This window comes from Notolepis coatsorum (assembly GCF_963971535.1).
Source record: "Notolepis coatsorum genome assembly, chromosome: 15".
NCBI lineage: Eukaryota > Metazoa > Chordata > Actinopteri > Aulopiformes > Paralepididae > Notolepis > Notolepis coatsorum.
In genome coordinates this window covers 26606480-26678568 of record NC_140179.1, presented here as the reverse complement: position 1 = coordinate 26678568, position 72089 = coordinate 26606480, and the positions used below count along the sequence as shown (strand labels likewise).

The 72089-nt window shown below is 42.4% G+C and overlaps 1 protein-coding gene across 1 annotated transcript; it reads left to right on the top strand.

Moving 5' to 3' along the window:
* The first annotated feature begins 14624 nt into the window (after positions 1-14624).
* LOC311241330 (protein mono-ADP-ribosyltransferase PARP12-like) lies at positions 14625-45629 on the top strand. Its single transcript, XM_084330114.1, has 12 exons — positions 14625-14907; positions 15318-15453; positions 21241-21610; positions 22400-22453; positions 22816-22942; positions 27194-27359; positions 27979-28099; positions 30615-30735; positions 34009-34087; positions 39122-39252; positions 39562-39713; positions 44085-45629. Exons 1-12 carry the CDS (start codon positions 14645-14647, stop codon positions 44534-44536), a joined length of 2172 nt encoding a protein of 723 aa, XP_084186240.1. The 5' UTR covers positions 14625-14644; the 3' UTR covers positions 44537-45629.
* Positions 45630-72089: the final 26460 nt, after the last annotated feature.

Here is a 72089-nt window from a genome sequence, read left to right as displayed (position 1 = left end):
TTTTATCACTCCATAAATCAGAAAATACTCCATTCAGTCCATTTTTATGGTAAAATTCCATATTTCGCCATGTTTTTAGGAATAAAATGTGATATAAATCAGGGTATGAATGCGATATCAACAAACCCTTCTGTAAATACCTTCAGAACATAGATATGAATATAACTGGAAGGTTTGGTGTATGTGTGTGCTACTGAAGTGGAGATTTCTGGCTCAGAGTATGAGGAAAAACTCTTAAAACTCATTTTTGGGAAAACGCCTTCAAAGTTCTGTATTGTAAAATGCCATACTTTTTTTTTTTAAACAGATATTTACAAACACAATACCTAATCAAACCATTAGTAATAGACAACCTAAACACATGCCTGATAACTGAATAATAATAATAATGATGTTATTGAACTGAACAGAACTACACACAGGCTACAAACAGTGTAATACAGTGTAGTATCCCCTAATAGGCAAAAAAGATTTGAATAGATATCACTATGAAACTTTCCCAATTTGTTATGTACATATAAACTAAGAAAAAATATATTGCAAGTTTTCTGAAATGTATGTTTATATATGCAAATGAGGCACTTCCCCATTAAATATGTGCACATTTATGGATGCAATAAGGCAAAATGATGTAAAATAAACAACTAAATGTGTGTTATTGACGTTTTATTGTCACTAGTTTCATAGAAGACATGTTTAGGAAGCAAAATATAACAAAATCTCAAAATCAACAAAAAAAGTATATTTGACTATTCACCTGCAGTGTCTCGCCTTAACAGATGGGTACAATACAGTATTGTGCAATACACAATTGTTAAGGGGATGCAGACCAGAGAAGGACTTCTTCCCCCATTTTCAATTCATCATAACATTTATGTATGAATTGTAAGATTTCAATAAATATGAACATGTTAATGCTACTACTACATAAACTGAATTTATACTGAATTTGTCTTACACTTAATGCAGGGATGTTCACAGCATTTCACTTTCAACCAGGTATCTGATTAATTTAATGTAGCAACTAGTTCACCCAGTCCTTGTTGGACTGATAACTTTAAGTGGTTGCCTAGTGGAGATTTAGGATTCACTGACTGTAGACTGTAAGAAAAAAAGCTGCAAGAAAACTAAATGTCTGGCATCTATGGTTTCCAAATACTGTCAAATTACAGTAAAATCAAATGCATTTACAGATTACAACCTTTATTTAATGGTTAATATTTTGATAAAAAGTAATTTACTGTATTTTTATAGCATTTACACTCTACACAGTAGGAAAACAAAATAATACCGGTTTTGACCAGCAGCGACGAGGCAGCTCCATTGTGAGGGGGCGGGGCCGGCCATGGTATTATTACTATTACACTTTACTGTTGCATTTGCACTCGTTGGATGCCAAACTTATTTTCGTTGGAATGTACTTTGTGCTGTATAATGACAATACATTTTAATCTAATCTAATCAAACATGACCATGTCCATAGCCCCTAAAAGCCTAGGGGGCTCCTCCTCTGTAAAGACAGAATCAGAAATTGCTATATGGCGCCCTCTGTTGAAACACTGGTTGTCCTGACACTTGATTTAGCAATTTATTGGACTGAAGGTTTCTTTTGCATGTTTTTTTTTCTATCTGAAAGTTATTGCCTGGGCCCATAAGAACTGACAGCATGTGACCATTGTCTGCTCATACTAGTCAACTTCCCCAGCTGATAGATAGATACTGTCTGTAACTGCAGCTATGGTTGGCTGGATTACTGCAATGCACTTTATATAGGGGTGAGTGGATCCTCAGTGGCTCGCCTTCAGATGGTGCAGAACGCCGCTGCTCGTCTTTTAACTGGCACTCGTAAATACGACCACATCTCACCGATTTTATTTTCACTCCACTGGCTCCCAGTGCACTTTAGGATTCATTTTAAAATTCTTTTATTTGCTTTTAAAGCTCTTCATGACCTTGCCCCACCCTACCTCTCTGAGCTGTTGCAGGTCTATACACCTTCTCGCTCTCTCAGGTCAGCTGACCAGCTGCTCCTAGTAGTGCCTACAACTAGGCGTAAGCTCAGGGGGGACCGTGCTTTCTCCGTTGTCGCCCCCAAAATGTGGAATGAGCTGCCACTGCAGATTAGGCAGGCCTCATCACTGCCCCGTTTCAAAGGCCTCCTTAAGACCCACCTTTTCTCTCTGGCTTTCGACACCATGTAGCTTCTTGATTTTATGATCTTATTGTCTTACTGTGTTGTTGTTGTATCGTTTTGTTACTGTGTCCTTTGCTTTTAAATATTTTTTTAAGTACTCTGATCTATTTAAATTTGTATTGCTGCCTATATTTACCTAATGTTTTTTATCTCTGTTTTGGTACTCTTGTGTTTTTAATCTATTTTTAGTGCTGCTAATAGTTTTTAATATGCTCCCCCTGTACAGCACTTTGTGCCCCTGTGGCTGTTAAAGCGCTTTATAAATAAAGTTGGATTGGATTGGATGGTTAATTAACAGTTGGTTAATATAGTTATATTCGTTTTACATTTTTTTATTTTTTTATTTTTTACTTTATTTTTTAGCGTTTATCGCTTTTCTGGTCAAGCATGACCGACAGAAACAGGTTGAAAATGGGATGTAGAGCAGGGGAAGACATTCTGAGAAATGACGGCGGGTCCGGGAATCGAACTCGTGTCCCCCAGATCTGTGACAAGCACGGTTTTCCCCGACGCAGAAATAGCGCCGAGATATGCGGTGAGCTACGGGAGCTCCCCTCGTTTACAGTTTTATATGCTTATTTTTTGCATATTAATAATAATACACACGATTGTATTTCATTGTATTTCTTATGGGTTTATATAAGATATATGAGTGGCGCACGATTTCTATTTGTTTGTGCAATTATTTTAGTCTCACGAGACTTGGTCCACTTGGTATCCGGTGACGTGTTTCCGCCTTCCTTCTCTTGAGTTCCGACATGACTGTGGGTGGATTATTGACTTTCCTGTCAATCCCAACAAGTAAAAGACAATCTACCAAGACAACCTAACAAGACAATCTACCAAGATAAGGATTAAAGACATAACACTAGAACGCATCGATGTTCTCTTATACTGGCATGCAGCCAATAAGGTAGTCAACTTCACCAGCTGATAGATAGATGCTGTCTGCTGTCTGGGATGTGACGTCAGAGGATACGATCCGGTCAGTGTTTCACAACACAGACTGGAATGTGTTCCGCGACACAGATAACATTAATGCCTACACGGAGACAGTGCTGGACTATGTTTGTACTAGGGTGAAAGAAACAATCCCCACTACCAAAATGAAAGTTTACCCAAATCAAAAACCCTGGGTAGACAAATCCGTCCGTGAAGCTCTGAGAGAGCGCACCAAAGCATACAACGACGGCCTAGAGGCAGGCAACATGAATGACCACAAGGTGGCGCGATACAACGTAAGGAGGACTGTGTCAGAGGCCAAACGACGCTACAGGGATAAAATTGAACTCCAGTTTGAACAAGCTGACTCTAGAGCTATGTGGCAGGGGCTCAAAACGATGACAGACTACAAAGGCGCCTCCCTCAAACTGAACAGTGACATCTCCTTAGCAAATGACCTCAATACCTTCTATGCGAGGTTTGATGCTGGTAATAACAACACCAGCTCACAAGCCTCGGCAATGGGGGGGGGGGGGGGTCGGCTGCTGATGGAGGCGCAGTGTTCAGGGTAACAGAGCATGAGGTGAGGCGGACCTTTAAAAAAGTGAATATCAGGAAGGCAGCAGGTCCAGACGGCATCCCCGGCCGCGTCCTAAAAGTCTGTGCCGACCAACTGGCCCCAGTATTCACTGACATATTTAACCTGTCCTTAGAACAGGCTGTCATCCCCACCTGCCTGAAGAAGTCCACTATTATCCCTGTACCCAAAAAATCCAAGCCTGCTTGCCTCAACGACTACCGCCCTGTAGCTCTCACCTCCATAGCCATGAAGTGCTTCGAGAAGCTAGTAAAGGGCTACATCTGCTCCTCCCTCCCCATCAACATGGACCCCCTGCAATTTGCATACCGCCCCAACAGGTCCACGGAGGACGCCATATCCCATGTGCTGCACACAGCAGCATCACACCTGGACAAGAGGCAGGGGAACTATGTGAGAATGCTATTCATCGACTACAGCTCGGCATTCAATACCATAGTCCCCTCCATACTCATAGCCAAGCTCAGGGACCTGGGCTTGAGCTATGACCTCTGCCAGTGGGTCTTGGACTTCCTGACTGGCAGACCCCAGGTGGTGAGAGCAGGCAACTGCACCTCCTCATCCATCACCCTCAACATAGGGGCCCCCCAGGGCTGTGTTCTGAGTCCCCTCCTCTACTCCCTGTACACACACGACTGTGTGGCTCAGCGGAGTAGCAATACAATCGTCAAATTTGCTGACGACACAGTGGTGGTGGGCCTGATCTCTGCCAACGACGAGAGGGCCTACCTGGAAGAGGTCAAGGTCCTGGCGGGATGGTGCCAGGAAAACAGCCTCTCCCTGAACGTCAGCAAAACAAAGGAGATGATTGTGGACTTCAGGAGGTCGGGGGTCAAGGACTACAGCCCCCTCAGCATCGACGGGGCACCGGTTGAGAGAGTCAACAGCTTCAAGTACCTCGGAGCCTACATATCCGAGGACTTGACATGGACCACACACATTAACAGTGTGGTGAAGAAGGCACGACAACGCCTCTACTTCCTCAGGCGCCTAAGGAAGTTCCAAGTCAGCCAGAAGATCCTTAAGAACTTCTACTCATGTACAATAGAGAGCATCTTGACCGGCAACATCACCTCCTGGTTTGGGAATAGCACTGCAAAAGACCAAAGCAGACTACAAAGAGTGACACGTTCAGCCGAACGCACAATTGGAGGGGGGCTCCCCACCCTCCAGAACATTTACTACAAGCGTTGCAAGGGCAAGGCTAAGAGAATCATTAAAGACTCCAGTCACCCGAACAACTGCCTCTTCGAACTGCTGCGGTCAGGCAAGCGATACAGGAGTCTCAAGGCGAGCACAGAAAGACTCAGAAGTAGCTTCTATCCCCAGGCCATCAGGCTGCTAAACGAACAATGAATGAACACTACACAACAACAACCACCAAACGCACATAGCACACACATCCCACGCACACACTCACTTTAAACAAACACACTGTAGCACCCACTCCACACACTTTATAGCACACACCCACTTTAAACAAACACACTGTAGCACCCACTCCCCACACTTTATATTTATGGATGAAGGATTGCACTACAACTCGTACACCTTACTGTAAATTGTACCTAAAATTGTACCTCATCCCATTTCTGCTTTGCACTAGATAGTACTGTACATTAGTACACTGCATAGTATTGTGTATTGTATATTATATGGTAACTCAGAACATTGTACATATGTCTATACCGAACACTGTGACCTCATTTTCTTCTTCTAAATTCATGCTATATTATGTTATTATGTTGATACTATCTTGTCTAGCACAGTCTCTGGAGCGTAACAGTAAGAAGCATTTTGTATGAAAGTATTCTGTACTTCTGTATGACAACTATTAAAGAACTTGAGAACTTGCTCCTACTAGTCAACTTCACCAGCTGATAGATGTTGTCTGCAGCACCTCTACTTCCTTAGGCGCCTAAGGAAGTTCAAAGTGAGTCAGAAGATCCTTAATAACTTCTACTCATGCACAATAGAGAGCATCCTGACTGGTAACATCACCTCCTGGTTTGGGAATAGCACCGCACACGACCGCAGCAGACTACAGAGAGTGGCCCGTTCAGCCGAAAGCACAATTGGAGGTGGGCTTCCCACTCTCCAGGACATTTATATCAAGCGTTGCAGGGCCAAGGCTAAGAGAATAATCAAAGACTCTAGTCACCCAAACAACTGCCTCTTTGAACTGCTGTGGTCAGGCAAGCGCTACCGGAGTCTCATGGCCAGTACAGAGAGACTCAGAAGGAGTTTCTATCCCCAGGGCCCAGGAGTTCAAAACTTGTAATCCCTATCTGATTGGATCAGATTTGTATTCATTCATTTCAACTCATTATGAATTGAAAATGGGGAATGAATGAATGAATGAATGAATGAATGAATGAATGAATGAATGAATGAATGAATGAATGAATGAATGAATGAATGAATGAATGAATGAATGAATGAATGAAAACTTTATTTAACAGATTGCAGAATGGGTACAATACAGTATGGCTCAATACACACAATTGTTAAGGGGATGCAGACCAGAGAAAGACGTTTGTCTTGTTTACATCAGGGTCCCCCATTTTCAATTCATAGTGACATTTATGACATACACAACATACATGACATTTATGGCATAGGGACATACATGACATACAGGTATTTAGTACTGTTACATTTGTGACATATACAATATTCAAATATACAGTACTGTTACCCATCGGTCCTGACAGAGTATATACATATGATGGGGAGGGGACTGTACATTAGGAGGGGGTGGGTGGGTGGGACAGAAATATACATACGGTGGGGAGAGAATATATACATACGGTGGGGAGGAGACTGTACATTTGGAAGGGGTGGGTGGGCGGGAGAGAAATATACACACGGCGGGGAGAGAATATATACATGCGGTGGGGAGGAGACTGTCTATTAGGAGGGGGCGGGGGTGAGGGGGTTTGGACATTTACGGTGGCCAGTTTCGAATTGCAGCCTCCCGTAGGTGCTCTTTAAGAGCGGTTTTGAATGTGGGTAGGGATTCACATTCCTTTACAGCTTTGGGTAGGGCGTTCCACATTGATGTGGCATAATTGCGAAATGTGTTTAGTCCCTTGTGTAGCGACTATCCTGATGTCCTGGTAGACGCTCGGTTGGGTGCGGGGATTCCTCGTCTTTGATGCGCAATTAGAAAATACACAATGTCGAGTCTGTGTCACCTGCCGTTGGGTGAAGTTCCCATTTAATTCAAGTATTTAGCATAATACACGTGATGAGCCAAACAATAATTACTTCATAATGCTGTTAATAATACTTAAACCGAGCGAGGGTACGTGCGTGTGTTCATGCGGTAAAAACCGTGAGATCTCTCCGTCACCCATACCTAGATACCTTGATTGACCATAGCCCATAGCTGTCAACTCTCACGGTTTTACCGGGATTCTCCTGTTTTTTCGACCCTCTGCACGGCCTCTTCACGGCTCACGGATTGGTACGTATTTTGTACTTATTATTATTATTATTTTTTTTACAAAATGGGTGCAATTCTCCTCCGTGACGACAGGTGGCAGCAGTGTAGATTAGACCGTTATCACAGGAAATCAGACCGTTGCGACCAGAAGAAGACAGCGACGCGACCGGAGCTCAGAGCTCAGGGGAGAGAGTAGAAAGATGCACCGAGGCGGCCGCGGACCGAGGGTGTCAAATCAACTTAGCCAGTGTCTCTTGATTGCCCACTCTGTGGCTTTTGTCTCTGGAACAAAAGGTTTGCAAATCTTCTGTGGATAAAACAATACAAATGCAGGAATGTGTAAATGTGTTGGTTGGTGAACACTAACAGCCGTTTGCTCCTGCTCCTGCCATTCCTCCACGGATAGCATGCCTTCACTGACGCCCAATTTCCTGAATGCGATTTATACATATAAATAAATTGATCCGTTTTAAAAGTTGTCGTGAATTGTCATGGTATGACAAATACAGTTACTGGTAACTCGCAGGCATTGCAGAGATATTGAGGAAAAACACAAAATCGCATTGGCTTTTTTTCTATCTCATTTTTCTCTGTAGAATGAATGAAAACTTTATTTAACAGATTGCAGAATGGGTACAATACAGTACGGCTCAATACAGACATACAGACATACTACACAGACATAATAGACACACACACACTGTTCCAAAAATGATATTCCCATTTCCCACTGCTAAATTAATGACCATAGGTATTTTTTATAGCTTTTTCAGGAACATGGCATGTCTTTTTTTATCATGCATATCCTGTGTCTATATTTTTTTGCATTTTGCACAATCAATGCGGGCATGACCACCTGCATTTCACTGTATGTGACAAATAAACCTCTTGATTCTTCTTGAGTTGTCGTATTAATATGTAGCCTACAGTGATGAAGGTATAAAGACACTGGTAATACATTGATTGATTGCTAACTTTAAGGGGAGACACTGCAGGTGAATAGGGTAAGATTTTTTACTAATAGATATCACAATGAAACTTCCCCAGTTGATTACTTATATTAAGACAAGACTTTTTTGTATTACAAGTTTTCTGAAATTGTATGTTTAAATATGCAAATGAGGCATGATCTACTTAAATATGCACTAATTTGCATATAATTCCAGGACAGAAATCTGAACATTGGATAAAGCCATTTTCAAAATTATAGTTTCATTTTGTTGACATATTAGAGCCAAAGGTTATTACAGAGGGGATTTTGGATATCTCTTTTTATCACTCCATAAATCAGAAAATACTCCATTCAGTCCATTTTTATGGTAAAATTCCATATTTCGCCATGTTTTTAGGAATAAAATGTGATATAAATCAGGGTATGAATGCGATATCAACAAACCCTTCTGTAAATACCTTCAGAACATAGATATGAATATAACTGGCAGGTTTGGTGTATGTGTGTGCTACTGAAGTGGAGATTTCTGGCTCAGAGTATGAGGAAAAACTCTTAAAACTCATTTTTGGGAAAACGCCTTCAAAGTTCTGTATTGTAAAATGCCATACTTTTTTTTTTTAAACAGATATTTACAAACACAATACCTAATCAAACCATTAGTAATAGACAACCTAAACACATGCCTGATAACTGAATAATAATAATAATGATGTTATTGAACTGAACAGAACTACACACAGGCTACAAACAGTGTAATACAGTGTAGTATCCCCTAATAGGCAAAAAAGATTTGAATAGATATCACTATGAAACTTTCCCAATTTGTTATGTACATATAAACTAAGAAAAAATATATTGCAAGTTTTCTGAAATGTATGTTTATATATGCAAATGAGGCACTTCCCCATTAAATATGTGCACATTTATGGATGCAATAAGGCAAAATGATGTAAAATAAACAACTAAATGTGTGTTATTGACGTTTTATTGTCACTAGTTTCATAGAAGACATGTTTAGGAAGCAAAATATAACAAAATCTCAAAATCAACAAAAAAAGTATATTTGACTATTCACCTGCAGTGTCTCGCCTTAACAGATGGGTACAATACAGTATTGTGCAATACACAATTGTTAAGGGGATGCAGACCAGAGAAGGACTTCTTCCCCCATTTTCAATTCATCATAACATTTATGTATGAATTGTAAGATTTCAATAAATATGAACATGTTAATGCTACTACTACATAAACTGAATTTATACTGAATTTGTCTTACACTTAATGCAGGGATGTTCACAGCATTTCACTTTCAACCAGGTATCTGATTAATTTAATGTAGCAACTAGTTCACCCAGTCCTTGTTGGACTGATAACTTTAAGTGGTTGCCTAGTGGAGATTTAGGATTCACTGACTGTAGACTGTAAGAAAAAAAGCTGCAAGAAAACTAAATGTCTGGCATCTATGGTTTCCAAATACTGTCAAATTACAGTAAAATCAAATGCATTTACAGATTACAACCTTTATTTAATGGTTAATATTTTGATAAAAAGTAATTTACTGTATTTTTATAGCATTTACACTCTACACAGTAGGAAAACAAAATAATACCGGTTTTGACCAGCAGCGACGAGGCAGCTCCATTGTGAGGGGGCGGGGCCGGGTGGGAGGGGGCGGGCTGAGGGGGCGGGGCCAGTATAAGGGGCGTGGCTAAAACCTGCACGTTTTTTCAAATCGAAATGTTGACAGCTATGCCATAGCCTACACCTGTGCCTTTATTCAAAACATATGCGCTCCGTGCTGCCACCCAGTGCTCCGTGCTGCCACCCAGTGATGAACTTAACAAACTACAAACTAAGCACAAAAACCATCAAATAGCTCCTACACCTTGTTTGAGCCGAATCTGGGTTTAACATGATTTGTTGAGCTTCCTCTGGTGTTGTGGTCGTGGTATTCACTGACCTTTGGGAAGTATTTTGACATGTACATGTGTAACGGAGGTACCGCAGTATATCCACAGTCACGGGCACAAGTAGTGACGTGGCTGTGGATGGTAAGCGGTACTGCAAGTAAACTCACTCCCCAGAGGCATCCAGACCCGGAAGCAAGCAGTGAATTCACTTCTTGCTTAGTGGTCTGTGATGCCGCCCGCGACGCGGGCGTCCGGGGTTCAACTCCCACTCAGGGCGATCCCTTAACAGGAGTCGAATCGACTTTAAAAACACAACGCAGACAAGATCACACCGGCTACATGTGGTGCCGTTAGACCCGGATGCCCTGGGTGGTGTGAGTTTAGTGGGGTGAGTGTAACGGAGGTACCGCAGTATATCCACAGTCACGGGTACAAGTAGTGACGTGGCTGTGGATGGTAAGCGGTACTGCAAGTAAACTCACTCCCCAGAGGCATCCAGACCCGGAAGCAAGCAGTGAATTCACTTCTTGCTTAGTGGTCTGTGATGCCGCCCGCGACGCCGGCGTCCGGGGTTCAACTCCCACTCAGGGCGATCCCTTAACAGGGGTCGAATCGACTTTAAAAAAAAACACAACGCAGACAAGATCAGACCGGCTACACATGGGCACCATAGTCGTATAGTGTATCTTGTAGACCAAGCCCATTGCAAGTTGCTGTACTCTGTCGTCTACTCTAAGCCATCCTAGGTTGTCAAAGTGGGCAGGGGTGAGGTGGGTTCTAGGGGTAAGGTCAAGTAGAAGTCTGACCAGTTTGTTTTGTGATGTTTGTAATCTTGTTTTTAGCGCTTTTGAGATGCTCTGGTACCATGAGGTGCAAGCATAGTCGTAGTACCCTTGAATGAGTGCTCCTGCCAGAGTCTTCAGGGTATTCTTGTTTACCAGAGAGGAGATCCGGTACAAGAATCTAGTTCGTTGGTTGACTTTTTTTTATTACATTGGATGCCATTTTGTCACAGGAAAGATTTGCCTCTAGGATGGAACCCAGGTAGGTAATTTCGTCTTTCCCTGTGACAATATTGTCACCCACTGCAACTGAGAAGCCGTCGGTCTTGCTGAGTTTGTTATTTGAACCGAAGAGAATGGACTCTGTTTTGCCCATGTGTAATGATAGTTTGTTATCAGCAAGCCATATGCAGATTTTGCCTAGTTCAGAGCTGAGGGTTTTTTCAACCTGCAACTTGTTCTTGTCAGAGACCAGCAGGGCTGAGTCATCCGCAAACAGGAACAAGTCACAGGCTGTCGACATGTCATTTGCATAAATTAGGAAGAGTAGCGGTCCTAGTATGCTTCCTTGTGGAATACCACAGCTCACTGTGAGGGGGGGGGGGATAGAGTACCGTTTACCTCTACCATCTGTTCTCTCCCCTCCAGGTAGAGGGGAGAGAAGTACATGTATTTTATATGTGACGAATAATAAACAAACTTGAACTTGAAACCTGGGGATAGATCAAAGGATACAAGCTGCTATTAAACAACAACAACAACAACAACAACAACAACAACAACAACAACAACAACAACGACACAAAATAATAATAAGTGGTATTCTCGAAGTCAACTTCCTGTCTGTTTAACTTTCTGTCTAAGTGCATGTCTGGCTTGAGGGAGAAACATGAATGAATGAAAACTTTATTTAACAGATTGCAGAATGGGTACAATACAGTACGGCTCAAGTACATGCACTTAGAATCACCAGAAAGGCTTTCGAAATAGTGAAATGCAAAACAAATTATATGGAAAGGTTATGAAATGAACAAGAATGTGATAAAACATGTAATAAAAACGGAGCTCAACGCATACATTTGATCGTAGAAATACGTTTGTTGCCCCAATACCAAGATGGCGGCGGTCTCGTGACGTCAGAGTGTCTTGGAGAATAGACCACCGCAACACTTCCGGTATTTTTAGCTCATGGGAGAAAGCGGGGGAGGGGGGAGCCTTAATTAAAGGGCTCTGGGGGGAGCAAGGTAGCGCGTGAATTCATGTTGATTAGAGCCCCTCCTTCCCCCTCACGAACTCCGTGCAACGCGGAAGTGCAGTGGCCTATGACGCGGAAGAGAGGCGTCATTTTATTCCGTAGCCTATGTTTGCGAAGACGCTCTTTGATTGGCTAGCCGCGTACAGCGAAGACCCTCTCTGATTGGTTTAGCGCCGAAGGGTCTCTTCTGCCTTGTACATATGATATATATTCTCTGCTTCAAAGTGGTTATGCTTTGGCCCTCTTTCGAAGTGGGTTAGGGTTAGAGTAAGGGTTAGGGTTAGGGTTAAGGTTAGGGTTAGGGAACAATACAATTGTTGTTGAATATGCGTGCAAAATGCGTGCAAAATGCGGCTGCACGGATACTAACTAGAACTAGAAAATTTGATCACATCACACCAGTTTTGTCCGCCCTACATTGGCTTCCTATCCAAGCCCGCTCTGACTTTAAAGTGCTACTCCTCACCTACAAAATTTTAAATGGGCTTGCACCGCTCTATCTATCCGATCTCATCTCCCGATACTCGCCCGCTCGTGCTCTGCGCTCACAAAATGCGGGGCTTCTATCGACCCCTAGGGTTAAAAAGAAATCCGCCGGCCACAGAGCCTTTGTCTACCGCGCTCCCTACCTGTGGAACAAATTACCTGCCGTCATCAGGGGCGCCTGCTCTGTCGAAGCTTTTAAATCCCTGCTTAAGACTCATCTTTTCTCTCTCTCCTTCAACCTACCTTGATCTCACCTGGTCGGGGACTGACCTTTAGATTAATCTGTGTAGTTTAGTTATGGTACAGGGTACTACATGGTACCACTGGGTAGTTTACTATAGGGTAGTTTAGTTAGGGTACAGGGTACTACATGGTACCACAGAGTACTACATGGTACTGCATGGCATTACAGGGTACTACATGGCTTACATAGCTCTACATGGCACTACATGGTACTACGGGGTACTACATGGTACCACAAGGCACCACAGGGTACTACATGGCACTACAGGGTACTACAGGATACTACGGGGTACTACATGGCACTATGGGGTACTATAGGGTACTACATGGCACTACGGGGTACTACATGGCACTACAGGGTACTACATGTCTGCTCCTTTGCAGCACCACAAACATGGGAACTCTCTAACTCTTCCCCCCCCCCTCCTCTCCCCCCTCCCCCCCCCCCCCCCCCCCCCTTCTCTCTGAGTACCCGTCTCCTGGCGCTGACCAAGGTGATGGATGCCTCGGGGTCTTGGACAAGCTTGTAGTGACTGCTCTACATGCACCTCCGAGGCCTTGGATCAGTCATTCTCCGCCGTCTGTCCGTGGTCCTGTCAACTGATTAACAGACTGTTAACAGATTAACAGTCAACGCGGTTTCATTGCTGGGTTAAGTACTTCTATTCTATTCACATAATACGCTTACTTCATATATCTACTCCATTCACATATATGCCTACCACTTGTATCTATTGCTATGTCCGCCTACTACAATCTCATGAGCTGTCTAACGCCTGTCCCGTCTCCCTGTCTTCCTATGACTTGCTGTCCTGGAGTGTTGTCCGGAGTGTTGGACGTCCCGTGACGAAGGCCGGGAGATTGCGACCCCCTCTGCGTGCCCCCCTGTCTCCGGAGGTCTCGTAGTGGTGACCGGAGTGCCGGATGTCCCGCGATGATGTCGGGGAGTTCGCGACCCTCTCTGCGCCACCCCCTATCTCCCTGTCTCCGGCTGTCCCTGAGCAACGACCGGAGTGTTGAATGTCCCGTGACTAAGACGGGGAGGACGTGACCCTCTCTGCGCCGCCCCTGTGCCTCAAATAGATCCGCTATCAACTCTATCTTTAATCTTTCAAAATGTTCAGTTGCTATCGCTATTAGCTCTATCTTTAATTTTTCAAAATGTACAGTTGCTATTGCATGCACTCATCTGTGTTTCACCACACACATGAGTGCATGCTTACCAACTGTCCGTCTGCAACACTACTATCACCAACATCTAAGAAGGGAGATCCCCCCTTGAACGGCCCTTCTAAGGTTTCTCTCCTCCACACTGCCTGTGGAGCTTTTTTCCCTATTGTTAGGTTTTAGTGAGTTTTTCCTTACCTTCGCGTGGGGTATGTCTGGGAGTGCTTGCATTCTTTCATTTATTTGCATTCATCTAAAAAATGTTTGGACCCTATGGTGTTCTTGTTCTGTTCTTGACTTATTGTTATGTTGTCTTCTTGACCTGTTTAAAGAAGACCTGTACGGCCCATGGGGACATTAACGTGTGTTGTCGGGCCCTATAAATAAATTTGATTTGATTTGATTTGATTTGAAGAGACCCTTCGGCGCTAAACCAATCAGAGAAGGTCTTCGCTATACGCGGCTAGCCAATCAGAGAGCGTCTTCGCAAACATAGGCTACGGAAAAAAAATCACTCTCCCGAGAGAGACGCCTCCAGGTGGACAGTTGCAGCATAGCGGTTGGTCGCACCGTAAGTTTCGGTTTCCTTTCGTCAGAAACTAAAGCAAAGCAAACTGCCAACCTCTTCCGTCTGGACACAACAAGATCGACTAACAAAAGCAAAAATATGGAGCCCGAGATAACCAAAGTAATTTGTGCGAATCATGGATCAATTGATATAGACGAATTGACGGCCAACGTCTCTTGTGCTTCGATAAGAGATATAATTGCGAATCGAGACAAGTTTGTCCTCGTGGATTGCTACGGGGGGCAGAAGGCTGTAGCCAAGACGAACCTTCGACTGTGCAGGTCGAAAGATTGTCATGGCTGCGGGAATCTACATCTTTGTAAACGGTTCTTGTTTGGAAATTGCCAATTCGCTCGAGGAAGGTAAGTTAGGCAACTGTCTTTATATCATCATCATGCCATTTATTTTGTCATAATAGCTAACGGATTGATTGAAAACTTTATTAACATATTGCATATTAAGGGGATGCAGACCAGAGAAAGACTTTCGTCTTGTTTACATCAGGGTCCCCCAGTTTCAATTCATCATAACATATGACATACATGACATACAGATAGACAGTACTGCTAGATCTATATATTTATGACCAGATTTACAAATACAGTAGGCTACTGTTTGTGATACAAAAAATAGTCTAAAAAGTGTCTGTCTGTCTGTATGTACTATATATTGGGATGTCACTCAGGCCTGTTGTTATTGAAAACAGTAACTTTTTTTGTTTAGTAATATAACGTTACATAGCTGATGCACACTATTCGAAATCTATTTTTAGAAGAGGGTGCTTTTTCTCTCACGACCTGAAGACCGAACATAATACCAAGATCCTGGGGCGACATGGCTTACAGGAGCTGGACAGAATGGAACTGTGTACACTGCTTCTCCAGAGTGACACCTCACTCCTACCCCCTGTGAGTATGTTGTAGAACTAATGGGTCTCCACCTATTTTATTGTTGGGGTTCACCTTTTCATGACCCCCCCCCTATTATGTGGTCAAGCATAGACAAGAATGTTGACACCAAATAATGATTTTGTTTTCTCCAAATTGAGGCTATTTAACTTGATTAATAACTTGATTTGTACTTAGAATACTTATTATATAAATTAATTATAAACAAGATGATGTCCATCTTTTGGTGACCCCCCTCAAAATCACATTTTGTCTTGGTGACATTAGTGTATTGTACACACGACTCATCTTCACAGCACTGAAACACAACCGCCTTGGCCAGGAGTAGAATCGGGCACCACAACCGTGGGCACGGCCTGCTGCCAATTGCTGGAGAGCTAACGACTGGTGAACTTGAGAACTGTTAGGACTGTCCGACTCTTAAAACACTTTGGGAGCCAGCCGTGTTTTCCTTTTACCCCCTTGAATGCCCACATCCACTCCAATGTTAACGTTAACATCGCCTAATCTATCGCCTAATCTATTTCAATTATGGCTATGTGTCTAATCTGCCCGTCGCTTATCAAAGACTCATTTTCCAGTCAACATTGGCATGGCAGATTGTTTTTTTATGGCTTCATTTCCGTTTTCTAGCATTTTGAAAATCACTCGATTTCACGGAAAAAACAACACATTCTATGATATATATATTGTTTATTCCAATTCCCGATCGCCATTAGAAAAAAACACTCATTTGATTGATCCATCGTGTATACCAGTGCTTCTCTGTCAGGCCCCCCTTTGGCGGACCGAAATATCTTGGCCCCCCCCCCCCCCCCCCCCCCCCCCCCAACAAAATAGTCATGAAATGGGCCATGTTTAAATTGATTGAAATAACAATATCGTGACCTTTCAAATTGGCAACACCTTCCCTCGCGATAGCCACCTTGCCTCGCTGTGAAACAGCACTGCAGAATGGTCAGCTCCCATCTCCTCACACAGTGCAGAGAACAGGCGCGCTTTCAGGGCTCGGGTTTTGATGAAATTTACCACGTTTATAACTTCTGTCAAAACCTCATTCAGCTCAGGGCTAAGCTGTCTTGACTCTGGCGCCTCTCTGTGAATTTACAGTGCGTCCATTGCACGTTTGGCGAGACCCCCTTGATGAGCGCCTATAGCCCCCTCCTTTTCCCTGCCATGTCCTGCGCACCGTCAGAGCAAAAGCCCACACAGTTCTCCCATTTCAGTCCATGTTCTGTCAGGTAACTGTCAATAATTTTGAAGAGCTCATCAGCTGTCGCTGTTTTTGACATATTTGCAAAACCGCAGATCTTCACTCAGTGACTGGGAATTTACAAAGCGAACATAGGAAATAAGCAAACAGTCTTTATTGCTGTCAGTCTTTGACAAGGCAACACGCATGTCATCCTCAAGGCTCAACTTGGCCCTATATTTTGTTTTCAGAGCTGTCATGGATGAAAAGCCAGCTTCACACAGATATGTGGTGCTGAATGGTATCAACATCTTAACTGCTGCATCATGAGATACTTGGTACTCAGCGCCACACTCTGAAACTAGCTCTCCAGGTGGTATCAGATGAGATTTCAATGAGTTCTTCCCAAGAGTTTGGATGGAGATGTGTCAGGAAGCTTTGTCTCAATGTTGTCTGTAAAGTTTTTCTTTATCCAGAGTAACTTGGTGATCCTTTTCTGTGTTTTATTAAATAATGATTTTCAGATTTTGAGAAATGGTCAAACTTATCCAAATATGGTATTTTCATGGAGAACAGTGCAGCTGCAACAGATAGCACTTTAGTGATAATTTTCTGTAATAAAAAAAAAAAAAAATTAATAAATCTCAAGGCCCCCCCTGTCATGCCAGGGGGGGCGCGCCCCCCACTTTGAGAAACACTGGTGTATACAGTAAAACACATATTCTCCGCAGCTCCGAGGCTCCAGAGTGAACTCTGGTAGACCCCGGTTACATGAGTGAGAAGTAAAATGTGGAGTGCAGGTTTTTTTTCCCATTTTCATTGAGTCCAATCCAAAAGGGTGATTTACCATCTGGGAGACGATAGGGGGCGCTTTTTTTCACATCTGAGTGCCGGGGGTGCCTGGATCTCCAACGGTAGGGACACTTGATGCAATATGATTTCAGATCGCTAATAAAAAAATATATAAAAAAAAACGAATATTCTCGTGAGTGGGCATTCAACCCGCGGGGGGTAAACACGAGAAAACTCGTGGATGGCATTCAAAGTGTTAATAATGTACAGTTTCTACGCCTAATGTATATACTCTTTTCTTTCTGGACTCTTTTTGTATCACAAATACAGTACTGTAATTGCAAATCTGGTATGTCATAAATGTATAGATGTAGCAGTACTGTCTATCTGTATGTCATGTATGTCATATATGTTACGATGAATTGGAAATGGGGGACCCTGGTGTAAACAAGACGAAAGTCTTTCTCTGGTCTGCATCCCCTTAACAATTGTATGTATTGAGCTGTACTGCACTGTACCCATTCTGCAATCTGTTAATAAAGTTTTCATTCATTCATTCATTCAATAACAAACACTGCGCACAGACTGTGGTGCAGTGTGTTACTACGGTTTGGACCATGTATAAATATCACTACTACTACAGTGGTTGAATCCTGCCACTAACTACTGTTCACTACTACTACTACTACCGTTATCATTATTATTATTATTATTCTATTATTACTGTAGTCCGCCCCCCCCCCGCTAGTAGTCCGCTATGACACTTGAATTTCCTCAAGCATATTAATAAAGGAACACTTGACTTGACATGGTAAAGGGCAGTTGAACCTCAGTGTAGTGTGAGACTTGACTATACGTGGACTATAGCATTTAATACTGTGTACACATTATTTACAGCAGCATGATAAATTATATGAGTGTCCAGTATTGGTACCATACACTGACTTATACTTACAAACAAGGGACAAAAGGTGACCAGACACCAAATACAGTTGTTTTGCTGTGCTGCCTGGCACTTTACCTCTTAACACTCTCCGTGCCACGGGTCCGGTGCCCCGGAACCCAGTTGAATGCCAAAGCCCACTTCAATGATAGAGCTCTCATATTTGCGCATGCATAAACTTACATCTTAAATTATGGCTATGTGTATAATATGCCCGTCGCTTATCAATGACTTGTTTGCAGTCAACATTGTCGAAACGGATTGTTTTTTAATCGGTTCATTTCCGTTTTATACCATTTTGAAAAACTCTAGTTTTTTGAAAGTTTCAGGAAAAAGCTCTGATTATCCTAAGACTGGTCAAATAGATTCCTTACCTCAGATCAGATGTTCTCCAAAAAGATTATTCCAATTCCTGATCGCCATTCCAAATATCGATCGCGTTTATTGATCCAACGCTGGGTGGTAGAAACACAGATTCCACGCTGTTCTGATGGTCCACAATGAATCCGATCGGCTCGAGTTACATGCCTGAGAAGTCAAATGTGGAAGCAGGATTTTTTTCCCCCCATGCGTTTCATTCAGTCTAATCCAAAGGGGTGCAGTACCACAGGGAGAGACGATAGGGGGCGGTATTTTCCCAATGGAGCTCAGAGAGGGTTTGCAGTGGTAACGTGAGGCTAGATTGATGAAATCCGGCACTCAAAGTGTTAAGTAAAGTAATTACCCCTTAGGAGTCTTGGCCTATTTTGGATGTTTTTGCCTACTTTTGACTTTGACTTTATATTTGTCATTTAAAAATGGTTTACCGTTGTAGATTTGGTAGAATTTCTTTCAGCACAATCTCACCTATACGACCTGACAAGTTAGTTCTCATACTGTACATACTGTACATACTGTACATACTGTACCTCTTGACACACCTGATGCCAGGCTGTGAATGACCGACAGGTTTAGCAGCACAGGGATGGGAATCGAAAACCGGTTCCCGTTGGGAACCGGTTCCTAATTGGCCGATGCCTGGAACCGTGTGGCTCCCGTGACTTTCGATTCCCTTATCGCTGCCAGGTTTTTCCTAGTTGCGCAATAATGTTAGCGTTAGCATGTAGCCATGGCAGACTCTATTTGATTCCTTAAGGGCTCGAAATTGCCTGGGTTTTGGTAATATGCTCCCGAAATGCTCCTGCTGTTTGGCTACTTCTATGTGCAGTGAAAACTACTTGAATGCTTTAGAACCTAGTCATTGATTTAGATCAGGGTGAGCTAAAATTAGCCGCGGAGCTAACGTGAGCTAACGCTATTTAATCAAGCTCACAAAGAGAGATAAACAGCTGACAGCGGATAGTACAGGTACAAATACAATAAAACAGCAGGTGGGGGCTGTTGTGTAAACCTTGTACTCTTTAGTTCACATATAATGACAGACGGAGTGTTTGTTTACAAGTCTGTAAGCCAGGAAGTACAGTGGTGCAACATACAAATGTGTCCGTGTAGCAACACAAGCCAATACCTTATAGGACAGGGGCCCGGGGAGGGAGCTCTCTCTCTCTGTGTGTGTGTGTGAGAGAGAGTGTGAGTGAGAGACAGAAGTCAGAGGAATAACGACCTGTTATTCAATAGATTAAATTAGTTTAAGAATAAAAAAATAAATACATTTTAAGAGAATCTCAAATACATTATTTTATTTAAGTGTAGGCTATAGTTAATGTTTTATTTTTTACAGTTTTTGTATTTTTCTGACATGGGGGCTCAACAATAAATGACAATCAGAAATGTCAAGTTGCATGTTGTTATTCTAACCAGCTTAGACCCCTACGCTCTGCATCTTCTGGCCGCCTCAGACCTACTCCTATCCGAGCTCCGGGAGGGTCATCAAAGAGAAGTCGCCTATTCTCAGTCCTTGCCCCACAATGGTGAAATGAACTACCCACCCCAGTTAGGACAGCCTGTCCTATCTTTCGCCGTCGACTAAAGACGCACTTCTTCAACCATTATCTGAATAAAAAAAAATATATCTAACCCTAACTAACCGTACTGTCATGCACTTGTCCTAATAAACTAACCTACACTGTAGCACTCAACACTTTGATGAACATTGTTGCTCAGCTGATAGAGTTGTGCCCTTCCTGATGGCTTGTCGTACAGAACTTGTAAGTCGCTTTGGATGAAAGCGTCAGCTAAATGACTAAATGTAGTTCTGTTGCATTTCCAATTTATTTATTTAAATTATAAATTGATCAGGTATCGATAAGGGAATCGATAAAGAATCGAATCGATAAGCAGAATCGATAATGGAATCGTATCGATAAAATCCTATCAATTCCCATCCCTAAAGGTATATCTCTTAGCTAACCTGTAGGTGAGGGATGGGGTTGTCAAACTTGTCACAATAATGTACAACCAAAAGCACTAAAACGGATTTAGAAAATTATGGGTTTTCTTTTACTTTAGAAAATGTCAACATGCTCAATTAAGCATTACAAACAATGGAAATGTACCCTCAGGTTGCATTAAGTAAACATACAAATATTTAATAAACAATATTCAAGGTGTAACAAATTATTTTCGTAAAAAAAAAAAAAACGAAGAAACAGCGGCGTTCCAGGGTGTTATGGAACATGGACGTCAGATAGGGGGGTGTTATGAAACATGGATGTCAGATAGGGGGGTGTTATGAATGAAACATGGACGTCAGATGGGGGGGGGGTGGGGGGCATGGCGTTATGGAACATGGGCGTCAGATGGGGGGCCGCTATGGAACATGGATGTATGTCAGATAGGGGGGGGGGGGAACATGGATGGAACATGGATGTCAGATAGGGGATAGAACCACTGTTTTAACCTCCAAACTTGACTCTGCTAGGTATGTTTTGACTACAACAATGGCTGCGGCCCGCATGGCAGGTGCCAGACAGGCGATGACTGCAGGCGACTCCACATCTGTGATTCCAACCCGAGGGGCACCTGCGACTGTCCCAGGGCACACGACTTCAACGAGCCCCAGCCGCTCAAACTCCTTCAGGACAGAGGGCTGCCCAACCACCTCATGGGCTCCATGAAGTCTGTTTACACAAACAAGATGTTCCTCAGAGACCACGACCGCCCCGGCCAGAACCACGACCGCCAACCGCGGCGAACCAGCAGTGGCGCTGTGCACAACGCCGTCAGCGATGAGTCTGACCACGGCCCTAGCGGAAGACAGAGGCCACTGAACAGCTCAGAGGGTGGCAGAGGTATTCCCATGATGTTCCATGTCAACCATTATGGCGCAATGCCACAGCTCTTGGCCACAGTTGTCATTTAATGATCATCACCTTTTTATTTGATTCCAATCAACCAGTAGTACCATATAAACTCTGAACTCTGACTCCATTGCCTATACCCTAGGCTCTGTTACCCATACTGTACAAGCTCTGAACTCAATTTATACCTACAGTACCTATTGCTTTCACTGTCTACAACTGCTCTACATTGTAATAATAATAATCACAACTACCTATAGTCTACCCACATAACTCTGTATGATAGCATGTACGTATATATATATTTATATTTACTGCATATATTATATACCCATATCTGTCTGAATATACCTGCATATTATAATCCTTCTATACCTGCTTATTCAGCTGCATATAACTCAGTATAATAGCATGTACAATAATGCTGTATTAGTGTATATATTATTTTCTTTTATATTTTGTATTAATTAATTCATGTATTCTTATATATATGGTTTATTATCCTTTTTACATATTTGTAGATACTATATCTAGATCTGTACATATCCCTTCACTACTCTTAGTTATGCTGCTGGCCAGTATGACTACTACCATATTCTCTTTACTCTTTATACATTGCACATTGCATTGTACTTGTGCTGTATAATGACAATACATTTGAATCTAATCCAAATGTTTGCAGATCAATTTTTCTGTGATAGAATACCATGAATGGCTAGTTGCAATTCTTTTTTAAAAAGTATTTATAATTAATATTTTTTCTTTTTTTTTTCTTTTTAGATAAAACGGAGATATGCTTGTACTACATCAAGGGCCACTGTAAACACGGTGATGGTGAGTAAACCAGCCCCCATGCAGTGAGTCAGCCAGCACGCTGCTCCACCCTGCTGGCCAAAGCCTAGAAGGCAGGCTAATCCCCTCTGGCCCAGAAAGGCATTTTCCACATACTATTACTACTAGGCTATGCTAAATGACAGTATCTCTCAGTGGTGTGCATGGGCTGAACGAACAACATCCGGCCCTCTGCGCAAGTTATACAATTCTGCACACAAAGAAAGTTCTGCATGTTAGCGGTTAAAGTAACGTTGCATTTGTTTGGTACACAGCGCGTACTGAACCGAAGGTCCCGTACCGAAATGCTTCTTTACGAATTTGTGTACCATTACACCCCTGTATGTTGATGTTGGTGGTCTCAGCCAGATGCTTCAAAGCCCATTGCAGCTTGCCCTACAGATGGGAGCTGAAGGAGGGGCAGCAGTGGACTGCTTTGCCTAACAATGAGGAAATCGAGACGGACTACTGTGAGCCCAAGAAAACACACAGGTACAGTTTCTGTAAGAAATAAGAACTTGGGTGTCCTGGTGGCTCGTGAGAGCTAAAGCAGCCTACGCACTACACCACTTTAAACATCGTCAGCGCACTGTGCTGTTCACACAATATACAACTCAACCGGGGATACTGAGGTGGTTGTGGTTTCAGACACGGCCTGTCTCTGGTACTGCGCTGGTTATTTCCCAGATCTCCACACATCCCGTTTTAAAATGTCCCTAAAATATTGAATGAATCGATGACAACCAGGGTTCGCACAAGGTCCTTAACGTGCTTGATTAAAAAAAATAAAGTCAAGGCCTGGAATTCCTTGAAAATAGCCCATTTTTAACAAGGTGCTTAAAAAGTCCTTGAAATTTAAATCAACCATTCGCATTGAATGTTTTGTTCATCCATGATCAAATTGTTCTGAATCAAGAAATCTACATTTTTCTTGTTCTGTTTTAATCAAATCTGTCGTCAAAAAAGTCGTTGAATTTCAATTTGCAATGTCTGTGGGAACCCTGGACAACTAATAGAAACACTATCTTGACGGGGTCATCGAACATTGCAATAGGCGGAACTAGTGATGCCCCGCGATCGGTATTGGTCCGATCGCGGGGTACCGATATTCAGTATAAATATGAGATTGGTGAATTCCGATAATGCTTTATTTTAGCAGATCGTGAAAACCGATAGAAAAACATGATCCAATTCTCAGCGGAGATCTCACTCGCTGACTTCTCTCTCAAGCACACAGCTGCTGCTGCTGCAGCGCATTGTCTAACTGGCTAGCTACTAATTGCTCCTGATATCAACAAATGCGCATTTCAGTGTAAGAATGATAGGGATGCCCCGTGCCGATCGATCGGCCAGCATGAGACCTCTGTTAGCTAGGTAGCTAACGTTAGCTCACGGTTTTAACGAAATGACCCAGTAAACTAAATAGTTCACTTTATTTTAATACATGATGCATTGTCTAACCGCTCTAACGTCATCTAGCCGGATAGCAGTAGCTACAGATAGCTCCTGATATCAATGTCTTATAACATAATTGACATTATTCGTTTTTGCAGCTGAACATTGGCTAATTAGCTATCATGCTTCATAACAACACTGCGAAGATGGCAATGCTGAATGTGATTTGACCAAAGCAGAGTATACACACAGACAGTGGAGCTGTTTGCAGATAGCGAGCATTTTGACTTGTTGCGTGGTGGCGATGTCTCGCAGATAATACAACTACAAGTATAATTATATAATATATATATTTTATTTAAAAAATATCTATATTTAAAAAAAAAATGAAAAAAAAATTATAAAAACGATCGGTATCGGCCGATATGGCTCATAGACGATCGGTGATCGGTATCGGTGGCAAAAAAACGTGATCGGGGCATCCCTAGGCGGAACAATTTAATACTTTTCTTGTTCTGATTCAGAACAAGACCAGCTTTTAACACTTTCTTCGCCAGGCTTATGTACATCATTATACCATCCTCTGCCAGCTCTATTTGTCTATGGAGAAGTTCCCCTTCTTTGCAGGGCTATAACTTTTTAAATTGTATTGCTAAATTGACATTACTATGGCCCATTCAACATCAAGTATCTATTGTTCAGGGTGTAGCAACGTTATACTTTTTCATTGACATATTCATACTAAAATACGGTCTAAAGTATAAGTATGTTTTTATCGTTTTCTGCAGCTTTCTGCAGAACGTGATTTATAGCCCTAAATGCATTATATTGATGATTGTATACAGTTTGATAGCGATCTGCGCGAGATAAAAATTTTTCAAATGCACGTGCTTCTAGAAGTTACTACTTATCATCTGATTTTGACCAGATGGGGGGGGGGGGGGGTCGTTTATAATTCCGTGGCCAACGTTAAGATGATTCATCTAGTGTAGGTGATATGATCATTAGAGCAGTTTGTATCGAAAAACCCTGAAACTCACTGTAGCTTCCTCGTAGCGTTGGGCGATGAGCGTGGAGCAAAAATATTCCTATTATGGGATGTTGAAATATGCGATCCATCTCCAGGTTGTATAATAGTATATACGTCCAAATCATGTTGTTTATCGAGTTATTGGTAACGGATTGCTATCCATTGTGTCTAGCTCGAGTCCCGGGACTATTAGCGAGTGATCGGACCGAATTGGAATGAGCACCAGCTTCCGTTTCCGGTTTCCGGTTTGGGCGATCGGCCACCAGATGGCGCTCTTGAACCGTTGGAGAGTTGAGAGGGGATCAACAGTAGATCTCAAGTCTCCGGGGGAGAAATATGATTGCGATCACAGATTTTTGAAATATTGATTTCAATGACGTGTTACGGCGTCATTGGCAGAATTAGCATGGCGGGGAATGACGAGTTTAGGCGTCCTTGGCAGAGAAAGTGTTAAATTGATAGCTTTTCAAGGCAGAGTTTCTTCATTCTGTTAGCGGTCCCTCACTAGTTCAAAGTAGGGTTGGGTACTGTTCACATCACATTTGAACAGATACCGATAACAATACGAGATCCTGGGATTCGGAATCGTTACCCAACGGTACCTTTTTTTCTGTACTTAATTCCCTCTGTAATGACGACTAATTTTATTTCAGTTGTAACAAACTTCTCCAATGCTACTATGTCTATACTATCTACTATGCTACTATGTCTATACTTCTATCTACTACGTACTATGCTACTATGCCTATACTACTATCTACTATGTGCTATGCTACTATGTCTATACTACTATCTACTATTGTCTATACTACTATGTCTATACTACTATCTATATGTCTATACTAGTATGTCTATACTACTATCTCTACTATGTACTATGTCTATACTACTATGTGCTAGGGCTGGGCGATATGGAAAAAAATCATATCACGATAACGATATGATAATTTTATTTTATTTCTCGATATCGATAATTATCGAATTGTTATAAGTATAATTTTTTTTTTTTTTTTTTATTAAAACAACAGATGTATGTTTATTTTGCAGCAATTCTTTGTCATTGCCGCCATCTTTAGTGTTACATCCCCTCACACTCCAGTTCTCAGGCTGCAGCTGGTTTAAAAGCTAAAGTAAACCGGCTTCTCTGCTGGCTGTGGCTCCAGAGGAGTTGAACAGTTCTGGCTCTGCTAGTTTATTTTCGATCTTTTGGCGCTTTTTTGGTGGACAAACCACCGCACATGTGCACTGTGACTCGTGACTGGAGTCTAGTTCTGCTAGCACACATAGCCTACTGTGTACAGACGGTTTCAAAATGTATTTTAAATTAGAAAGCAAACAAAATAAATGGACAAGAGAAAAATAAATCTGAATTTGGTCAGTATTGTCATTTGGACAAGCAAAGCCATTACTTTAAGTTGCAGGCAAGAAAGACAAGTCTGTCCACTGTCTCTGGTTTTAAAACTGCCCTGTTGCAGGTATAAAAAAAAAAAAAAAAACGATTTTTCAAAAAAAATTTAGTTTCGATATTCGATATCGATTATTAAAATATATCGCGATATTTATCGTTATCGTTATATCGCCCAGCCCTACTATGTGCTATGCTACTATGTCTATACTACTATGCTACTATGTCTATTAGGGCTGTCCCCGACTAAGGATTTGGATAATCTACTTTGATTGGCCGAAATGAGCCGATAGTCGACTATTAGTCGACTATGAAAAAAAAAAGTATAATTCTTTATTTCTTTATTTAATTTTTTGTATCATTCCATTTGGGCTGTGGGGGTGCTTAATGTTTGAAGGAATCGACGTAAGGCTTTTTGTCCTCTGCAAAAGCATGCATTAATTGGTCCACTGATGGATACATCTTGATATTTGTCTAGTCTAGTGTGTTCATTAGATGGGTGAAATCCTCTTTCAGTGCCTCTGTGCCTGTTTCGTAGGCAGTTAGCCTCTGGTATGTGTGCCATTAGCGTTAGCCACGCTTCTAGGCCTCTTTTCTTTTGGAAAGAATGATAAAAAAATATATATATAATAATAATTTAATACATTTTTTATATATTTTTTGCATTCGACTAAGAGGTTGGCAGTCGACTACGGCTCCTTTCGATCGATTAGTCAACTATTCTACTAATAGGGGTCAGCCCTAATGTCTATACTACTATCTACCATGCTACTATGCCTAATACCTATGTACTACACTACCCACCATGCTGATATGTCTAAAATTGTCTATACCACTATGCACTCGCCACTTACCTTTAGTCATTAGACATTAATAAAATGAATACAATTTATTTTCATTGTCGCTCACGCAGTCGTGGGATCGAGCCTGTGTGTTTCGACACCATGACCTGTGGACTGAAGGCGGCGAGGCGCCTCTCCACCGCGTCCTCGGTGCTCCACCCCACCTTCGTCCTCACCACCGAGTGGGCCTGGTCCTGGAAGGACGAGTCTGCAAACTGGATCAAGTACGCTGCAGCTGTGAGTCGTACGGTTAGAAAAAAGACAACTTGTACCAATTGCTTTGGGCTTTAGAGACTTAAGCAGCAGTGGTGTAAAAAGTAATTGATGCATTGTGGTCAGGGCTGGGCGATATGATCGAAATATCACATCACAGCATTTTCCTTAGTTTTGACGGTATAACGGTATGTGACGGTATAGTTTACCAGTGCAAATAACATTATTATGACATTTATTTAATTTCGATTTTTTTTTCTTTATCTTGTAGTACAATTGTCATTCAAAGATTTCATTAAAATGTTCTTTTCTTTTACTTTTTAAATACTGCTGCAAATAATTTTTGTTTTAACTTATATTTTTTCACTATGTACTGTATATACATTGAGGATGACGATATAGTTTGCATGGATGACTGTATACCCTCATATTCGGTATACCTCCCAGCCCTAATTGTGGTGCACCAATATGAATATTGAAATCCAGCCGCATTGGTCTGTGAAATTGGCAATAATTGATATTAATCCAAATGAATGTGCGTTAAATCCATTTTGATTTATTCATAAACATTAACACTGAACTAATAACTCAGTGTGAGGTTTTAATCACATCGTGGGATGTTTATTTACACGCTGCGTTTCAGACTGGTACAACCCGAATGGCCACCATCACCAGTGCAGAATTGGAGCAGAGTTTTCAGCAGGATGGCAGTGCTGTGGTGGAGTTCACTGCAGGGTCACAGTCATATACGGTCGCCTTCCTGGGTAAGCAAGGATTATTCAAGATGATGCTTTCAGTGGAATCGTGTTGCTTGGGAACAGCTCAGACCCAAGTGTATTTCCTGTTGCCGTGTTCGCAGAGTAGCTGACAGGAAATCAAATGTAGTTCGTTTTGCAATGTTCATGTTGTGAAATTTAAACCATCTGTACTAGGGAGGCGCACTAGGGATAGTTTAAGCAAATATTGTTTTGTCTCCAAAAATATACATTTCCCTTGTTATACCGGCACATACACTGTGTAGTGTACGGAGATCAGACCCTATTAACTGTGTGACAGACTCTGGGGTGTTATGAGCTGTCACCAGATTGGATTTAACAAAATACACATGGCACAAAGTAGTAGCAAGTTTAACAGCAGTTTTAATACTGTTTAGGGGAAAAGCCAAAGGAGGGGATAGTGTGATCGTCAGCCAGTCCGTAATTCCAGAGAAGCGTCTTGGTCCGTTAGCGAGGTGCGGTACACAGTTTCAAGTTTCTTCATTAGTTGTCATAAACAAGTGTAAACAAAAGAAAAATGTTCAATATACATATATACAATATACAGTGCAGCGTAGAGAAAGGTAACTGAGTTCCCATACAGTACAATGCAGGAATGTGATGAGGTACAACTTAGCTTAGCATGTGGTGCCACCTTGTGTTGGTGAGGTGCAATGAGGTATGTGTTGAGTTGTGCAAATCTCAACTCAAAAATATACAAATATACCAGTATAGTAGTATACCAATAAATATAAAGTGGGTAAAGTGGGTGCTACAGTGAGTTGCTTCTCATACGGGCAGGGGATGATCCGGGAGAAGAGACGTCAGACAAGCAGGGGTCGATACACATGCAGGTTCTCATACGATCAGGGGTTATAGCACACAGCAGGGTCCTCCTTCCAAAAGTAGATAAACACAGCATGGGGTCACATACAACAATCGTCCTCCTCTTCTCTCTTACTCACTTCCCCTCGTTCCGTACAGGTTTCGCCTCAGCTACTCCAATGATTCTGTCACTCTGTCTCCATTTTATATGCTGCTTGATTGTGTGGTGATTTGCGCTCACCTGTCTTGGGGCGCGCCTGGCATCTGTGCTGATGCGCTCTGCTCTGCCTGGAGTCTCTCAGGAACTCCTAATATGGGCATATGCCCCAGTACCTTGGCCGACACATAGCGGCCGTCTATTACTGCGCCAGCCGGTCTGCCACAACTGTTACACCGCTGAGCGTAGGGATGGGTACCGAACTCTGTACTTTTGAGGGTTCCGACCGAATTACCTCGGTACTACCGAGTACCGATTCACGTTAGTGTAATAGTTTAGTGTTTTGTTAAGTAAAAACAAAACCATACGTTAACGTGGAAGCGCAAACATTTCAAGCATCAACGATGTAACTTTCGTAATGAATGCTTTTGTTCCTGGAAACAACGTTATCCTGCTGCGACTCAAATATCTAGCTGTTTGCAACGACAACAGCTAATTATCTCACATTTGCTATTAACACATTCAGTGCCACGCCCCTTTGACCATATTAGGGCTACCGTGCCAATAAGGAAGTCAATGGGAGGTCGGGGAAATTTGCGAAGGCTTAAACTATATCTTAAATTATGGCTATGGGTCTAAAACACCCCTCGCTTATCAATGACTTGCTTGCAGTCAACATGTATGAAACGGATTGTTTTTTCATTGGTACATTTCCGTTTTATACCGTTTTGAATACGAGTATAGTTTTGGAGAGTTCTAGTAATTCCAGAGAAATTCCGCGATAATAGCTCTTTAGTGGAATACACAAAACACGTTGTCATTTTCCGGCTGATTTATGAATCGTTCTCAAATAAACGCTAGATTATCGATAGTATGTGTACTTATGCACGCTAGAGAAGCTGGCTGAAAAATCTAACGCTAACGTTACGCACACACACACACACGCACACACACGTTGTGATCGCTGTGAAAAAAACATCTGATTAACCCAAAACTGGTAAAATAGAGTCCTTACCTCACATCAGATGTTCTGCAAAAAGATGAATCCAATTCCTGATCGCCATTCCAAATATTGATCGCGTTTATTGATCCAACGTTATAGTCCAAAACACATAATCGAAAGCTGCTCCCAGCCTCCCCAGTGAATGTGGTAACAGATACTGCTTGCCAGAGAAGGGAAAACCCCGGACTGGACTTTTTTTCTGATACACATGCCCATCCAATCCAATGATGTGCAATACCATCCGGGAGACGATAGGCGGCGGTATTTGCCCTTTTCGAGCTCAGACCCATTCCCAATGATAACGTCAGGCTGGATGGATGACAAATGAATGGATATTGCTAATAAAAGAAATAACGATTAAAAAAACGGGCCTTGGCACGCATGGCGAGTTAAGCCGACTAATCTCGTCATTGGCACTGAATGTGTTAAGTAAAAACAATATTATATGTTAACGTGTGTGTGTGGGAGGGAGGTTCAATGAATCAGTGACTATCGAATAGCAATTTTGTGAGTTTTTTTTTCCCATCCATAATCTACAGACATGATGCAAACAAATAAGCAGTATGGAACCCAAAGGCTGGTGAAAAGACGACCCATCTTCGTCTCTTCCGCCAATGTGCAGACAATAAGAAGAAGGTGCACACAAATGCATTCATCATGGTATGTCGCAATACCATCATCAACACTCAGCTCATTGGCCAATGTTGTCATTTAACACGTTCACTACCACACTGCAAAAGGTTAACCTTTCACTACCACACTACAGAAGGTTAACCTTTCACTACCACACTACAGAAGGTTAACCTGTCACTACCACACTACAGAAGGTTAACCTGTCACTACCACACTACAGATGGTTAACCTGTCACTACCACACTACAGAAGGTTAACCCTTTCACTACCACACTACAGAAGGTTAACCTTTCACTACCACACTACAGAAGGTTAACCTGTCACTACCACACTACAGAAGGTTAACCTGTCACTACCACACTACAGAAGGTTAACCTGTCACTACCACACTACAGACAGTTAACCTTTCACTACATAACGTTAACCCTTTCACTACCACACTACAGAAGGTTAACCTTTCACTACCACACTACATAACGTTAACCCTTTCACTACCACACTACAGGTTAACCTTTCACTACCACACTACAGAAGGTTAACCTTTCACTACCACACTACAGAAGGTTAACCTTTCACTACCACACTACAGAAGATTAACCTTTCACTACCACACTACAGAAGATTAACCTTTCACTATCACACTACAGAAGGTTAACCTTTCACTACCACACTACATAAGGTTAACCTGTCACTACCACACTACAGAAGGTTAACCTTTCACTACCACACTACAGAAGGTTAACCTGTCACTACCACACTACAGAAGGTTAACCTGTCACTACCACACTACAGATGGTTAACCTGTCACTACCACACTACAGAAGGTTAACCCTTTCACTACCACACTACAGAAGGTTAACCTGTCACTACCACACTACAGAAGGTTAACCTGTCACTACCACACTACAGATGGTTAACCTGTCACTACCACACTACAGAAGGTTAACCCTTTCACTACCACACTACAGAAGGTTAACCTTTCACTACCACACTACAGAAGGTTAACCTGTCACTACCACACTACAGAAGGTTAACCTGTCACTACCACACTACAGACAGTTAACCTTTCACTACATAACGTTAACCCTTTCACTACCACACTACAGAAGGTTAACCTTTCACTACCACACTACATAACGTTAACCCTTTCACTACCACACTACAGGTTAACCTTTCACTACCACACTACAGAAGGTTAACCTTTCACTACCACACTACAGAAGGTTAACCTTTCACTACCACACTACAGAAGATTAACCTTTCACTACCACACTACAGAAGATTAACCTTTCACTATCACACTACAGAAGGTTAACCTTTCACTACCACACTACAGAAGGTTAACCTGTCACTACCACACTATAGATGGTTCACCTGTCACTACCACACTGTAGATGGTTAACCTGTAAGGGCTTTTCCATAGCCCTCCTCTGTCAAGTTAAGAGAGGGCAGAGCTTTGGATTGCTCAGTTGACCATATGTGACCGTGCACAGCAGTATCGCCCACTATTCGTTCCGACGGCATTTCGTGTCAGATCAAAATTAATGAATGAATGAAGTTTATTTTACGGTATATATATAGAAAATCACAAATGTACATATTCAAGGCAAGCTTGCACACAAAATCCAAAATCAATGATATGCTGCTGTAGACAGACGGTGAGAGCAGCATATCACCAGGGTTATCAAGTGCAGACAGACAGACAGGCAGTGAGAGCACCATATCGCCAGGGTTATCAAGTGTAGACAGACAGTGAGAGCAGCATATCACCAGGGTTATCAAGTGTAGACAGACAGACAGTGAGAGCAGCATATCACCAGGGTTATCAAGTGTAGACAGACAGACAGTGAGAGCAGCATATCGCCAGGGTTATCAAGTGTAGACAGACAGTGAGAGCAGCATATCACCAGGGTTATTAAGTGTAGATAGATAGACAGTGAGAGCAGCATATCACCAGGGTTATCAAGTGCAGAGTGTCTATCTATCTACACTTGATAACCCTGGTGATATGCTGCTCTCGCTGCCTGTCTATCTACACTTGATAACCCTGGTGATATGCTGCTCTCACTGTCTATCTACACTTGATAACCCTGGTGATATGCTGCTCTCACTGCCTGTCTATCTACACTTGATAACCCTGGTGATATGCTGCTCTCACTGTCTATCTACACTTGATAACCCTGGTGATATGCTGGCTCTCACTGCCTGTCTATTTACGTGTTGGTTTGTGGTGGCCATCTGTGTATGTGTAACTAGGAGGGTTATGAGGACTGTGTGATTGTGTAACTATGAGGGATATGAGTACTGTGTCTATGTGTAACTACTAGGAGGGATATGAGGACTGTGTGTGTAACTAGGAGGGATATGAGGACTGTATGTGTAACTAGGAGGGATATGAGGACTGTGTGTATGTAACTACTAGGAGGGATATGAGGACTGTGTCTATGTGTAACTACTAGGAGGGATATGAGGACTGTGTGTGTAACTAGGAGGGATATGAGGACTGTATGTGTAACTAGGAGGGATATGAGGACTGTGTGTATGTGTAACTACTAGGAGGGATATGAGGACTGTATGTGTAACTAGGAGGGATATGAGGACTGTAACGGCCAAAATGGATTTAATGTGCAGTGGATTTATGTGACCAGGGGGTGGCGCTTCTTTTATTTAAGTGTCAGGTACACCTGTAGGAGGAGGAGTTTTGACCCGGAAAAGGGCAATGGTTTTTGACCGCACGCACGACGCAGATCACAGGTCGAAATGTTTGTATCTAATTAGTTATTGTGTTAATTATTATTTTATCAGTTTATGAAGACATCCTGTTTGACGGTGAGGGAAAATAAACACCATTTTCCCAGTAAAGCTGCCTGCACGTATCATTGGGACAAAGGACTGTTTTGGTATGAGACCAGGAGTAGAACGGCGCGTAAGCCAGTCTAGCTGCGGGATCAAAACTGCTCAGTAGCTCCGTATAGACGAGAGCTCCTTTAATAAGGACTGTGTATGTGTATAACTAGGAGGGATATGAGGACTGTGTGTGTGTAACTAGGAGGGATATGAGGACTGTGTGTGTAACTAGGAGGGATATGAGGACTGTGTATGTGTAACTAGGAGGGATATGAGGACTGTGTATGTGTAATTAGGAGGGATAAGAGGACTGTGTGTATGTGTAATTAGGAGGGATATGTGTGATATCTAGATTTAGTTTTCCAACTAAACAAAGTGTACACGTTTTTTTTAAACAGTGAAAATACTAGCCCATGAAGTTACTAATAAGTGATTATTTTCTTTCGACGAAAGCCCTCCAGGCAACCAATCAAACTTCAGATCTTTACCAGGACATTGGGACATGTTGCTGACTCCTGACACAGGATCTAAGGTATTGCATTATACACTTATTAATTGATAATCATTTAAATAAAAATAATTTCCTCATTTCAATCTTTTCTATAATTGTTTCCCCCTATATTTTCTTGTTCTCTAATCTGCTGCTGCAGAGAGCGTGTTAGTAATCTAAAGTCGCAATATCTCTGCTGCTCACGGGATACAATTCGGTTTCAAGCTCCCGTCAAATATCCTGCTGACAGAAACCCCTCACCCTGTCAAAATAAAGTCATGCTTTGGGAGTCAGACACACTCGGTGATCAGACATTCCTAGTAGTTCTCTAATTCTGCTGCGGTTAGTTCTCCGGCTGCTGACAGCGCAGACCCAGGTGAACAGTGCCTGCTTTCTTTACAGTAATTAGACCCAGGTGAACAGTGCCTGCTTCATTTACAGTAATTAGACCCAGGTGAACAGTGCCTGCTTTCTTTACAGTAATTAGACCCAGGTGAACAGTGCCTGCTTTCTTTACAGTAATTAGACCCAGGTGAACAGTGCCTGCTTCATTTACAGTAATTAGACCCAGGTGAACAGTGCCTGCTTCATTTACAGTAATTAGACCCAGGTGAACAGTGCCTGCTTCATTTACAGTAATTAGACCCAGGTGAACAGTGCCTGCTTCATTTACAGTAATTAGACCCAGGTGAACAGTGCCTGCTTCATTTACAGTAATTAGACCCAGGTGAACAGTGCCTGCTTCATTTACAGTAATTAGACCCAGGTGAACAGTGCCTGCTTCATTTACAGTAATTAGACCCAGGTGAATAGTGCCTGCTTTCTTTACAGTAATTAGACCCAGGTGAATAGTGCCTGCTTTCTTTACAGTAATTAGACCCAGGTGAACAGTGCCTGCTTTCTTTACATTAATTAGACCCAGGTGAACAGTGCCTGCTTAATTTACAGTAATTAGAAGGCGTCAATCCATTCAGTAAATTACTTTGATAACTGTCAGAGTCAGAGAGGGTACTACACAAGCAGTACTGAACCAAAACATTCAGCAGGGTTGAGTTTGCATTGGAATCACTTGCATTTAAAGTGACAATGTACAATGTGTAAACCAAAGAATTAGCCCTGCAGAAACTCTGCGACTCGGCTCATGGGAAATGTATTGAAAGCACTGACGGTACAGTACTCACGGCGGGCAGATGCCACAATTTCACATAATCCATTTTAATATCTGTGGAAAGGTGTGTAGAAAATAATGTGTGTGTGACACGTGGGGCGACAGTGGCTCAGGTGGTAGAGCGGTCATCTGGTAGTTGGAAGGTTTCCAGTTCGATTCCCGCTCCTCCCGGGCAGCGTATCGAAGTGTCCTTGAGCAAGACACTTAACCCTTAATTGCTCCCGATGAGCAATTACCTTGCATGTTTTTTTTTTTTTTGCATCGATATGATTTACAAAAGCTTAGATCTGTAAGGTAAAAGTTAAAGCAACACGCAGAGTCAAACAAGCCATTTAAAAAATATATACAAATTAAAGGTACCTTGCCCTAAAATACAAAGTCGATGGGCGTCTCAGGAAAATAAGAGGTGCAATGAAGGAATCATGCCCTAAAGGTGAATAACACTTGAACACTTTGCTTTCACACTAATTTTGTTGCGTTTTAGTGGCGCTATTCTCCAGTATCGACTCTGTGTCCTTCTGTCCTCTGTCTCTTCCAGCGGGTTGCTCAGTATCGACTCTGTGTCCTCTGTCCCTTCCAGCGGGTTGCTCAGTATCGACTCTGTGTCCCTCTGTCCCTTCTAGCGGGTTGCTCAGTATCGACTCTCTGTGTACTCTGTCCCTTCCAGCGGGTTGCTCAGTAACTGGAGTTGAGGATACAGAAATGATTCTTATTGGGGATTGGAACACGGATATGCAACAAAAAGATGCACCCGTCTTCAAATCCTACAATAGGTTTTGTGATCTGCACGGCCTCAGCCAACTAATCACACAACCCACACGTGTGTGTGAGTCAACTCAGACTACCATTGACCTCATCCTGACCTCTGACAAGTCCAAGATCGCCAATAAAGGGGTTATAGCATGCGGGTTAAGTGATCATTATATGATATTCTGTACCCGCAAAAAGCTAAAACAAAAGGCTGGCTGTCACAAAACAGTCACATCTAGAGACCTAAAAACCTACTCTAGCGAGGCCTTTAACCTTGAACTGGAGGGTCTGGACTGGTCAGATGAGCTCAATGGTACACTGGTTGAAGAAACATGGCTTGGCTTCAAAACCAAATTTTCAACGATACTAAACAACATGGCCCCCCTAAGAACCACCAGGGTAAAAAATCGCGCTGAGCCGTGGATGCACGCTGAAATACTGACCGCTATGAAAACCAGAGACAAAAAATGCTCTGAGTTTCGTAAAAGTCAGTCAAAGCTTAACATAAGCACGAGCAGTGAACTCCAAGCCCACGTGACTGAACTCAAACTGCAAAGAAACAGACTAAGAAATGATGTAAACTCCATGATCAAAACAGCAAAGAAAAAATTCATCAATGACAAAACCGAGGAAAACAAAAACAAACCGCGTGAACTTTGGAAATTACTCAATAACCAACTAGGCTGCAGTAAAAAACTTAAAACCAGATTCTCAAACATAAACATAAAGACGGACAACACGCTCATCACAGAAAAGCTGGATGTAGCCAATTACTTAAATAGTTTCTTCACAAACATAGCCACAACACTGGTAAACAAACTACCCTCCCACTCAGGGCATTATGGGGTAGAACACATAGTAGCTTACTACAAAAACCTAGGGGTCCACAAAGACGACTTCAAACTGGAAATGGTAACAACAGATGAGGTACTCAAAAAACTGAGCGCCCTCCAACCTAACAAGGCCACTGGCCATGACAACATCCCCTCCAAATTCCTCAGAGACTCAGCAGCCGCCATCACCCCAGTCATCACACACATAATAAACCTCTCTATAAAACAGGGACACGTCCCCAAGGACTTCAAAATTGCGAGAGTGACCCCTCTGCACAAAAAAAGCAGTAAATTAGACCCAGGCAACTACCGCCCTGTTTCTATCCTTACCTCCATCTCGAAAGTCATGGAAAAAATTGTATACGAACAGGTCGAAAAATACCTTGCGGAAAAAAATCTAATCTACGAATTCCAATCTGGCTTCAGAACATCCCACTCCACTGACACATGCCTTCTCTATTTAAACGACCACATCAAACAAGAGGTGGACGCGGGCAAATACTGCGGCATGGTCATGCTGGACCTACAAAAGGCCTTCGACACTGTCAATCACACCATTCTGATTGACAAGCTAAAAGCAATTGGTTTTGATAGTCTATCAGTGAGCTGGATGCAATCCTACCTGGAGGGGAGAGAGCAGATGGTGGAGGTAAACGGTACCCTATCCCCCCCCCTCACAGTAAACTGTGGTGTTCCACAAGGAAGCATACTAGGTCCACTACTGTTCCTAATTTATGCAAATGACATGTCGTCAGCTTGTGACTGCAACTTGTTCCTGTTTGCGGACGACTCAGCCCTGCTGGTCTCTGACAAGAACAAATTACAGGTTGAAAAAACCCTCAGCTCAGAACTAAGCAAAATCTGCATATGGCTAGCTGATAACAAACTATCATTACACATGGGCAAAACAGAGTCCATTCTCTTCGGTTCAAATAACAAACTCAGCAAGACCGACGGCTTCTCAGTTACAGTGGGTGACAATATTGTCACAAGGAAAGAAGATATTACCTACCTGGGTTCCATCCTAGAGGCAAATCTTTCCTGTGACAAAATGGCATCCAATGTAATAAAAAAAGTCAACCAACGAACTCGTTTCTTGTACCGGATCTCCTCACTGGTAAACAAGAATACCCTGAAGACTCTAGCAGGAGCACTCATTCAAGGGTACTACGACTATGCTTGCACCTCATGGTACCAAAGCACCTCAAAGGCGCTAAAAACAAAATTACAAACATCTCAAAACAAACTGGTCAGACTACTGCTTGACCTTACTCCTAGAACCCACCTCACCCCTGCCCACTTTGACAACCTAGGATGGCTTAGAGTAGACGACAGAGTACAGCAACTTGCAATGGGCCTGGTCTACAAGATACACTACACGACCAAGGTACCCATGTACATGACTAAATACTTCCCAAAGGTCAGTGAATACCACGATCACAACACCAGAGGGAGCTCCACAAATCATGTTAAACCCAGATTCGGCTCAAACAAGGGACTAAACACGTTTCGCAATTATGCCACATCAATGTGGAACGCCCTACCCAAAGCTGTAAAGGAATGTGAATCACTACCCACTTTCAAAAACACTCTCAAAAAACACCTAAGGGAGACTGCAACTCGAAACTGGCCCCTGTAAATGTCCGAACACAACCCCCGCCAATGTACAGTAAATTACCAAGTATGGTCTTGTCAATAATCCAATGTACAGTGTTGTTTGTACAGTTGTACAGTGTCCCCCACCCACCCCTCCTACCCACCCCCCCCCCACCCACCCAACCACCTCCAATGTACAGTCCAATGTACAGTCACATAATCCAATGTACAGTGTTGTTTGTACAGTTATACAGTGTCCCCCACCCCTCCTACCCAACCCCCCCCCCCCCCCACTCCTACCCAACACCCCCCCCCCCCCCCCCCACTCCTACCCCCCCCCCCCCCCCCCCCCCCCCAACCACCTCCAATGTACAGTCCCACCCCCACCTACCCAATCCAATGTACAGTTTCTACGCCTAATGTATATACTCTTTTCTTTCTGGACTCTTTTTGTATCACAAATACAGTACTGTAATTGCAAATCTGGTATGTCATAAATGTATAGATGTAGCAGTACTGTCTATCTGTATGTCATGTATGTCATATATGTTACGATGAATTGGAAATGGGGGACCCTGGTGGAAACAAGACGAAAGTCTTTCTCTGGTCTGCATCCCCTTAACAATTGTATGTATTGAGCTGTACTGCACTGTACCCATTCTGCAATCTGTTAATAAAGTTTTCATTCATTCATTCATTCAACTCTCTGTGTCCCTCTGTCCCTTCTAGCGGGTTGCTCTCGACAGCTCCTCAGCGGAGTATGCCGAGATCAAGGGGCTGTTTGGTCAGACCATGAGAGGATTTGACATTCTCCAAATAGAGAGGATTCAGAACAGAGCACTCTGGGAAGTCTACCAATGGTATGTGCCCCCCTCCCCCCATGTACATTATAGTGAAATGCTTAATTCTGTATGACCCTCCTGAGAATGAAAAAAAGTTGAAAGACCAAACACTATACAGTATAGTATACAATATATAAAACGAAAATGTACAATTGTTAGAAGAGGTAGTGCAAATCTTTTAGGAAAAATTTATCAAATATGGTGTAATGTTTAAAAAGTGTTTTAAAGTGAATGTTTTGCTATTTGCTATATTTGTTCTTGCCAACTGTACCAAAAACGATTGGCCACATGCTTATTTGGGTTATGAATTTCTCTTTCGGTCAAAAGGCAAAAGGATCTGATGGGGAAGACCAACGGTGGGGGGGCCGTGTCCGAGAAGAGGCTGTTCCACGGTACCGACTCCACGTTCATCGATGCCATCTGCGCAAACAACTTCGACTGGAGAATCTGCGGGACGCACGGGACCTCCTACGGGAAAGGTGAGGCGATCTGGAAAAGCTATGGCGTTTTTTTTTTTTACTGGTAATCATTGATGAATCTTCTCTAGAGATTGAGTAACCAGGCTTAAAAGTCTTTAAGCCTTAAGAAATCACTTGAATATGACTTTTTAGGCTTTTAGGCCTTAAACATTTCTTAAATTCAATAGGTATTAACACTTTGATCACCATGGTTAAATTCATAATTTACCATCCCTAGCCAGCTCTATTTGTCTATGGAGAAGTTCCCCTTCTTTGCAGGGCTATAACTTTTTAAATTGTATTGCTAAATTGACATTATTATGGCCCATTCAATGTCCTATATCTATTGTTCAGGGTGTAGCAACGTTATACTTTTTCATTCACATATTCATACTAAAATACGGTTTAAAGTATAAGTATGTTTTTATCGTTTTCTGCAGCTTTCTCCAGAACTTGATTTATAGCCCCAAATGCATTATATTGATGATCAAATACAGTTTGATAGCGATCGGTGCCAGATAAGAAATTTCAACTGGAGGTACTTCTAGAAGTTACTACGTATCATCTGATGTTGACCGGATGGGCGGGGGGTCGTTTATAATTCCGTGGGCAACGTTATATCATTCATCTAGGGTGGGTCATATGATCATCAGAGCAGTTAGTATAGAAGACGTTAGAAAATAACGCTGAAACTCACCGTACCTTCCTCGCGGCGTTGGGAGATGAGCGTGGAACAGAATTTTTTCTATTATGGGATGGAGAAATATCCGATCCATTTCCAGGTTGTATAATAGTATATACGTCCAAATCATGTTGTTTGTATGGCTGTCCCCGACTAAGGATTTGGATGGTCGACTAGGATTGGCCAAAATTTGCCGTTAGTCGACTATTAGTCGACTTTTAACTTTTTTTTTTTAATTATTATATTCGACTAAGAGGTTGGCCAGTCGACTACGGCCCCTTTCGACCGATTAGTCGATTAATCGATTAATAGGGGTCAGCCCTAGTTGTTTGTCGAGTTATTTGCACCGATCGGTGTTCACTGTGTCAAGATGGAGTCCTGCTAACGATCGCGAGTGCCCGGACGAAATATGGGTGAGCACTTCCTGTTTGGCGCGTCACTTCCTGTTGGGCCATCTGCCGATCGGCCACCAGATGGCGCTCTTGAACCGTTAGAGAGTTGAGTGGAGCTCAGCAGTATATCTCAGGTCCCCGGGGGAGAAATATGATTTCGATCACAGATTTTTGAAATATTGATATCAAAGACGTGTTACGGCGTCTTTGGCAGAATGAGCATGGCGGGGAATGACGAGTTTCGGCGTTTCCGGCGATTAAAGTGTTAAGATGAACCCCTTAAAGGAAAACTCCAACATTTTGGGAAATTTGCTTATTTAACACCTTCCCTGGAGTTAGACAAGAAGATGCATACCTTTTTTGTCTCTGTGCATGCATTAGGTTTAGGGAACAGCCGCTCCGTTAGCGTAGCTTAGCTTCATCACTGGAAGTGGGGGGGGCGCAATAGCCTGATGTTCCCTACAGGGTCTTACAGTCACCAAATACACTCCAAATACAACTCCAAAACGTTCCTATAAACATGTTGTGACCTGTGTATTTACCACGTGGAGAAATAAAAAATAATTGAATTCGACAATTACGTTTTCTAAGCAGATATACTCGGAATTTTTTTTTGCCTAAGCACTCGTCTCTGGGCGCAGTGATTTCAGTGCTACTTTCTAACGTGACGCCGTGTTTGTTTACATTCTCATTTCATTCAAATGATCCGAACCGATTGAAGTTTATGGATACCATGACTTAAAATCCTCTTACCTTGACGATTAAAAGCCTCCCCAATTTAGAAAACAGTAATCTAATGGCTGGTATTGATAATATAATACTAACTACTGCACGCTCGGAGCTAACCGGAGCTAACACAGACCCGGACGGTCGCTAAAGCAAATATAATGACTTCCTTTCTGGGTTTTCAAAATAAAAGAGCGACGTCTATAGCAGCGGAAAACGTTTATTTTGTACATTATCTAACGTTAACACGAACCTAAACTAATGTTACAACTAACCTAAAGTTAGTTTAGGTTCGTGTTAACGTTAGGTAATGTACAAAATAAATGTTTTCCGCTGCTATAGACGTCGCTCTTTTATTTTGAAAACCCAGAAAGGAAGTCATTATATTTGCTTTAGCGACCGTCCGGGTCTGTGTTAGCTCCGGTTAGCTTCGTGCAGTAGTTAGTATTATATTATTAATACCAGCCATTGGATTACTGTTTTCTAAATTGGGGAGGCTTTTAATCATCAAGGTAAGAGGATTTTAAGTCATGGTATCCATAAACTTCAATTGGTTCGGATCATTTGAATGAAATGAGAATGTAAACAAACACGGCGTCACGTTAGAAAGTAGCACTGAAATCACTGCGCCCAGAGACGAGTGCTTAGGCAAACATTTTTTCAAGTATATCTGCTTAGAAAACGTAATTGTCGAATTCAATTATTTTTTATTTCTCCACGTGGTAAATACACAGGTCACAACATGTTTACAGGAACGTTTGAGTTGTATTTGGAGTGTATTTGGTGACTGTAAGACCCTGTAGGGAATGTCAGGCTATTGCCCCCCCCCCACTTCCAGTGATGAAGCTAAGCTACGCTAACGGAGCAGCTGTTCCCTAAACCTAATGCATGCACAGAGACAAAAAAGGTATGTATCTTCTTGTCTAACTCAAGGGAAGATGTTAAATAAGCTAATTTCCCAAAATGTTGGAGTTTTCCTTTAAGCCCGATTGGCCCGGTACCGGGTTGAGATATATTTCATGTCATAAATAGATCAATACAGTCCGTATTAATTAATGTTGCGTTTCTTTTTCAAATGTAGCCAAGAGTAAAGACCCTAACCCTATCAAAACAGCAGTCAAAGTACATATTTTCAGCACTACATTTGTTTACCAATGATTTTAAGTGTTATTAGCGAAATATGAGTTTATAGAAATCTCTGTGCATTGCATCGGAAAACGGATGATTTTCATAAAACTACACTACCCAGCTCACACCAGCCGCTGTCAAAGCAGCAGCCGGCTGATGTGAATGAAAAATATTGATGTCATTTTTGTGATTATATCTCACTGGTCGAACAAACCTCACAATATCTCTGATAGATGTCCCTAGATACCAAGAACATGCAAATGGCCTTGTAGAAGTGGAGCAATCTTCCATTTACTTGGGTATGTACTTTTTAGGCACATTTTCTGAAAATATGGCTAGGGCATGGGCGGTTAATAAGAAACTGGACTTGAAGAAGTCTTTATTCTTAGCACACATTGCAACGTTGTCATGCAGCGAACACACATGCATTTCTTTGGGTCGCCGATGAAATGCCTCTCAGCGCTTGACCCATCCTGCCGTGCTTCCCCCTCCAAGGGCAGCCATCTTCTAGAACTAGAAGTAACATTCTAGTTCTAGCTCTCATACCTTCGTCGCAAGGCTGGCAACACAATAGTTCTGGGCACTTGGCTCTGGAGTTACATAAAGTATTTACCTGGAAGTATTTTTGTTATTAGGGGTGGGGGAAAAGAACGATACAGCAATATGTTGTGTGCCGATACTATATCGATACAGTGAAATGATGATACCCATAAAATTTATTATAATTTTTTTTTTTTTTTAAACTTTGACCAGTCAGCTGGTTCTTTATCGCTTTTTCTGGTCAAGCATGACCGACAGAGACAGGTTGAATGGGGTATAGATCGGGGGAAAGACACTCTGAGAAAATACGGCGAGTCCGGGAGTCGAACTCGTGTACCCCAGATCCGTGACGTGCACGGTTGTCCCCGACGCCGAAATAGCGTCCGAGGTACGCGGTGAGCTACTGGAGCTCCCCTATTAAATGTTTTTGCTTCACAATCACATTTTACTGCAATAAAAACGATTAGAATGAGGTGAACAAACTGAAAACGTTATCTTATTTGACAAAACAAATGATATATGATATATTTTTATTGCAGATGGTAACAAAGTTTTCCGTTGGGGACATATATCGTGTAACCTACAGTATAATATAGTGATATTAGTAGCGACAGTGGCTCGGGAGGTAGAGCAGTCGTCTGGTTCAATTCCCGCTCCTCCCGGGCAGTGTGTCAAAGTGTCCTTGAGCAAGACACTTAACTCATAATTGCTCCCGATGAGCAGGTTGGCACCTTGCATGGTTGCCTCCGCCATCGGTGTGTGAGTTTTGGGATAAAAGCACTATATAAATCTACCATCGTTACAGAGGGCCAAATATAGTCGCAGTATCTTATCGTGAGTTACTCGTATCGTCCCACCTCTATTTGTTATCACTATGTGAAGTGAATTTGGTCTATAAACAAACTAATCTCCTGTGTTTCTCAGGGAGTTATTTTGCCAGGGATGCCAAGTACTCCCACAAATACACCGGCCAGTCCAAACTCCGGTCCATGTTCGTGTGTCGGATACTGGTGGGCGACTACACCGGCGGCTCCTCCAGCTACCTGAGACCTCCGTCCAAAGACGGTGGCGACACACTCTTCTTCGACAGCTGCGTGGACAACGTCGGCAGTCCCTCGATATTTGTCGTTTTCGAGAAGCACCAAATCTACCCAGAGTATCTGATCAAATACGAGGAGGAGACCAATTGGACACAGCTGTACCAGCAGGTGTACGTGACTGCGCCGGCGGCAGCAAGTGCACCACCTGCGCCTAGACCCGCGCCTGCGCCTGCACCTGCACCTAGACCCGCGCCTGCGCCTGCACCTAGACCCGCGCCTGCATCCGCAACCCCGCCACCACCCCCGCCAAAAAAAGAAAAATGTGTCATCAGCTGAGATCAACTATTTGATTGGTTGGAGTTGAGCTGTTTGACATTGTTACTCAGCTGAAACAGTTGTACCCTTCCTGCTGACTTGTCGTACAGAACCTGTAAGTCGTTTTAAGTCGTTTTGGATAAAAGCATCCGCTAAATGACTAAATGTTAAATGTAAATGAAATGTTGAAGAAATCGGGACATTCAGATGGAAGGAGTTTCAAATTCTGCTCACTAGCAATATGTGCTAAATGTTATTGAGTTTGTATACATTTATTACATGTATACATGATTTATTTTTAGAGATGGATGATTTGATGACGAGCTACACTAGACTAAATTAGCCATAATGATGCCTTTTTGATGAAGTTCTTACCAGTCAGCTGAGAAATATTTGTACACCACGATTACTCCCACCATATTGAATTATTTCAACAGTCATTGCTGTGCTGTTAAACATCCCAGTGTCCTCCGAATCAATAACTGTATTCTCTGAGATCTCTGCGAGAACGCTGTGGAGCTGGAGCTTTTCATGCGAGAAACTTGTGAAGCACTGCAAAGAGGCTGTGAGCCAGCAGAGGGCGACAACATACCTCAGGATAACCATCTTGCACACAGTGGAGAGGTTACAGCATAACACTAAATCAAATAATGCATTGCCGTTTGTTGAATGTAACTTAGGCTTTGAGGATCCGTTTTGTATATTTTTAAGAAACAGTTCAGAGGAATTACTATTTTCCTGCTTGTAAAGTCCCAATCCAGAATTCTTTATATATTTTTTCCAATTCTTCAGATTCAAGGATTTTTAATTCTAGATTCTTCGACGGAAAGGGCTCGTTAATGGAGAATAATCTCTCCACATCTTGAGAGAGATTCCGTCATAACTCAAGTTTAATTTTGCCTAAGAGTTTTACAAACTATACACGTGTAAATAAAACCTTTTACTGCTTCCATTCCAAATTTTATTAACAGATTGCAGAATGGGTACAATACAGTACAGCTCAATACACACAATTGTTAAGGGGATGCAGACCAGAGAAAGACTTTCGTCTTGTTTACATCAGGGTCCCCCATTTTCAATTCATCATAACATATATGACATACAGATAGATAGTACTGCTACATCTATACATTTATGACATACCAGATTTACAAATACAGTACTGTTTTTGATACAAGAAGAGTCTAAAAAAGAGAGTATACATTTGACGAAGAAACTGTACATTGGAGGAGGTTGGTAGGTAGGAGGTTGGGTGGGGGGGGGGCTAACTACATTGGATTATCGACTAAACCTTACTTGGTCCCAAGAAGAGGGTCTTGTGTATTATTGGGTTTAATAGGACATTTATTGTACATTGGAGGGGGTTGCGTTAGGACATTTACAGGGGCCAGTTTCGAATTGCAGTCTCTCGTAGGTGCTCTTTGAAAGTGGTTTTGAAAGTGGGTAGTGATTCACATTCCTTTACAGCTGTGGGTAGGGTGTTCCACATTGATGTGACATAATTGCTAAACGTGTTTAGTCCCTTGTTTGAGACGAATCTGGGTTTAACATGATTTGTGGAGCTCCCTCTGGTGTTGTGATCGTGGTATTCACTGACCTTTGGGAAGTATTTTGACATGTATAAGGGTACCTTAGTCGTGTAGTGTATCTTGTAGACCAGGCCCATTGCAAGTTGCTGTACTCTGTCGTCTACTCTAAGCTACGTATCCTAGGTTGTCAACATGTAGATATATTGTATAATTACAGTGTAAATGAACTAGGGAAGCAAAAGGGCAGCCATAGAGGGTTTCACGTCACTCTCCTGGAGATCTACCCTCAAACCTTGTGATGTAGTGCTTTTAAGGAATATCTTTGCAAATGATAATGAATAAACTATCCATTCTATTAAAAATTAAAAGCAGCCACTTGGGAAATAGTTGAATTCCATTCATCCAGATTTCTCAGCTCCTGGTCTTCCAATTCCAGTCTTCCACTGGTATGTCAGCTGTGTTGCATAATTTGCTCAGCGTTTGATTAGATTAGATTCAAACAAAACAACGTTTATGGTATTTGGTGGTGTTCCTACCGACTGTGAAATTAAACTGAATTTAAATGGAACTGAAGTTGAAACATGAAAGAGTATATGAAACAAAATTCTTAGGTATGATTATAGATCACAAACTCTGTTGGAAGCCATATATACAATATATCAAAGGTAAATTAGCCAAATCTGTTCCGGTTCCACAAGGCTCCATCCTTGGCCCTATCATATTCTCCGTATACATGCTGCCCCTTGGTCTGATCATTAAAAAAACACAACATCTCTTTCCATTTTTTTGCCGATGACACTCAAACCCAACAATATAAACAATCTCGACAGTCTTTGTTCCTGCCTAGACGACATCAAATGCTGGATGGCACACAATTTTCTACAGCTCAATCAATCAAAGTGTGAAATCCTCCTTTTCGGCCCCCCAAATCAAACCAGTGTCATTGCCTGCAGCCTGGATAACCTGTCTCCCCTACTCAAGCCCTTCGTTAAAAACCTGGACGTGCTCTTTGACCCCGAGTTTTCCTTCAATAGGCAGGTAAACTCGGTGGTGAAGGGGTGTTTTTTCCAGCTCCGGTCCATAGCCAGGATCAAGGCCATTCTCTCCCCCTCAGACCTGGAAAGCGTAATTCACGCCTTCATATCTTCACGCTTAGACTACTGCAGGGTTCGAAATTAAGGGGGGCTTGGGGCAAAATGCCCTTGAAAATTTACCAAATGCCCTCGAAAATCAGTTAAGGGGGGCAAGAAAAGCCCCCGACACTTTGCACAGATGTTTAGCCCTTAGTATGCACTACGGATGGGCATTTTAAAGAAAAATCCAGATCGATTGATCGCATGCTATACTCGAGTGATCGTGTATTACTAAAAAGAAAAGAAAAAAATATATATATATATACCGTTTTTAATTATTATTTTTTTTAACTTATTTTTGTTCATTCACGTATATATGTTTAAGGAAACCAACAAACAGTTATAATCTTACACATACATGTGAAAAAATATATATGTAAAAAAAAAAATCATAAATTATTAATAATAATATTTTTTTTTCCTCCGATTTTTCTCATAGCTACGAGTACCGATTACTCACGCCCATCCCTAGTATGCACACGCACAGTATAATATGCATGTAATAAATAGTTTGTTAATAAACTCTGTTACTTGAACAATTTTCACTGTGCTCCTAAATGTCTTTGTGTGCTCCTAAATTAAAATTTTTATTTTATTTATTACAATTTTATTTAGGAGCACATGTGCTCCTTGGGAAAAAGGTTAGCGTAGAGCTCTATATATGGAGACATTAACATTACGTTATCAAACATAGGGACGAAGACTGTAAAAAAAAAGTGTCGACAATGTTTTATAATCTTTGTTAATTTTCATCAAAAAAATTCGGTGCCCCCGAAATACAAAAAAGCCCCCGAAAATCAATTAAGGGGGGCAAAAAGAGCCCAGGGATTTTTTTTTAAATTTCTAACCCTGTACTACTGTAACTCCCTGTACCTGGGGCTTAATAAATCCACCATAGCCTGTCTACAACTACCCCAAAATGCTGCCGCTAGACTGCTCACAGGTACCCGGAAGAGAGCTCGCATCACCCCTGTACTTGCCTCCCTCCACTGGCTCCCAGTGTGCTTTAGAATAGACTTCAAGGTCCTCCTATTGGCTACAAAGCCCTTAATGGTAAGGCCCCTGCTTACCTAGCAGACCTCCTCACCCCCTATACCTAGGGGGGGACGTGCTTTTGAGGTCGCAGCCCCTGACATCTGGAACAGCATCCCCATCTCCATTAAATCTGCCCCCTCTATTGAGTCTTTTAAATCGAAACTCAAAACCCACCTATACCGCCTGGCCTTCCCTGACTCACTTTGACTCTTGCCTTGCTTGTTGACGTGTTGTTCTGTTTTCCTTGTCTATCCGTTTTTTTTTTCTTTTTCTGTTTATTCTATACTTTTCTTTGTTCTTAGCTATGTGAAGCACTTTGGTTGACAAGCGTCATGTCTAAATGTGCTATATAAATAAATTTGATTGATTGATTTGATTCTGTACAAAACAAGGGAGCTGTTAAATTAGAAATGTTTGCATATATTGTATTTTTCACTTGTTGTGCCATACATGTCATATTGTGTTGAGGTCTGGGGGAATGTTTATAAAACAAATATAGATCCTACTATTAAACTACAGAAAATAGCTATTAGAGGGCAGCTGGGTGGCGCAGCGGACTAATGCGACCACTGGCGTTTCACCACATTAACTGCTTTACGGTCGTAAAATGCGCACCAAACTGGACATACTGCCCTTGCAGCCTACTGTGAGTTCACAGGATGAGACTGTGAGAGAAACGGTCCAAAACAAGCAAGCCAAAATTAAGCGCTACACCGCTGCTAGGCGTGGCGCTCGCGCACCTGTCTTTCAGGAGGGGGAGAGAGTCAGGATTAGAACACCACATCACGTCCCCAAAGCACACCCGAGATACAGTGCACCAATGACAGTGAAAAAGAAGATTGGCAAAAGCACCTTTCTTCTCAGTGATGGAAAGAAATGGAACGCATCCCGTCTGGCTCACACTTTTAACACTCCAGATGAGCATGACTTAGGGATCTGCCCAGCTCTGACAACGCTCAGCGGTCACACTCCAGCGCAGTCGCGTGCAAGAAACAAGCCTAGTTGGCATCAGGACTTTGTTGCACACTGAGTGAGAACTAAGAGTAATATTGGTTGAGCATATATAATTATATCTTGATTATGATTGAATAACCTGTGCTCCTTTTGTTTTAATGATTACCTTGAGTTACACGTTTTATGGTTCAGTTTACTTAAGAAAGTGAAAAAGCAAAAGTTCTAAATTTGCATAATGCTGAGTAGCAAGTAACCTTCTTTTACAGAGAGGGGAAATGTTGTGTTCTGTAATGCATGTGGAAGCTGTACTTCCCGAGAGCCTCCACTATGGGGCGCAGTTAATACAATGCCATGTTATGCATACAGGTGAGAAGCAAAAGAAGAGTGTACCATGCTGTACCATGCCTTGTACCCTGCTACCAAGTTTAACTAAACATGCTAAAGGCTAAAGAGTGATCCTGCTTCCTGAGTCTTATTACTACACCTCTACACCATTACAAAATATTACTACGTACATCATAACAGCCGCATCCTACCAGGCGGCGGTATCGAGCACCCTTTGAAACTCTGTGTCTTGGGCTGTGCGTCGTTTATATAGGTCCGGGCAGACTTTTCCATGTTGGGCAAGGGGAGCGGTTGTCCCGATCGGCTTGAGGAGCGTCAAATGCTCCAGATGGATGATGTATGGCGGATTATGTTGGCGACACGATCGACACCAATACTGGGACTTGCGATCAGATAATTGGAATATTATTTTTGGGGCTGATCCTAGTCAAGGTAAGGGCTATATGATATCAATCTTGCGTTTATCAAAGCATGCCTTCATTGCGATCCGAGCGTAGTCCATAACGTATTCCGTTGGTGACGATCAAAGCATCGAAAAACTACCCCCCCCCCCCCCCCCACCCTTTCATGCATTCATGATGGAACATAATACCTGTCATGCATTTGATTTTTTTATTGTAGGGTGTGTGTAGGGACGGAATGCCAATGCATTTAGTATAATACACGTTGGGGGCTATTACCAGCCTCCCATGAATTACCCTAAAACCATACTTATATTCACCACGGTATAAAACAGGATGAAAAAATTATTTCTTTTTCACATATTGAACGATAGATACTCGATGTCAGATGGGCAATAGTATTGTATCCATAGCTACTGTATAATATATAATATAGTTATAGCCCTGCAAACACTGCCACGTATTCCTCTACTTTAGAACGCTGGCCTTTTAGCCACACATTTATTTTTTATTTTTATTTATCCTTTATTTATCCAGGAATGTCCCATTGAGATACAAGATCTCTTCATCCAGGGAGTCCACTCCTGACCAACACGGTACACAACAAGTTTCAACATAAAACAGGGCATTAAACAAAAAACATACAATTCAAATATAAATACAAAAGGCCATTTGTGCAGTGGCAAGGAGCATAATCAGATCAGCAATAGCATCAGGTAAAACAGTTACATGTTTCATAAAGGGCTAATCGTAGCATACCTTTAAAAGCATTCACAGTAGGAAGTGCCTCTAGACAAAGTTTTACTTGCAGCGTATTCCATAAAAAGGGAACATAGTGGGAGAATGCAGCTTTACCAAGCTCTGACTGCATCAAAGGAACATTACACAGCGCCCTCTGGCGCTGATCGAGTTAAAACATGTAAAAAGGTAAGAACTAATGTAAAAGCTAGATGTGTTTCAATTTTGGGAGTTAAATTATGGAATAGCCTTAGTGACAGGTTGAAGTTGTGTACTTCTCAGGGGAGATTTAAAAAAGCCTTAACTCATTCAGCGCCAGTCACGATGATAGTCGGGTTAACTCGCCGACCGTTCAGCGCCAGACCCGAGTATAGTCGGGTTTTAATCGTTATTTCTTTTATTAGCGATATCCATTCATTTTCATCCATCCAGCCTGATGTTATCATTGGGAATGGGTCTGAGCTCACAAAAGGGCAAATACCGCCGCCTATGCCTTCCAGCTGGTATTGCACTCCATTAGGAATGGTGTAGTTTCTTTTCTGGGACGAGCCGTGCGGGCGAGGTTTAAATACTCAGGCGAGGTAGGCATATACAACGATGGCATGGAACAGTAACCCCGCCCGTTCGTGTGTACCGCTCGGTAATGTGCGACGGACCTCCACAAGCAGTATTTGGAATCGCGATCAGATAATTGGATTATTCCTTTTGAATTACATCAAAGACAAGGTAAGAAAAGCTTGCGTTGATCTGATATGTCTTTCTACCCCGATCGCAGCTGTCTGTGTGTGTGGCTGTGTGCCGTTGGGTGCAGGAGGTGGGGGGGGGGAGCCCCGCGGTCCAGGGCTCTTTTCATTCTTGCATGAGGAAGGATAATAATGATGATCTAGCGTTGATTTCAGGATGATTAAAAATTACAACGTGTTTAGTGTATTCCACTAAAGGGATATTATCGCGTCTTTTCCTGGAATTACTCTGAAGCGCCCAAACTATACTCATATTCAAAGCGGTATAAAAACGGAAATGTACCGATGAAAAAAATCGTTTTGTACATGTTGACTGGAAGCAACTAACTGATAATTGACGGGTCTATTAGACCCATAGCTATAATTTAAGATATATTTCAAGCACTCGCAAATCTCGCAGTCCCCCCATTGATTAAAGCGGTGGCATTCTAGCGCCTTCTCGTGGATTAAAGGGGAACTATCTTATAAATGGCCTTTTTGAGTGTTTAGCATTGTTTCCTAGCTATGTGAACTTATATTAATATGATCTATGTCTCAAAATTCTCATATTGGCGCATTCTTCCAATTCTCCTCTCACAATATTCACCCTCACTGAACTGAGTCATTTGAAAATGTGCGCGATATGTGATGTCAGAGAGACACTGCTGCATGTTTATGTTCAGGCGGCGACGCCGCTGCGCAGTGGTTTAGGAGCCCAGGCTCAAAACGGCTCGAGATCTTGAGGTAGAAAAATGCTGTTTTTGAGGACTTGATTAGAAATACAAAACAATGAATAAAAAAAATATATATATTACAGAGGTGTTCCATAGACTCACAGGAATTGTGTAAAAGTGCCCAAATAGTGAAAGAAATAGTAAAATAGTTCCCCTTTAACCGATGGCGCAGAATGAGTTAAAGGATCAAATAATTCAGGAGTACAGATTTGAGTAAGAACATCAAACATTTGTTTTTTCTTTCAAAAAATTCTATCTTGCAGCATATTTTAAGTTTTTCTTTCTTATATTAAAATATATTTAGTTTTTAAGAATTTGTAAGGGATAGGCAAAAATAAGCATGTGCTTCAGCCTATTCCTTTTTTTCGGTCATTGATTTTGGATTTGTGTGTGAGCTTGCCTTGAATATGTACATTTGTGATTTTTTCTTTTCTTTTTTCTTTTGTAAGTCCACATGGGTGTGTTTTATTTGTCTGTAAACAAGACAGAAAAATAAACTTCATTCATTCATGTATGTACCGAGTTGTATTATGATAAATAAAGACCGTATGACTACTACTGGCCAGCAGTGTAACTAGTAAGAGTAGGATATGTACAGATATAGATATAGTAAAGGACTATGTGCAGGTAAGTACAGACAGGTGATGATAGGTATATGAGGTGAGAATAAATATATGATATATACAGCATTACATGTTGTACATGCTATCATACAGGAGCCTTATTGGCCATTTGGGAAATATACGTATATAGTAGACAGTGAAAGCAGTAGGTAGGTATAAATTATGTATAAATGTATCCATCTAGGCCAGGGGTCAGCAACCTTTACTATCAAAAGAGCCAAAAATAAAATGCTAATTTTACCCTTAAAATGAAGATAACACAGTGTATAACGTTTTATATATCCCCAAGCATACCCCACATTTAGCATAAAACGCCTGACAATTGCATACCCAAAGTAATTTGCGATTTATTATACTTTATACTTATAGCACACAGTTTGTTGCATTAATGGAATTATAAAGCAACACAATTTTTTTTTGACTTTTTATTGCTGTTTTTACCTGTTATAACAAAGGAAAACCTCAAACTCTTATGAAGAGGAGAAAAAATACTGGCTGTGTAGTCGACCTATTTTTAAATAAAACACAGAAAAGGAGAAAAAAACACTGGCATCTGTAGACCTACTTTGAAATAAAACCCTGAACTATTCAGCTCTATTTGAGTCCTTTCCTTATTTGTGGAAAATCTATAAAATAAAAAGTACATTTTTCGTTGTTCGCAAATTTGGCACCACATATCAGGCATACAGGTAAGCCTGCATCGTTAGTCGTGAAAGCAAATTAATCTGTCCACGCTGAATTAAACCCTGACTTTCCTTTTTTTTTTTTATCCATGGTTAACTTACTGGGGGGTCGGAAACTCAAGATTAGCCACTTGCAGACGGCAGGGAGAGGCGCGGAGTGTGACGTACTGTATATTTTTGTTGACTAAATATTTTAGTTGATGAAATATTTTTTCATTTCAGTGTCACAGTATGACATCGATCTCCAAAATAAGAGAACAAAAAAGAAATCAGTAAAAAAAAATATATATATATATATATATATTTGGGCCAGGGAGCCGCAGCTGATTGGCTAAAGCGCTGCATGCGGCTCGGGAGCCGCAGCTTGCCGACCCCTGATCTAGGCTGACGTCAGGGACGTGCACAGGACTTTAGAGGGGCAGGTGCTCAAAGGCTGAAAAGGGCACTACACTTGTGTGTATATATTAACCGAGCGCGCATAGCGCGCAAGCACGATTTTTAAGGGCCCTTTTCGGGCGAGGGCCCCCTTTTTATGCTTTTTGGGGGGTTTTGGTGATCAAATATTGAATATTGTACTATAATAATCAGTGCAGGAGCTCACTTATCCTTGAAAGACACTTTTATCACTGACTTAAAAGGCCCATACATCTCCAAAAATGTTCAGGGGGGAGGGAATAAGTGCTTACCCTACAGACCCCAAGAAGTGCTGTATATTCTGTATTGTTTAATATAAATGCATTTTTTATTCCAATCCCGATTTGTATTTGAGATTCCCAAATCCCATCGGACTTGACTTCTTCGTGTCCCTCAATGAGTGTAATACCAGCATTCAACTGTATGCGCCACAGCGGTTTCTATCATCATCATCATCACCACCCACGCTATGCATAAAATATATAGGTCCGCGGAGAGGCACGCTGAGGAGGCCGTGCAAACTGCAATGGAATATGGGGCATCTCTCTCTCTTTACCTAATATTTTGATTCTATCCTGACATTTTTCAGTTGGAAGGGCAGTCTATATGCGTAACGATAAAAAAAAAGAAATTATAATATTTTAATTTTTTTTCAAAAAGGGCACTTTTTTTACGAGGCTCAAAAAGGCAGGTGCTCAAGCACCCCTTGGCCTCTATGTGTGCATGTGCCAGGCTGACGTTAACGCTGTATCTCGATTAAACCTCACATACTGAAATAACTCTGTTACAGTATATTGTGATCTATTTTTGCCTCCTTTCCCTGCCTCCTTTAAACAGCCTACACCTCCACTGCCAGGGTGACTCAGACGGGCTTCAAATAACTGAATTACAACATCGCCACCAGTTAGCCCTGGTGCCTCTTTGTGAAATTAGGCAGAGAGGGGGAAAGATTATCAATACGTCCGCCCCTCCCTTCTGAAACCCAGGTCCTTCCCATTTGAAGCTGCAAATCAGCCAGGCATCCCTTTTTACACCCCCACAGGTTGACCTCACCGCCTAGTATCCGGAAGACTGATTGCTTAAAGGAACACGGCAACATTATGGGTAATGTGCTTACCGTCTTCTCCAGAGTCAGACAAGAAGATAGATACCCACTTCCTCTGTGTGCGCTTGGTAGAAGGCTATCCGGCTGCAAGATAGCCTAGTTTAGCACGAATGAATGGAAGCGGATACGGACCAGCTAGCCCAGCTATCTGTTGGCCAAGAACACCCCTCCTGGGGCTTTAAGCTAGGCTAGTGTTCCGTATCCACTTCCATTCATGTGTGCTAAGCTAGGTTATCTTGCAGCCGGATATAGCTTTCTACTGAATGCACAGAGGAAATTGGTATCTTCTTGTCTGACTGGAGAAGACGGTAAGTGCATTTCCCATAATGTTACCGTGTTCTCTTTTATAAAGCATCCCAGGTGCCTCCATCCTATTCTGTGTGTATTTCTTTTTCTTTTTTTTTATAGTGGATCTGTCTTGCAGGTTTCGTAATCGTGTTAACCTGTGGTTTGTGGTCTGAGCCTCTCTTGGTTGTGCAAACGCATTACTGGTGCACAGTAGGCTACACACAAGCTTACATTTGGACCAGCGGTGGCATCATACTTGCAGATCAGCATCCTCTGCCCTCTGTACTACAGTAGCTCTATAGTGTTTTTTTGCCATATTTGACTAGGGCTTACAGCGCCACAGAATACAATCTCTCGGATGTGTCATCACTGCTGCAGTCTTTTACATCACGCCTCATCAAACATGTGCCGCTGCTTTTACATCAGTACCCACCATGCCTGATCATACATGTGCTGCTGCTTTTACATCAGTACCCACCATGCCTCATCATTATGTGCTGCTGCTTTTACATCAGTACCCACCATGCCTCATCATATGTGCTGCTGCTTTTACATCAGTACCCGCCATGCCTGATCATACATGTGCTGCTGCTTTTACATCAGTACCCACCATGCCTCATCATTATGTGCTGCTGCTTTTACATCAGTACCCACCATGCCTCATCATACATGTGCCGCTGCTTTTACATCAGTACCCACCATGCCTGATCATACATGTGCTGCTGCTTTTACATCAGTACCCACCATGCCTCATCATTATGTGCTGCTGCTTTTACATCAGTACCCACCATGCCTCATCATATGTGCTGCTGCTTTTACATCAGTACCCACCATGCCTCATCATACATGTGCTGCTGCTTTTACATCAGTACCCACCATGCCTGATCATACATGTGCTGCTGCTTTTACATCAGTACCCACCATGCCTGATCATACACGATTACATGTCCTGCCTGTTGATATGTATCTACCCTGTGTGCGCTACAGCCCACCCTATGACAGCAAACAACTACTGCTGACACTAACCACCCTTAACAGCCACTTAATGCCTGGTCCATGTGACTGGCAGCCACCGGGCCCTGTGCTGGCTATTGTTGTATAGGCGGATAAGGGGGATCCCATGGTGCTGGCTGTGGGTGGGGGCTCCCATCCCAGGGACCAGCATGTGTTGGGGAAAATCTTTTCCTGTGTTGCTATTGGCTATGAATTAAATATGAACGCTTCCTTTTCTTTGTCCTCTGCCTCTGGTGTTTGAGATGCAAGTGTTTGTATGTTTTCTGCTGAGTCATGGTGGCTCTGTCTTGTTCTAGGAGGCTGCAACAGCAACAGATCCTTGGAAAGTGTGAAAGTGAGTTAGGTCTTTGTTTGGCTGATGGCAAGTTTATGTTTATGTTTTTCAAATGTTTGTGGAGATTTTAAATGATGGAATTTTAACAGCCATTGTCAGTAGATATAATGGGAACTTCCAGCAAATCACTAATGTATGTGTTAGTAAAGCAGTTATTTATTAAACCTGTGATTTGCGTCTCAGGAGAAACTATGAATATGTTTCATTTGGAAAGTGTTGAAAGCTATTAAAACCGTGTATTATTTAGTGAGTTACCTTTTTTATTTAATTTGTATTACATCAGATACTGATATTTGCAGAATAAAGCTACAAATTAGGCAGCCAATGTGTTTAAGATGTTTATTTGTGCACATTGTCGCAGTAGGTACCTATAGGTACTGACCATAATATTGCTGAACAACAAAGTAGTGTGTGCCCCTCCTACTGTAGTCCCTCAGTTGATTAAGTGCTTTTAGGATCGACTACCACTTTTGCAGTTAGTCTTTTCACTCCCCCATACTGAAACTTCACAGAAAATTCTCTGGAATGGCAATATTATTCACAGTATAGTAAAGTATGGTGGATAATATGCTTTAGATTTAAAGAGACAATTGTGGAATAAATCGATATATCTTATTGTAACATTGGAGGCATGTCTCACAAAGGGATTACATGGGAGTCGGCCTCTTTGATGCTCTGGCTGCCCTAACCCTAACCCTCCTGAGGGACATATTATAAACTGGATCCAGGCTGCTCATTAAAATGTAATTAACATGCACACAGTCCAAGGATTTAATTGGCCGTTAATTAATTCAGTTAACCCGTTCAGTGTGGTAGTGAAAGGGTTAACCTGCTGTCGTGTGGCAGTGAAACTTAACCTTCTGTATTGTCTCTGTGAAAGGGTTAACCCTTTGGTAGTGTGGTAGTGATTTCAGTTTCATAATCCAGCGTTGTCTTTATGACATGGTTCTAGTCCAAAGGATGTATCAAGAATGTGATCAGTGTAACTTGTTGATGATGGTATTTTTATCATCTCTGGAATATATTATGAACATGTAAATTATTATCATTATCATTATTGTCTCATAATTGCATTTCCCACACTCAAAGTCTCTTGGCAAATAATTTACATACTGTACTAGCTACATAGCTGTTACATCACTGACATCAAGGTGGGTTTACATGTCACTCACAGTAGCTTATCACAGGAGAGAAAGGGCATGCCGTTTTTTAGTGGTAATAATATCTCATTGACGACTTGAGTTAGTTGAGTGTGAAACTTGACATTTGGTGAACAAAAATGTCAAATCATGAATGCCAAACATTGATGTGCTTTTTGAATAACTAAAGCGTTATTGTTTTAGAGAGACTACTTTTTCTGTTGTAATACTGTGTGTGTGTGTGTACGTGCGTGCGTGCATGCACGCATGTATGCGAGAGAGAGGGGATGGCCACATGGAAGGCACTGGATTAATCGACTCCTCATCAAGGCTAATATGAAGGGGGGAAAAGCAGTGTTGCCAAATTCTTGAAATGTGTTTATTTATCTATTTATTTTACCATTCACAAGTGGGCGCTTCTAATTTCACAAACGGCCAATAAGGAGTGCGGTAATGAATGCGGTTACACCGCTCGCGGTCCCGGCATGCATTGTGGGGGATACAGAGAGACTGGGAGGCTGAGCGCAGAGCATCATCCATCCGACACTCGCTGTTTTAACTGACAACCGCTCAGGTAAATACAACACATTTATTACTAAACATTATGTGTGAAAATATTCACACCGTAATCATACCTTCATGTGGTCAAAAATGGTTTACGCACGGCTGTTTGCTTTATGCTTTGCGTTATTTTGTTATTATAGGGCCATCATATCTAATTTTTTCCCCACAATCAAACAACCGTTTGGAGATATTTTTGAGATGCTAATTGGCCAATGCCTAAATGATATGGCCGTGGAGTCTCTCAGCAGTGTTTGCTTGCTGCAGTGCTGTGTGGTACAGATTTCTGAATGGATAGCTTGGTGGATAATTTGACGTTATATAGGATGGTTTGGTGCTGCTGAGTCGGTTGGGGAATCCCTCTGCCATGGCTCAGTGTTGCAGGCTATACACGATGTTGTCATTCTTTTTTATTGTCTATTTATATTCTTATGTCTGCACTAATTGCATTTATTCTGTCAACTATGCTAATTGTACCTATGTTCATTTTATGCTATTTGCTGTTTAAGCACTTTGAGCTGCCCTGTAAAGGTGCTATAGGCTATAAATGAAGTTATTATTATTATTATTATTATTATTATTATTATTATTATTATTATTATTATGATTATGATTATGATTATTATTATTATTATTATTATTATTATTATTATTATTATTATTATTATTATTATTATTATTATTATTATTATTATTATTATTATTATTATTATTATTATTATTATTATTATTATTATTATTATTATGTTGATGTTTGCATTTATTTGGGAGGGATAGCGGAACATAGCGTCCAAAAAGCCCTTATTGTACATTTGGACGAATTTAATTAAATGTTGCATTGGATGTATGATTTATTTTAGTTAATGTTATTATGATGTTGTTAATAAGAGGCTAAGACCAAGAGTGAAGTCTCCTAATTAGTTCCTAATTAGGCTATATATAATCGCAGCCTCATCGGTGCCTTTCAGATTCAAACAATTCACAGCTGTCAACCCCATTATGTTTTTTTTTTTTTTTTTACGTGACTTTGTCTTCCTGTACAAAAAACATCGACAGCCAGGCTACTTATAATATCACTCATTCATGACGGAACTTGTTGACAGTTACCTTTTGGCCGATCAAGCATCTGATGACCACCCGCAACACTTCCGGTATTTTGAGCTCATTGGAGAGAGCGGGGGGAGAGGGGGATAAAATCAATGAATGTTGATTAGAGCCTTGACGTAAGTGGTTGTAGTAGTAGCTACGGCTAGTTCAAATGCATTCATTTTATCCCCTCGCAATTGATTGAATTGATTGAAAACTTTATTAACAGATTGCACAATGGGTACAGTACAGTACAGCTTAATACACACAATTGTTAAGGGGATGCAGACCAGAGAAAGACTTTCGTCTTTCCCCCCTCCCCCTCAAGAGCTCCATGTAACGCGGAAGTGCAGTGGTCTATTCTGGTCTACAGCTGTACTGTGAATGAATGAATGAAAACTTTATTTAACAGATTGCAGAATGGGTACAATACAGCTCAATACACACAATTGTTAAGGGGATGCAGACCAGAGAAAGACGTTTGTCTTGTTTACATCAGGGTCCCCCATTTTCAATTCATAGTGACATACTGACATTTATGACATACACAACATACATGATGACATCATGATATTTATGGCATAGGGACATACATGACATACAGGTATATAGTACTGTGGCTATCGGGGCATTGATTATCTCGACATGGTGTCATCATCGGGCTAATGAACACCGTGAAATATTCACGAGAGTCTGTAGGATCTTCGCTTTAGTTTATGGTGAAAGGGTTTCTGTAACTAGCGGTACCCATTGGTGGTGCCGTGTGTGGGACTGACTGACCCTTTAGCTTAGTGGTTCTCAAAGTGGGAACCAGGGACCCCCAGGGGTCCTTGATGGGGTTCCAGGAGGTCCCCAGAAAAATATAGTTTAATTTCACTAAAATTGTATTCACAAGCCCAATGAGATAATAATGTATAAGAATGACTATTATGATCATAGGTGTCACTCTCTCCTCTGTTATCTCCCCACCTACAGTATAGACAGTTATGGAATTCTGGAATAATTCATACTAACAACACATATTTTCTCAAATGGGGGTCCCTGGAACAGAATTGTATCAAATGGGGATCCCTGACCTATTCCGTGTCTATTTGGGGGTCCTTGACCAGCCTAATATTATATATATAAATATTATATATATATCCAATATATGGATATTGTAGTGTATAGGCTACTCTAATCACAAGAGTGAAACATTGAATAAAATGCCCCATATACTGTATACCTTAACTAGACACTACCTCGAGTGAAGAGAAGTCACTTTCTCTTTGGAGGAGGTTGATTGGAGGATCTACAGTGTGTGCTACCATTCTAACAGCACATGCTCCTAAAAATAACTTCACGCCACCTGGGAATTAGAAAAAACAGCATATGTGCAGCTTGAAATTCAAAGTAGGAATGGACATTTTCCACGCGCCATGCTCCTAAATTATTCTATCCTATTGTCCTGAATCTTTTCAGCAAAGGACTATTTGTGCCCCTAGGGGGGAGGGGGGGTGTCATCGTAGAACCTTGTGATGGCGTGCTTAATAACAGAGAACCCTCTTTTTGAGTCAAGCAGGCTAATCACAAATTCAGCTAGCTTACTGGTGTGACTACACCACCACCACCACCACCACACCCCCACCCCACCTCCCTGTGAAATAAGTCCTAATTATTTACAAATGGCCAATTAGTCATACCGCAGCATTTATTAAATATAAATGGGCGAAGTAATAAGGTTACACAAATTCTCTCCTCGCTACACATCGTTCTGAGGTCTGACTTGCTATCTTAAAGGGGGATGCCACCCATTTTAAGAATCCTGTGCCCCGGGACCAGATGAGTCGGTGTTTGTGAACTGTCATGGTCCCAGCCAGGGATCATGCCCGGGACCAGATGAGTCGGTGTTTGTGAACACGCACCACTCTCTCCTAAAGCTAGAAACCAGAGACGGACGTCTCCAATCGTGGTGATGTAACTGAAGTCTCGGGCTGCTCCATAGGCAATTAATGGGGGCTCTGGCTTTATGACGACATACAATGTTTGTGTGAGCTCTTACACCCAAATGAGGTTTATATTCTATCGTTGCTAGAAAGTCTGAACCGGAATTGAAACCTCAAGAGCTCAAATAAATGTTTTATGGCCTCATGAAGTCAGAGTCCCATACGTTGTCTGCAGAGTTTACATCCCGGTTTGAGTACACCACCGATTGGAAGGTTCTCTAGAGTGGCGCTGTCCTGGGGCACAGGAACAACATTATATGAATTCTTAAAATGGGCGCCCTTCATTCTCTGACGAGAGTGACCTTTCTCATCCCCAGAAACGACTTGAGCTGCATGTCGAACACAACCTGGTAACATGTCAGCCTCTGGGCAGAATGAGTCTCTACCCTCTGCCCCGCAGCTTAGCGTCACATAGCTCTCTGCATGGTTTATGATGAATTGAAAATGGGGGACCCTGATGTAAACAAAACGAAAGTCTTTCTCTGGTCTGCATCCCCTTAACAATTGTGTGTATTGGCGGCTGGGTGGCGCAGCTGACATTGCGCTCATCACAAACGCGAGAGACACCGGGTTCGACTCCGGCTGTCGGCGTTGCCTCCGGCTTGGGCCAGCCGTCATACTAACTCAATTGGCAGAGTTAGCGGGTGGAAGTCGATGGGTGGTAATCTGGACATTGTGGACAGTGACTCCCACAGGTCGGTTGGGGGACGCCTGCACAGCAGAGACAGGAAATGGCAGGGGCAGTGTGAGCCTCCCACACGTTACACCTTGCCAATGAGAGTCCGCGCTGGCAGGTGAAAATATGTGACAGGCTGCCTCCTCGTGTATTGGAGGGGACACGTGATGCAAGGCTTCTATCCTCCCTACAACCGACCAGTGGGGGGCATATGCGAGCAATGTTCAAGACAGGGGAGGGGAGAATTGGAAACACGAAATTGGGGTGGGAGAAAAATAGAAAAGAAGGAGAAAAAGTGGATACAAAACAACAACAATTGTGTGTATTGAGCCGTACTGTATTGTACCCATTCTGCAATCTGTTAATACAATTTTCAATCAATCAATCAATCAATCAATCAATCATGGGTTGTGTGGCCAAGCAATAACGTATGTGTGAGTGTGTGGTTGTGTACTGTGGTGGCGGGATGCTGGTGTGTGCCATCTGCAGCGAGGTCACGGCCCAGTGCGTGTCTGGAGGGAAGGTGATGATACGATGCTTCAGTGCGGTGGGGGTGTGTTGTTGTGTTTCATCACACAGCATATAGACACCTTTCAGCATGAGATATAGAGCCGGGGCTATTGTGTCATTCATCCCAGATGATTCATTTCTCACACCGCTATAGATTCCTAATGCATTGATTTATTCATGCTTTCATCCATCCGGCGGCTCGGTTTATTTACGGCTATTAGTAACGGGCGAGGTGTTGGTCGAGAGCTCTCTATGAGTTGGCGTGTGAAAGGCTCTATGGCGACTATATTTCGATTTAGCTACAGTACGTAAAGCACCACAAGGAGCGAGCAACAGTAGCCTATAAAGAGTAGGGTGGACTGCAGCAGAGACCTTGGATGACATATCGGGATGACTCATGGTGACTGGTGGTGAGATCATCACAGTGGTTTGAAAGTGAGAGCACCGTCAGTTATGGGGGCTGTATGGAATTATTTCAATATGAAAGAACACAGTGTCCATCCATACTGCAAAGACACACAGGGTGTCCATGACTAGGACATCCTTAGTCGACTCGTAGTTATTCGATTTGTCAACTAATAGATTAGTTAGACTAAAAACACACCTATTCAATCAATATCTGAAGTTTACTATTAAACTATAGGCTAATAATAGTAAACTTCAGATATTGATTGAATAGGTGTGCTTTTAGTCTAACTAATCTACTTTGCTACGATGTCTATACTACTATATCTACTATGTACTTGCTACTATGCCTACTACCACCTACCATGCTAATATTATGTCTATACTACTATCTACTTGCTACTATGCCTACCATGCTAATATGTCTATACTATCTACTATACTGTATACTGGCTAGTATGCCTATACTACTACCTACCATGCTAACATATCTATACTACTATCTACTATCTACCTGCTACTATGCCTATACTATCTATTATATACTTGCTACTATGCCTATACTACTACCTACTATGCTAATATGTCTATACTATCTACTATCTAATTGCTACTATGCCTATACTACTACCTACTGTGCTAAGGTCTATACCAGTGCTTCTCAAACTTTTTCTGTCAGGCCCCCCTTTGGCGGACCAAAATATTTTGCCCCCCCCCCCCCCCCCCCCTCGCCCCAACAAAATAGTCATGAAATGGGCCATGTTTAAATTTATTGAAATAACACCAATATCGTGACCTTTCAAATTGGCCCTATATTTTGTTTTCAGAGCTGTCATGGATGAAAAGCCAGCTTCACACAGATACTGTATGTGGTGCTGAATGGTATCAACACCTTAACTGCTGCATCATGAGATACTTGGTGGGCCATGAGATGAGATACTTGGTACTCAGCACCACACTCTGAAACTAGCTCTCTAGGTGGTATCAGATGAGATTTCAAAGAGTTCTTCCAAGAGTTTGGATGGAGATGTGTCAGGAAGCTTTGTCTCAATGTTGTCTGTAAAGGTTTTTTTTATCCAGAGTAACTTGGTGATCCTTTTCTGTGTTTTATTAAATAATGATTTTCAGATTTTGAGAAATGGTATTTTCATGGAGAACAGTGCAGCTGCAACAGATAGCACTTTAGTGATAATTTTCTGGAATAATAAAAAAAAAAAAAAAAATTTATTTTTTTATAAATCTCAAGGCCCCCCCTGTCATGCCTCTGTGCCCCCCCTGGGGGGCGCGCCCCCCACTTTGAGAAACACTGGTCTATACTATATGCACTCAGAGTGTAAGTCTCAAGATCAACACTGCTAAATGAACAATACCACTGACCCTTAGCTGCCAGAGTTGCCGACTTGTTGTTCACAATTTGTGAGTCGCTTTGGATGAAAGTGTCAAGCTAAATGACTAAATGTAAATGAGTTGATTAGTTGAATTCTCAATTAGGAAATTAGTTGAAATGTCAGTTTTGCATGTGCAGTCCCGCAGATGGACCTCTTTAACCCTTTCACTACCACACTACAGAAGGTTAACCCTTTCACTACCACACTACATGTACTCATAGTACAAACACAACGTTGTCGTGAAAGGGTTAACCTGCTGTATTGTCGCAGTGAAAGGGTTAACCCTTTGGTAGTGTGGTAGTGAAAGGGTTAGCGCTCACCAGAGAGCGAGCGTATCATTTGTCAGACAGTGACTTGTTTAGCATGAGGGGGGGGGGGGGGGGGGGGCATAAAAAACGCCTAACGCTAATCTTGGTCGACTGAGACCAAAGCATCCGATTAATCGAGTCTGGTGGAAACACACTTCATTCAAGCCCAGAAAAACTAGGCCTACTGTATGTATTAACGCAAGGAGAATGGTTGTCACTGGGAGATCAAACAGGGGACAGGTTTATGCCATAGAGCTACACTTACATAGCCAGGTACAGTTATTGCCACTTGTGACTAGGGATGCTCCGATATTGATATCGGATATCGGCCCCAATATGACAAAAATAGCTGGATAGGGTATCGGTAAAAAAAATTTAATAGAAAATCTGATTACATTTATCTTTTTAATAATAATATAATATAATATAATAATAATAATAAATAAAATTATAAATAACAATTCAGTACATTTATGTGTTCATTTGTTACATTTTGTTTAACTAAGTTACTTAGGAGTAATGTTTTAAGTCAAGCCTGATGTTGCCTTGCACAAAAGAATGATCCCAGTCTCTTCCACACAGTGAGGCATACAGTTTATTAATTGAACAATGGGTATCGGATCGGTACTCGGTATCGGCCGATACCCAAAGCCCAGGTATGTGAGTATAGGGGTTCTTGTGGAGCCCAATAGCGAACACAGGAGTAGAGAGAATGGAGCGGTTTAGGGTGTTTTAATTGTTTCCCCCCAAACAGACAAGAATCATGCAGGAATGTACAACAGATGGGGATGAATGTTCTTGGGGGGGTAGCACAGGGGTACTCCTTGTGCAGTACGGGAGAATGGTCCTTGAGCAGGTGCACTCCTCGTGCAGTATGAGAGAATGTTCCTTGGGCAGGTGCACTCCTGTGCAGTGCGGGAGGATGGTAGACACCGCCTGTGTCGGGGTGGAGAACAGGAACCTCGTAGTCAGCACCGGGGGTCCAGACGGGCAATGCTGGAACGGAGGTCCTTGGGCACAAGAGAGGAAGGTTAGGACAGGGAATAATACAAGAGCGGGTCAGCAGGGCTTCAGGTCGAGACGTCGTACCTGTGTTTGCAGTTTAACACTGCGACGCCGGATGACAGGCTCTGCCAGATGATATAGAGCCTGCTTGATGAGGTAATCCCTTGCAGCCGCGCTGATTGATCCTCATCAGGCAGGCTCGGGCCCGATCGTGACAGGACCCCCCCCTCGACGTGTGCCTCCTGGCGGCCCCCCAGGCTTGTCCGGGTGGCGTCGATGGAAATCCCGGACGAGTTCTGGGTCCAGGATCATCCCGCGGGAGACCCAGCTGCGCTCCTCCGGGCCGTAGCCCTCCCAGTCTACGAGGTACTGATGCCCACGGCCACGAGGACGCACGTCCAGCAGCTGGCGGACAATGTAGGCTGGGTGGTCACCGATGACCAGCGGAGGAGGAGGCTCCGGAGCAGGAGGAGACAGGGGACAGGAGACCACCGGCTTCAGCTGAGAGACATGGAAGGAGGGGTGAATGCGCATGATGGCAGGGAGCTGGAGTTTAACGACCAAGGGGTTAATGATGGACAAGATCTTGTAGGGACCAACAAAACGGGGGGTGAGTTTGCGGGACAAAGACTTGAGTGGCAGGTCTCGGGACGAGAGCCAAACCATCTGACCTGGCTGGTAGTCGGGAGCCGGGGTCCGGTGACGGTCGGCGAAGCGGCGGTTCTGCTCAGCGGTGCGGAGCAGCGCGGCCCTCGTGTCCCCCCATATCTTCCTGCAGCGGCGAAGGTGGTCCTGCACCGAAGGAACGGCAAGCTCCTCCTCCTGCGCAGGGAACAGCGGGGGTTGGTAGCCCAGGGAGGACTCAAAGGGAGACTGACCTGTGGCCGCGGAGGACAGCGAGTTGTGGGCGTACTCGATCCACGGCAGGAACGTACTCCAGTCGGAGGGGTCCCGGGTCGTCACGCAGCGGAGGGCGGATCCCAGGTCCTGGTTGGCCCGCTCCGACTGACCGTTGGTCTGCGGGTGGAACCCGGAGGAGAGGCTGACTGTAACTGAGGGGTACAATTCCCTGACTGTATTGATAAGTATGGTATTATTAAACCACTACCGCTTGTACTTTAACTTCTGGCCATCCAGTACATGATATAGATATGATGAACACTTTCCCACCTGATGAAACGAAGTCCACACAAATGTATAAATCGAGAGTCTAACGCAACGTTAATTTCGGTATTTAACGCGACGTGGGCATAAAGGAATGGCGAGGATGGAAAGCATGTTAGATGCATTTGACCACTTGTGGGGAAAAAAACAACAGGCACTTATTTCGGGCAAAATAGGCGGACTCTGAAGCATTGCTGTCTAACGTCTACACACGCTGAGCTGCGCTGAGCTACTGTTGTTGTTCCGGCCGGGCGGATATGCTCACGAGGGGATTTTCAAAATAAGAGTATCGCAATATGAATCGATCTTTTTACGTTGCATCGATCCTATTTGATTATTGATAATAGATCGATATATCGATCTGGATCGATGTATCGTCCCACCCCTAGTAGCTACTGACTAGCGTTAGCTGACTAACGTTATCAAATGTCAATGCGGGAAAGATGAGCTAGGTCAGCTAGCTTAGCTTGATAACGGTACCTTGGCTAAAGTTGGTGCTATTCATAATCCAGCAATAATGGCTGCAGACCTGCAAGCAAAGTACAGCAAGTTCCAAGTGCCAAAGGATAAGAGTCTGAGGCGGAATCACAACATAAACGTTAATACTAGCCAGAGCATCTGCTACTAGCTAACAGACTGGGTAGCAATTTTTTTTAATAATTTATATAATGTACTTTATTTAAATAATTTTTTTTTTATGTATGCACTGGTATCGGATCAATATCGGTATCGGCCGATACCCAAAGCTTAGGTATCGGAATCGGATCAGGAAGGAAAAAATGGTATCGGAACATCTCTAGTTTCGACAATGTTGACTGCAAACAAGTCATTGATAAGCGACGGTCGTATTAGACACATAGCCATAATTTAAGATATAGTTTATGCGTTCACAAATGTGAGCGCTCTGTCATTGAATAGAGCGTTGGCACGCAACGGGTTATATAGAACTGGCACGGCTGGCACGGAAAGTGTTAAGAGGTTAAATCACATCGAGCATAAAACATTGAGAAATACCAACTGAACGAATGCAAAACAGACACAAAATCTGAACTCTTAATTGGTGTACTTCTCTCTTCTCCAGGTATAATTGCTGCATTGCTCCCCAACAACAAGCAGAGATATGAATGTGTCAAGGCCTCACTGCTGTGACCAGTGTGGAAAGCGCTTCATCAAAAAGGCTGCTTTTCTAATACACCAGTGCATTCATACAGGAGAGAAGCCCTACCACTGTGACCAATGTGAGAAGAGCTTCAGTGACTCTGGACACTTAAGAAAACACCAGCTCATTCATACAGGAGAGAAGCCCTACCACTGTGACCAATGTGAGAAGAGCTTCAGTGACTCTGGACACTTAAAAAAACACCAGCTCATTCATACAGGAGAGAAGCCCTACCACTGTGACCAATGTGAGAAGAGCTTCAGTATCCCTGGAAACTTAAAGATACACCAGCGCATTCATACAGGACAGAAGCCCTATAACTGTGACCAGTGTGAGAAGAGCTTCAATCAATTTGGAAACTTGAAGACACACCAGCGCATTCATACAGGAGAGAAGCCTTACCACTGTGACCAGTGTGAGAAGAGCTTCAGTTGGTCTGGCAGCTTAAAGAGTCACCAGCGCATTCATACAGGAGCGAAGCCTTACTACTGTGACCAGTGTGCGAAGAGCTTCGGTAACCCTGAAAACTTAAAGGTACACCAGCGCATTCATACAGGAGAGAAGCCCTACCACTGTGACCAGTGTGAGAAGAGCTTCAGGGGCTGTGGAGAATTTAGGTCACACCAGCGCATTCATACAGGAGAGAAGCCTTACTACTGTGACCAATGTGGCACGCGCTTCAGTCAATTTAAACACTTAAAGAGACACCAGCGCATTCACACAGGAGAGAAGCCCTACCATTGTGACCAGTGTGAGAAGAGCTTCAGCCAGTCTGGCATCTTAAAGATTCACCAGCGCATTCATACAGGAGATAAGCCCTACCACTGTGACCAGTGTGAGAAGAGCTTCAGTTGCTCTGGCAGCTTAAGTAGTCACCAGCACATTCATACATGAGAGAAGCCTTACTACTGTGACCAATGTGGAACGTGCTTCAGTAAACATGGAAGCTTAAAGATACACCAGCGCATTCATATAGGAGAGAAGCCCTACCACTGTGACCAGTGTGAGAAGAGCTTCAGTCAGTCTGGCATCTTAAAGATTCACCAGCGCATTCATACAGGAGAGAAGCCCTACCACTGTGACCAGTGTGAGAAGAGCTTTAGTTGCTCTGGAAACTTAAAGAAACACCAGCACATTCATACAGGAGAGAATCCTTAAAGACAGTGGGGGAAACATTTAATTTGATCATTCATACAGGAGAGAAGCCTTACCACTGTGACCAGCATGGGAAGAGCTTCATACAATCTCAAGACTTAAAGAAGCACCAATATATTCCAGTATATTCATTCAGGTGTCAAACTCTGAAATGGTGTAGAAATCTGCTTAAAAACTCAACATACTTAACACATTCATCCTGGACAGCAATCCAACTAATTTGATCTGCAACAGAAGAACTTCTGACACTCATCTTCAAACACCAGTTTCATGGTTTGAATAGAGGCTATGCTCTCTAGTCCTCTCTTCCAACACTAGTTGTCCCTTCCAACATGGCTGCCTGTAACCAGACACATAGGGCTTGAGTACCTGCCCCTTTTCCCTAAGAGTAGAAAATGCCCTTTTCTGGCTGGTGGTAATTGTATTTAATTTAGTTTATTTTCTATAGAAAAATAAACAATGTGTGCGCGCCCACACATACACAATGTGGTTCTCGATTCCCATCCCTAAGCATGAGCAAGGGTGCACACCTGGGAGTGCTACGTTCATTCATACTAACAATACATCCATTATAAATGTTCATATTACCATGAACGGCATTGTTGTAGTTTTTATTGTTGTTGCTATTTGCTTGGTTTTGGTTAACACTTTCTGCGCCAACCACGAGTATAGTCGGGTTATCTCGCCAACCGTTGAGTGCCAGGACCCGATCGTTTTTTCTTTTATTTGATTTTTTTATTCTATGCAGTCTCACGGACCTCAGTGTATCATTGGGACTCATTCTGAGACGCAGAGAGTGCAATACCGGCCGAATCCTGCTAGGTGGCAGTATCGCCTACCCTTTGAAACCTTATTTCACACTGTGTTACATTGTATATGGACCGGGTGGAGAATTTAGACCAAGCCAAGTGAATCGCTTCATCTGAGCACCCCCCCCCTTGATGCATTCATGGTGAAACATAATACCTGAAATAGTAACGTGTACAGGCAAGCAACGCGAACGCATGAAAGGGTGGGGGGTCGTTTCTAGGGGTGGGAATCACCAGAGGCCTCACGATACGATACTATCACGATACGATAGTATTGCGATATGCTGAGTATTGCGATATTAATATTGCGATTTATTACCTTTTTTCAACTGAAAAGTAAAACTTTGTCAACATGTTTTATCTAATAAAATAAAGTTCAGTCTGTTCATCTCACCTCTATAATTTGTATTGCAGAACATGGTATTTTCTCAAGCAGACAGATGTAAACACTGTAATCTGTGTTGCATGTACCTGACAAACTGAACTGTTTGTATTACAGTCATATTCCAACTTAACTGAATGCACATGTGTGTGTCTGTGTGTAGGGATGCCCACCGGCCCCCGGTTCTAAACTGGAACCGGTACTAAATTAGAAAAAAAACTGAGTATTGATAAGCTCCGACGTTATCGGTACTGCTATCGATACTTTAGAAATTATTATTACTATGAGTTTTTTTTTCGAGGAATTTAAACGTTGCAAACTATCTCTCCTCTCTCTGTCTCTGCACGAGAAGCGAGCCGCAGTGAGCCATTATTACTCACACTCAACTTTTTTTGCCATTGCTATGTCTACTATACATTGGTTTCTTGTTCGAATGCATTTATTTCTATAGACCAGTGGTGCCCAACCAGTCGGCCGTGATCGACCGGTAGATCAATGACATGCAATATAATTGATGCGAGCAATGTTAGCTGCTAACTAGTAATACATAGGCTAAGCTAACTAGCGTTAGCCGCTAACCCTGGAAAACGCTCAAAGCAGACTCCACGACACCAGTTCCATTCGTGAGAAAAGGGGGTGGGTTATATTGACAAGGCTTGACAACAGAGGTTCAAATATAACTTCATATTTATTGGTTATTTGTTTCTTTATATCAGCATCCAGTTTCCACCACTGTGTGTTAAAACTCTTCCTGTGTTGACGTTAGAGCGTGACATCATCGCCTACGGCAAGCTTACATGCTCAAAACGCAAACCGTAAACGGAACCCGGAGCGCACCAAGACACACAGCCTCTACTAATAACATGGAGTATTGAACCGTTTTAAGAGCTGGGTATTGGGTGGGATATTCTGATTTAAGAACTTTCTAAATAAAATAGAAAGTCCCAAAATAGTTAATTTATCTGACTGCTTGTATTAATTGTAGGGCTGTCAGTTTATCGCGTTAATTAGATTAATTAATTACACAGCAAATTATCGCGTTATGAAAATTGACGCAAAATTAATTACAGCCGACCTATATTTACTTTAGACAAGTGGCAAATCGGTGCGCTTTTATTTTGAAATCCACGCTTGAGTTGGGCGTATTAAACTTGGCCCATTGAATGACCCGTAGCCTACTTGATCGTCACTTCACACATGCGTCGTCTATCAAACAAAACAAACACACAAAGGAATTAGCTCAGCTGGAACAAGATGTCAGCATCACCCGAGGCGATACTCCTGGGACCTATGAACGGCAAGTTCAATTTCAAAAAGAATATAGATGGGACAGTAAACAAGACCATTGTAATATGTAGCTTATGTCAAAAAGAATTTGCGTATCACCGAAGCTGCTCTAGTCTAACGTATCACATGAACGCTAAACATGTCCAGGCAAGTTGTTCGAGCAGCTCCAGTGTAGCTAACGTTAGCTCCAGAGCAACTCGCACGCTTCGTCAAACCACTCTTGGAGAATTACCGTTAGGCAAACGGTTGAGTAAATCCACCACAGACAAACTAACCAACAGCGTCGCGAAGTGGATAGCAAAATATTGTAGGCCAATAGCTATAGTGGAAGATAAGGGTTTAGCGGAGTCATTTCGAATAGCGTCGTCTGACCCAAATTACAAGCTACCCTCGAGAGCTACAGTGATGAAAAGGATCCACAACATGTATGACACAGAGAGGGAGGCGAGGGAAGAAGTGTTGGCACGGGCTGGCCCAATGGCCCTAACGGGTGATCACTGGAC

Coding starts and splice junctions, on each gene's coding strand:
- LOC311241330 (XM_084330114.1), top strand. CDS start 14,645: ATGGAGCCCGAGATAACCAAAGTAATTTGTGCGAATCATGGATCAATT. Junction 22,943..27,193: donor GAGCCCAAGAAAACACACAG/GTACAGTTTCTG, acceptor TCGCTCACGCAG/TCGTGGGATCGAGCCTGTGT. Junction 34,088..39,121: donor CTCCTGACACAGGATCTAAG/GTATTGCATTAT, acceptor TGTCCCTTCTAG/CGGGTTGCTCTCGACAGCTC.